The sequence below is a fragment of the Solanum pennellii genome, chromosome 8 (genome assembly GCF_001406875.1).
Source record: "Solanum pennellii chromosome 8, SPENNV200".
NCBI classification, from domain to species: Eukaryota; Viridiplantae; Streptophyta; class Magnoliopsida; order Solanales; family Solanaceae; genus Solanum; species Solanum pennellii.
Window position 1 is genome coordinate 2910874 of NC_028644.1, and position 71074 is coordinate 2981947.

A 71074-nucleotide genomic window follows, 5' to 3' on the forward strand; every position below is an offset into this window, starting at 1 on the left:
TTTATTTGTAAAGTACGTAAAAGTACAATAATTGACAATTCAAAATAATTAAAAGATATATGAAAAATTTAAAGATAAACTTGTTTGAATCTCGAAATTCGAAAAGTGTAGCATAAATTGAGACGGAGGGAGTATTAAACAACTGACCGGCCCTCGACTCAGATTAACTAAATCTAGTGGACGAAAAATGATAGGGAGATGGCAGTGCAAATATTAAGCCACATAGCTAAGGGGTACAACATATCAATAAATTGAGCTGCAAGAAGCTATTCCATAGAGATCAATCATGAATAAGAAACAATAATCCTCTAAAATGCATATCAAGTTAAACAATGAACAATTTAAGACACTTTGTAACTCATCTGAACAATATTTTAAATAATAGGAGATGTATAGACAGCTAAAACTTGAGCAGTAGATCACGTACACTGGAGGAACGAAAATAAAAAAAATTGGCAAGACAAGACCACAGAAATCTGAGAAGTATGAAGGAAAGAGCAGAAGATAGTACCTCTGGTAGTTTCTTACGGAACACAACTTCCAATCTGGCATCAAGAGTGTTTTCACACACAATTTTCCCATCTCGAGAAGCTAACACCACTCCTCCGGAGCTGTGGGGATAAAGAGAGGTAGGTAGGTAAGAGGAGTTGAGTGATTTTTCAGAACGTTAATTTCTCCCAAAATCAATAACACTCAAAACAAGAGAAAGAAAGGAATGCAACCAACAGATACTCATGAAAGTAAGGTTGTAATAGAGCAGCTTACCAAGATGGACCATGCATATTATGATGTGATGGAGCAGGAGGAAGGTGGATTTCATCAACTATGATCTCAGGTTGATGGACATTTGCCTTCTCTGCGTATTCTTCCTTTACTCCCTCCAGTACATGTTCAACCAGGTGTACATCATGCTTCCGACAACGCAGAAGGACACAAGGCTCTTTAAGCCTAAGCAAACTCTGCAACAGAAAGAGTTGGTTTCAAATCATGCCTAAAGACTAAGCAATAATAAATTCAGTAAGCCATCCAGACACCATGAACAGTCCATCCAATTACAGTCACAAACAACATAAAAGACAAATTTTGTTGTTAATCATAGAATTAGGTTTGGTCATAGCACTCTAGACATTTAAATACTTGCAAAGAAGAAATTACACGCTTCATATACCATGAGGGTAAGAGCTACAATTTTAGATTCTGTTGAAGTTGAGCCTCAATTTTAGAAGTATCCAGAATGAAGGTAAGGTGCCAGCAAAAGTTCCTTTTAATAATATCCAATTATATTTTGGTATCTAAAACAATAACATGATTCCAATAGAGTCTTAGACTTAAGACCCGGTCCAAACTTGAAGCAAGAGATATCACAATTTTCATATTCTCATTCCATTGTAAATACAGTTAATGCCATAAAAAACAAATAAGGATACATTATCTGTCCCTAAAAGTTCAGATAACATGATGCTTATGGCCACATCAATAGATGACTAATATTGATCCACTTACACATTATATCTTCTATAACATTCCTACTCGGTTTCTAAGATCTCATAGTTCAATCATGAAGTCCAGAAAAAAGAAGATGTAAACATTGAGTAGATTAACGTCCATCATACCTGAACAATAAGATCATGCAGAAGCTTCTTATAACCGCCGTGGTGGTGATGAAGAATAGACTCTATGATGCCGTGCTCATGATGGCTAACATTTAAGAGCTCCTTTGCTGCTGCCTCCTTCATGGTGTTAACCAAGTCATCCTGAGCTTGAAGAACTTTGATTCGAGAGGCATTAAGTTGCATGGAGTACTCACTACAAGAATTACATTAAGAAGAAACTTTAAAGACCATGTCGGCCAATTGCAGTTCAAATTAGATAATTAAGCTGAATCACATATAATGTAATTTTCGCAAAACAATAGCAATTAAAAATTTAAATTTCAGACCTAGTTCAACATGATTTGGCTTGCTAAAGTCTACAGAAAAGAAAATCGCCAGGAAATCAACTTCAGACCAAATTTAACCATATGGCTTGTTCCAAAAAGAACTACTAAAAAAGGTATTAATATTTAATGGTAGCAGAGTACAACACTACAAAAGCTCCAAATTATACACAATGCTTGTACTTCAGAAGTACCCAGCAAAACCAACTGAAAAAGTACATCCATGATGTTCCAGACCAAGCATGAAAAACACAAGAAGAAACCTGGATATACTAAAACAGAAGGAGGTATTCTCGAGCTGCAAACTAAAATCTTAAGCTAAGACATCAAATAAAAGTAATTATTTTCATCCAAAATCAAGTAATAGCTAATATAGTTACGAAACAACAAATCAAATTCCTGTTACAGTCATAGTATTACTGATATCTTCTCTTCACATTTAGAGCACATCGGCATTTTGATGGCTGACAGAACTCAAATTGTAGTATTTGACCAGCAATCTGAATTCCCAAACATAAATTCAAAGAGCATTTTATTCAATCCAATTTGATGTAAAGCACAAAATAGTAACACAATGACAAACCAAAACAAATGAGAAAAAATTACATCTTCTTGCGAACATCCACTTGTTTCTCTTTGCGTTCGTACTCTTGTCTGATCTTCTTCTTCTCTGCTTCCACTAGCTGCAACTTCTCGATGTTGAATTCCTAAGAAATAGCCACATCCAAAGACCATTATTTCTCTAGTTACCTTAAAAGGGACTCCAAAAATAGGCAGATCCAACTATCTCTATCTGAATTGTCAGAAAAAGTTTCAACTCCAATTAAATACAAAAAAGTCGAAACTTTTTCTGACAATATATATAAATTTAGAACTTTTTACACTCGAACTACATATATAATCCAAAATTTCAAATAGTATGTATATCTTTACACTTATCATCACATTTCAGCAATTTTAAAGTTTGGATCCGTCACTGACTCAGAACTGGTTACAGAAATTAGATGGTCAAAACTTTTTGAGAAGTACAGATTTAAAACTTTTTAGACGAATCACATATATAATTGGAGATTTTATAAAGTACCATACACTTACAATTATTATAACAAAAATTAGTGACAATAGATCCAAATTTTAAGGCTTTTTATGAACCACATATATAATTCGAGATCATAAAAAAGTACCATATAATTACATTTATTATCACAAAAATTAGTGAGTGCAGCATAATTTACACACACCACTTGCCAAAAAATGTCATTTAGAACTTTATAGACTCTAACAACATATTTAATTCGAAATTTATTAAAAAACATACACCTTTACACTTATTATCACAAATAATAGTGTCTGCTTCACTATTCACACATATGACTTTAAATTTTGGATAAACCTCTAACAAAGAACAATGATAGATGCAGAAAATAGATAGTCAAAACATTCTGAAAAGTACACAGTTAAAACTTTTTAGAGTCAAAATACTTTCAAAAATATCGATAAGTACTATACTTTTACACTTATAATCACAAATAACACTCCGACTTCAAATTTTGGATCCGCCTTCGACTCAAAACAACGCTAGATGCAGAACTCAAATAGTCAAACTTTCTCAAAAGTGCTTTTTTAAGACTCTAACAACATAGATAACTCGAAATTTCTTATAAGTAACATATAATTTACCACAAAAATTAGTGATTACAACACTATTCACACTTCCCTGACTTCAAATTTTGGATCCGATTATGAATCGAAACAATGCTCAGTACAGAAATAATAAAATTGAAATTCAACACAGGTCTTACTTCTTCAGCAGAAACGGAAATCTCATTAGCTTTTTCTTCCGCTTCCTGACGGATGAATCGGACCATTTGCTGGATCTGCTTGGATACATCGGCGTCGTTCATTGTCGGAGCTGAGTTGGGTCAAAATCGGGTCAACGATGCGATCCGATTAAGGCAATTTCGGGTAATTTCTAGCAGAGATACAGAGGTTTTCGGAGAAGAAGACGACAGGTAAGAGAGCAGAGTTGACAGTTCACATAATTTGTAGTATCCGATCTATCTACCACATCTTTTATCAGAAATTCCATTAGTCACCCCAAAACTTCTTTTAAATACATTTAGGTACATTTTTGTTTCTTTTAATACATGTTGTTCCACAATGTATCGTATTATATTGTTTTAATGAATATAATATTTGGATAGATTGTATCATTTTGCGTTGTTACATAATGTTACATATCTATTATTTGAATGATAATTCTACAAAAAAGTAGGATACATGATAGAGATATTAAATAATTGGTAAAGATGGAATGAGAAAAAATATTAAGGTAACGATATGATCACACCAAATCGATCGTTTTATAAAATGGGTCTTTTCATCGTTACCTAACGATGGATTCAAACGACATCATATAGTAGAATTTATGTAACAATTCAAAAAAACACTATATTTTAGGGTGCGTTTGGTATGAAGGAAAATGTTTTCCATGGAAAATAAATAGATTTTGGACTTATTTTCTCATGTTTGGTTGATGAGTAGAAAATATTTTCAGAAATGATTTTTAGTGTTTGATTTATGAATGAAAAATGTTTTAAAGAAACATCTTTTATTTTTACTAGAGTAAAAAATAATTTATGAAATTTAAAATATTTTTTAAAAACAATTTTTTTTTTTGGAGTGGGTGGGCAGGGGGAAGGTGGTAGGTGTGAAAAAATAAAAATTTGAACTTGATAATATTTCTAATTTTTNTGGATGGGGAGGGGGGTTAGGTATCGGGTGAAAAAATAAAATTTTGAAATTGAAAATATTTTTTGAAAATTGATGTTTTTCCCAAAAAAAATGTAATTTGAATTAGAGGAGAGTTTTGGAAAATGATTTCCTTAATTTTTTAAGGGAGGTCATTTCCCTTAATTTTGAGGAAAATGAGTTAATTTGAAAAACTTTTTTCCAAAACTTTTGTCTCAACCAAACATGAGAAAATTGGAAAACATTTTCCAGAAAATATTTTCCTTCATACCAAACACACTCTTTAAGCTAAAAATACAATAGATAACAATCATCCAAACAAGGTGTTAGGGGTTGAGAAACAAGTTCCAGGATTAGTTATTCCACACCCTAAATATGAGATAAAAATAACACAATAATTTCGAGATAAGTTATCTCGTGATTTTATTCCAATCAAATGTGGAATAAACTCATCTTAAAATTGATTATGAAAATAACTATCTCTTATCTATTGTACCAAACGAGCCCTTAAAGAATCGAATTGAAAGTTATACCTAGAGTTGCCAAAAATGGCAAAGTTAGTCCATAAGTGCAACACGTTTAGTGTATGACACATCTACAACTTACTAAGTACATGATCTTATATAGAAAAATACGAAATTTACTAAGTACATGATCTTATATAGAAAAATACGAAGGTCGCAGATTAAGATAAAAAGTTAGAAGTCGAAAGGGATGAAATTGCAACATTTACAGAAGAATAGGGTTATAAATGAGCATAAAAAAATAAAGTTACCAAACCAAGTTCACTGTACCTAAAATTTTCTTCTTCTTTGTGTCTATAAAACCCTTCTTCGTTTCACCAAACAAAAAACTCTCAAAAAAAAATCAAAATTGAGTAGGAGGATTTCTGAGGTATGAAACAATTCAGCTTTCGTGTTTCAAATTCTGATTATTTTCTGCATATATGTGTTGTTATACATGTAAAAATCTTCGTTATATACTAGAACTGATTTAGGGTTTTGTTGTTGTTGTTGTTGTAATTAGGGATTTTGTGTACGGAAATGGCATCCAAGAGGATTCTGAAAGAGCTCAAGGATCTCCAGAAAGATCCTCCTACCTCTTGCAGTGCTGGTACCATCTATGTCGTTGCTTTTTTTTTTTTTTTGGTAAAGTTATGTAGTATTTGTATGTGAGTGATTGTTTTTTGTTTTGGGTTATTAAAAAAATTGTTACTTGAACCGAGGATATATTGGAAATAGTTTCTCTAACTCCCAGTGTAGGGGTAAGGTTTGTATATAGTCTAGCAAACTCCACTTGTTACTTCTGGAATTACACTGAGTATATTGTTATGATTTTTTGATGGTTATTCCTTCCCTTTTTTCCGAAATTGACTGATGTTTGGTGGAGTAAGGTTGTGTGAGAATACTGTTGATGAAAAAAACACTTGTCTTCTTTTTTACAAACCAAAAGTTAAAAACACTTGGTGATAAATGACGTATTAACTAAGTATGGTTTGGTGAGCTAAAGGTTTATCATGCATTTGTTCTTGCTGCGAACAAGTGAGTGGATGAAATTCTTTCTGTCTAATGATTCTCCTGGGCGGGGTGAGTCCTTGCAGTGTTGGTACCGGCTCTAAATCTTTGTTCCATTTTTTGTTCTGTAGTTTCTCGTATTGTAGTGATTCTTTTCTTTATTTTAGTGAATTGGCTGGTGTTTTGACAAGGTTGTGTGAGAATACTGTTGATGAAATCGAGTATTAACTTACTGTTGTTAAGTGATGAAGTCGTAAAGGGTATGTGATGCATTTGTTCTTGCTTCAAACGCAGGCTTGGATAAAATTCGTTTTGATTTATCGATCATTCTGGGTGGGGTGGGTAAAAAATAAAGAAATTGGCTGGTTGTTTTTAAAGATTTTCTTTTTAGTTGCTTGCATACATGATTCCTTGGTTATGATGTGGGAAGTGTGAAGAATTCAGGTTGTTTTTTTGGGTCTGATCACACATTTTTTTCACCATGAAGTGTTGTTGTTTTTCATTCTCGCACGTGCATTTGTTATAATGGTTTTGATGGAGGGAAGAGAATAATGAAGAATGGTGCGCGAGTGATTTTTCATTCTACTTTTTGCCATTTTCTTTTGCTGTTTGTATTAGGATGGTAGCTTTGGGAAACCTGTTAAAGATCTCTGTGTGGAATGTTGTTCTGATTATTGTGCTGTTGTTTGTATCAGGCCCAGTTGCGGAAGATATGTTTCACTGGCAAGCGACACTTATGGGTCCATCTGACAGTCCTTATGCTGGTGGAGTGTTTCTTGTGACCATTCATTTTCCACCCGATTATCCATTTAAGCCTCCAAAGGTATCCCATCCACATCATGTGGGGTTACATATGCTTTTGCTTGCTAATCAATGCATTACTTCTACATCTTGCTGGGATCTTTTCTCATTATGCTATTGTTTTTAGAGTTGCACTAAAATATGTCAATTGGTTGCAAATTCTTTTTTTTTCACAACAATATCTTAAGACGAGTACAGACATTAGAGCTCATTTGCTAGGGAGAGCTGATTTTTTGCCCTTCATCAATTCAGAACTATTGTGTTAATGGGCCTTCTATAAAGTTCAAATTCATTACTATTAGTCATGCCTTAAATTTAAGTTGATTGTAAAATCTACAGACTGGTCAATCAAACTGGTATCAAGAAAGCCCAACTTTTTTCTGTGTATCTGCATTTTGCTAACACGGTAGTGATGGTATAGCTGCCTGTGAGTTTTCTTGTGTCCTTATTTGAGAACCTGCACTCCAGGACTTGCGGAAATTTTGAGACAGATCTGATATAATTTACTCAAAAGCTGCTAAAGTATGCTCTACTTCATGTATTAGTGACAAGAAAGAGTTTGGTTTCTAGCTTGACTATTTAGTCAAGTGGTTTTCCAATTGTCTTTACCTTTGCTTTGCTTTGCTTTTGTGGAATCCACTGAAGTCATGAACTGTGTGGGAGAATGATTACACTTTCAATCTAAGAAGAATGACTTGGATTTGGCTCAAAGAGATTGGTGAGTGCTCGATGCTTAGGAGTAATAACTGGGAGATCCTAGGATTATATCGCTGCTATACCACTCTCTATGAGCCAATCCGCTCCAACCTTGGTAAGCAGGTTTACTTGGCATTGTGGTTTGTGTGCTAGTTGCAGGCTGCTTGGTTGATTATGGAGCATGCACAAGTTGGTCTTGACACCATTGTCATCCAAAAAAGACTTAAGAAGGATGACTTAGATTTCCCTTTTGATTGAGTTCATGTTGGGTAACTAGCTATGTTGTGAGATCTTGGAATTCTCTGTACTTATTAGATTGGTGCATAAATCGCATAAGCAATGGCTTTCAGTTCCTCAGGTTTGAGAACATGCATCTTCTTAATTTCATCTAAAACCTTCCCCTCATGAATACTATGTTGAACCCTTAACTAGAGAGGAGACAAATTTTCTTGTTGGTATCCTAGTGAATAATTTTGTTTTATTCCATACAGATTCCAGCAATAGATTGAATTTCTTCATGTGTTTCTTAGAATTGACTTGTCGTGCTCTTAGATTCATTTGCCAAAGTACACAAGTATTGGCTGTCTCCCTAGACAATGTTCTGCAACGTGTATAGCCTTTTCTTTTCTTTATTCTTTTCCCTGCGAAAGTTTCACATCATTTATGTAACAATGTGCAGGTAGCTTTTAGGACAAAGGTTTTTCACCCAAACATCAACAGCAATGGCAGCATTTGCCTCGACATTCTTAAGGAACAATGGAGCCCGGCACTTACTATTTCCAAGGTTATTTCTGTTATAGTTTTAGACACATTTGTTAATCTTTTTATTAAAGGAATGCAGTAATATTTTCCTTCTGTGGATAGTGTAATTTAAGAAACTGAATACCAGTAGTTTCTCTGTTCCTAGTTTAAGTTGTTCTCGAGAAAGCTAAAAGAGCGTAAAATGTGGACGGATCAAATTATACCTTGTTCATTTCAAGTGCATTAACCATAAATTAATCCATCGTAGTGCAGTCAAGAAAACAGATTATGTTGCAGATGTATTACGGTGGCTTATTCTGTTATCTATTGATTGCAGGTGCTGCTGTCAATCTGCTCTCTGCTAACGGACCCTAATCCGGATGATCCTTTGGTGCCCGAGATTGCTCATATGTACAAGACTGATAAAAGCAAGTACGAAGCAACTGCTCGGAGCTGGACCCAAAAGTATGCAATGGGTTAGTTGCTGCTCAGACCCATGTCCGGAGGGGGGCTCCTTTCCCTCTGAGTTTGTGGTCATTGTCTATGACATATTAAGAAGTGTTTGTTTCTTCATGTATAATCAACTTGAGAGGAAAGCTTGAATTGTGGCCTCACTGTGAAACATTGAGTTTGCTGTGTCTGTAAACCTTTAATGGCTTTTAAATCATGTGGATGGGTTCAAACTAGTAGACATTTGACCCTTGGCAACTGAAGTAAGTGATCTCTTAACACATAAAGGCAATCCAAAGCCTTGATGCTTAAATGCTTTTCTGGTCAAATTTTTAGAAAAAAAAAGGTGCACTTTCCCATGTGATGGTGGGTGTGTTTGGTCTAGAGGAAAATGTTTTCTATGGAAAATATATTCTCGAAAAATTCCAAGTGTTCTTTTTTTACTTATTTTCTTGTGTTCGGTGTGCAACAGGAGGGAAGTTATTTTCTTCACGTACACTTAAACATAGTAGGTGTGTTTGCATACATCTCAATTAATTTGATAATGTAGTGATAAAATTGCATCTCGATAACGTGTTAAATAATTTTATCCATACAAAGAATAATGAAAAAGCTTGACCAAGAGTATTATATAAATATTGTTGGAACCCCAAAAAAGATTTGCTTGTCAAAGTTAAATTGGTCCTAAATACAAGTGTCCTAGGTGTAATAACAAGAAAAACCTTGTAAATTTTCCATAAACCTAGGCACTCAAAACACCAATGATGTTCAATAAACTCTCATTATTTTTAGAAGCTAATTAAAAAGGAACATCAGCAGCATGAACGAGGTAGGTCACGGCCAAGGCCAACAACATTAATGCACATGCAATCCCTTGGTCAATTGTTGTACCTGCAAAACAATCACAATACATCAAATAAAATACTTCCGTTCAGAAATGGATTTAGAATTTGAAACTTACGAGATTTTATAACAATATCAAATTAATATACATTGTTATACAAATAAAAAGTCCTAATTCACGTGAAACCATAAGTGGTTGTACTATACGAAGATATTTGCATTTTGTGGCAAACTATACCAAAACTTGGACACAAATGGATAAATAATGCTATCTACTTCAATGAGAAAAAAATTGCAAGAGAATTCGTGGGATTTAATATTTCCTTACCATCCAGAGAAGATAATTATTCATTAGATAAAAAGTTAGAATCTCAACAATATATATGAATTTGTTATCGACGCTATGTACTTTGACATCCCATCCAAACTTTCAAATATAAGTTCGATATAGCAAATAATGAAAATGGTTTGTAACATATCACATGAGTCCACATAATCCTCCTAATAGGCAGACAAAGATGGGTGAGGATCAATAAGTTAGTTAAAGAAGTTAATGTTGAAGTAGAAAGAAGGCTAACATATTCACATCGCAAAGCTATTGCATACCAAGATCTATCCACGACCATAATCTAAATCACACCAAGAAATAGTCAAATTCTAAATGAAAACAAACAACAAACTAGAAAGTCCGGCACCTAAGCAATGGGATTCACCTTCACCAATTGTCTTCGCAGCTCACACAACTTCCAACAACTAAGTGTTAATCACGAACAAGTTAAGAGTCGTTTAATGGATCCTTACTGTTCATATTGCTCCATTCATACCCATTCTTATTCAATATTGCAAATAAGAGAGCCACACGCAAACAAGGGGATTCAATACCAAAAAGTCATGAAGATGAACTTCTTAGACATGCATAAAATTTCTAATCACCTAAACGTAAGAGAAATTCAAGTGTAGCCTTTTCTTAGATTCTTTTTGAATCCCCACTCCGCCACCGACTGAACCTAATTTAAACATACAATAACAACAAAAAACTTAGTGTGATCCCACAAGTGGGATCTGGAGAGGGTAGGGTACCTTTTTTAGGGCGAGAGTTTGACGTTGTTTTCAACATACCTTAGAGAGCTATGATGTATTCGATGTAAACATACTAACATAGGGGCAACCTGCATTAAGCTCACACTATGTCTGAGATTCATCTCAGGAAGGACCAGACACTAGGCTCTATTATAAGCAGTCTTACCCTATATTTCTGCAAGAGACTATTCCCACAAGCTCCAGCTATGCGCCAGATTTACAGAAGGACCAGACACAGAGGTCTATTCTACGCTGCCTTACCCTATATAGGCTATTTACACATCTTAAACCCTAATCCAAACCTATCAATATAACCTATGTATACAAATTTTTTATTAAAAAAACATATATTTTCTTCATAGATTTATTTTGCGTCCAAATTAATCAAACAAACAAATTCAAACAGGTCATAAATTTGACAGATCCAGTATAATAGCTGTCACGAATTCAATACATACACATTACTACCCATTAATTGCTTTTGAATAATGAATCGTCACCCATACTAATAAAGCAAAAAAAAAAAAAAAAACTTACCGTCGCTGGCTGGAGCAGGTGCCGGAGCTAAACCCTCTTGTGCCTGAACGGCCGGAAAAAGGACCGAGAAAATCAGAGCAAATACTACAACGAAACTGAAAAGCAACTTTCCAGATCTCATTGTCATTTTTGTGCTAATCTCTCTTTTCAATCAATTCCTTTCTTCTTATTCTTCTTATTATTATTCTCTCTGCGAACAGCCTCCGACGAAGATCTCGAAAGAGGGCCGTAAGCAGAGAGAGAGATTATAGAGAGAAAATTGACAAAAGTTCCCTTTTAAATCTCACGGTGTCCAATTTGGGCTTATACGATACGATGGTCGCATTGGGCGAGTTAATTACTTAGATATACGTTTAGTTTTTTTTTTTTTAATATTATGAATTTTAGTAGATTTTGAATATATATATATATTTAATGTGTATGTATTTTAGATTTTCGATATATATATATATATATTTAATGTGTTTGTATAGATATATGTTAATTTTTTTTTTAATATTATGAATTTTAGTAGATTTTGAATATATATATATATATATATATGTGTGTGTGTATGTATTTTAGATTTTCGATATATATACATACTTGATGTGTTTGTATAGATATACGTTAATTTTTTTTTTAATATTATGAATTTTAGTAGATTTTGAATATATATATATATATTTGATGTTATGTATTTTAGATTTTTGATATATATATATATATATATTTGATGTGTTTGTATAGATATATGTATTTTAGATTTTGGATATATATTTGATGTGTTTTTATATATGTATGTATTTTTTATATATGAGGTCAAAATTAGGTGTAATTTGTTTTAGGTATGTTGTATTCAGGTGGATTCGTATGTCTTCGACTCTTATGCTCGTCTTTCGTCTATATCACTTGTCTCACTTTATATCTGATATTCCGGAGAGATGTATTCAGTATACATACATGTATCTAGTGTGATTTACATATATATGAGAATGATTCACATGTATTTAGGGATTTTGCTCGCGTCTTTTCCTATCTTAATGTATTTGATATCACAAATATACAGATGTATCTGACTTGAAATGTTTAATCGGATTATGAATTATGGTATGTAATTATTTCAAACTATAGTGAGGATTAGTAACTATGATAGGAAAGTATGTTTAACTAGTTTGCCCCAATGAAAATGAACAAACAATACGAATCTCACTAGTTTAGGTTTTAATTATGTATGCTCATCTTACTTTAGAAAAACACTTGCCGATTACTCAGATCTACATACCTCAAATGCATGTGGATCAACTTAGATATATTATATGCAATGTATCTAAATGTGATTCACATGTAATTGTGATACGGAGAGTTATGAAATATCCCTCTTAAATAATACTTCATCCTTGTGTAAAACAAAAATAATAAAAAATACAAAGAAAACATATATCTTTTCCTTTTCTTGATTGAAGTTATTTAAGTTTGTATTTTTTATTATAAAATGTAGAATAATTTGAGAAATACTTTATCCTATTTTTTCGGTAGAATATTTAAATCACCCCCAAATAAACGGAAGTTCCAATGGCCATGACAACATAAAACTAAAAAAAATTTAAACCATTTCAAAATTATTCTTTAGGTTGGTCAAAAATGATTAAGAAAAAAAAAAAAGAAAAATACAAAGTACAAAATACAAAATAATTACAACCTTTTTTTTTATTCACTTTTATTACCAACCTCATACTTTCAACTTTGATCATTACAATTCCCAAAAAGTTTGATCAAGTTTCTCATTTTTTTGCCTAAAAAACTTTTTTTATTTTATTTTTTGGTTTTGTTTCAACTACCCCTTTATCATTAATTATACACAAATGATGGGGTTAGTTTTTTTCTGGCATTTTTAATTTTTTTTTTCTGGAGATTATTATTATAATTATCCAGAAGGTGATTATTTGATCTGATCAAGAAAGGGTTCTTGCTGAATTTTTATTGGGTTTATTCTCAAAAAACCTAATAGAAATTCAGTATTTTTCTTGTTAAAAAGGTGCAAACCCCATTTTTATTTGTAAAATGGTTTATTTTTGGGATGATATTATTAAGGATATGTTCATTTCATGATAATCTATAGATTGTTATTTTGGATCCTAGTTTGATGCAATTTCTTGCTTTTAGTATATAGTTTTAATGTTCAATAGATTAATATTCATGTTTAATAAAATAGAGATAGAGTCAAGTCCGAGTATGGAGAAAATTCTGTTGGGAGCGTCACCACCGAATGGATTCTGTAAAGCGCGATTCGAATTTAATGAAAGTCCCAATATGGGTTTTGAAAATCGGGTGGGACACAAAAAAAAAAATAGAGATGGAGTAGGAGGAGAAGCACAACTTTTATGCATTGCAATTGTAGAATTCCTTGTTTTTTCTTAAAAAGTTTTTAAATAATGATGGTGTTCAAGCCAGCTTTTGCGTGCACCTCAAATATTTCATCAGGTCCCTGCTACTTTTCACCGGTAGGCATCGAGCGACTTTGACCAAGGTTTTGTCAAATCCCAAACAAGACAAAAACACTAAGTGATTTTTGATAAAAATGTGCATGTGCTGGTAGGAGGTAGCAACTACCTCATGCTCGGAAGTTGGTTGGTCCGGACACCATGGTTATCGAAAAAAAATTGAAAAAGCATTTTTGGGATTTGAATCTTGGCCTTCCATGATTTGGTGCAAGTGTTGAATTCCATTGCATATTTTCACTTTATTACTAATTTAGGGTTGAGCTTAATCTAACTTTTGTGGCTTTGTTATTATTGTAGGTCTTTGTTGTATTGAAGTTTTTTGCAACTCATAAAAGGTAAATGGATCAATTTAGGCAAATTGGTGAAGTAGTTGGGAGTTTGAAGGCTCTTATGGTGTTGAAAAATGATATCCAAATCAATCAAAGGCAATGTTGTTTTCTATTTGATATGTTTGTTCATTCTTTTGATACAATTTCAGAAGAAATCAAACATAACTTAAGGTTAAATGAGACTAATATAAAGTGGAAAGCTCTTGAGCTACCTATGAAAGAGCTTCATAGGATCTTTAAAGAAGGCGAATCGTACGTAAAATATTGTTTGGATGTTAAAGATTTGTGGGGGAAAGCCATAAGTCTCCATATGAACAGAGATTGTGTTGAGTTTCATATTCATAACTTGCTGTGTTGCTTCCCTGTTGTTATTGAAGCTATTGAGACTGCTGCAGAAATCTCGGGGTTCGATGAGGAGGAAATGCAGCAGAGGAGAACCGCGTTAATGAGGAAATACGATAGGGAATTGATTGATCCGACGTTTTTTCAGTGGATGTCTGGGAAGCAGTACTTGGTAACTCGCGAAATATGTAGCCGGTTGGAGAGTTGTTGGAAAGAGGATAGATGGTTGCTTATCGATATGATAAGGCAAAAGAAAACAGAAACTTTGTTGAAGTATGAACAAAGGCTTGGAGACTTGTTGTTAAGGAAATTAGATGGTGTTGAACCAATTAACAAGATATTGTTGCCTAGTTCAATCCTAGTCGGATCAAACGATTATCATGTGAAGAGACGTTTAGGGTCGTGGGGCGGACATGTTAAGGAGATACAATGGTTAGGTGAGAGTTTTGCTCTGAGGAACTTTTTCGGAGAGGTTGAATCGTTACATGATGAGATATCTTTGGTGTTTTCTTTATCCCATCCCAACATTCTGCAATATCACTGTGGTTTTTATGATGAAGAGAGGAAAGAAGGGTATCTTGTTATGGAGCTGATGAATGATACTCTTACGACGTACATAAAAGATCATTCTGGTCAGAGGAAGAGACCGGCTTTTTCAACGTCTGCTGCAGTTGATATTATGCTTCAGATTGCAAAAGGGATGGAGTATCTGCATTCGAAAAAGATTTATCACGGAGAATTGAACCCGTCTCATGTACTTCTTAGAGCAAGAAATTCCTCAGTAGAGAGCTATTTTCATGCGAAACTCAAAGGTTTCGGCTTAACTTCAATCAAAAGCACTTATAAGTCTGCCAGCCACAATGCAGCTGATTCCGTTATATGGTTTGCCCCGGAAGTTCTTGCTGAACAAGAAAAACCAGGAAGCAAGTGTGCCTTCAAGTACACAGAACAAGCTGATGTTTATAGCTTTGGAATGATTTGTTTCCAAATTTTGACGGGGAAAGTTCCGTTTGATGAAGGACATTTGCAAGGGGAGAAAGTCGTGCGGAATATCAGAGCAGGGGAGAGGCCTCTCTTCCCATATCCTTCACCTAAATACCTTGTGAACTTAACAAGAAGATGTTGGCATACCAATCCAAATCTTCGTCCACGTTTCTCGTCTCTATGCAGGATTTTACGTTACATCAAGAAGGTCCTTGTCATAAATCCGGAACATGGCCAGCCTGAAACTGCCCCTCCACTTGTAGACTACTGTGATATTGAGGCTAGCTACTCAAAGAAGTTTGCTGAAGAGGAGAGCACGAGTTTGATTCCCGTATCACAGATTCCTTTTCAAATGTTTGCTTACCGGCTCATTGAGAAAGAGAAGATTATTGGAAAGAACTGGGATCCATCACATGATGGTTTTTCGGTCCACAGGAGAGCATCATTGCTGAGTGATGACGGGCAATTGTCTGCGATGGATGATCTCTTTCTTGCACCGAGTGATGGAAGGTCAGTTTGCTCTGAGATAATTGACAGGAAAGATTCAAGATTGTTTGATCAGAGGTCAGCTATCTCCGAGATACCACATAGAAGGCTTCTCTTATTCGATCAAACATCAGTTGGTTCTGAGAGTCCGGAGAGGAGATTCTCGTCTGTGGCAACAGCAGATGAAACACATTTCTTTACTGATAGTCCGGACAGGAAAGGAGCAGTATCATCACCAATAGTAAATAGGTCACCACGCATTGACGCATTAGAGAAAAAGATCATTTCATCGATGAGCAAGAACCAAAGACTCCAACTTTTGGCCAACCAAGAGAAGGCAATGTCTCCAAAAGCAGGTGATGAAAAACCTTCATCAAGCGTAGCAGCTCCGCAAAAATTAGCATCTCCTCGGACTTCAGAGAAGATGAAATCAGCTGAACAAAATATAGTATCTCCTCCGACTTCAGAGGAAATGAAACCAGCTGCACAAAATTTAGTATCTCCACGGACTACAGAGACGAAGAAATCAGCTGAGCCAAATTTAGTATCTCCACGGACTACAGAGATGAAGAAATCAGCTGAGCTAAATTTAGTATCTCCACGGACTACAGAGACGAAGAAATCAGCCGAGCAAAATGTAGTATCTCCTCCGATTTCAGAGAAGAAAATTTTATCTTATGATCTGAAACCGACTAGTTCTGAGACTCAAGAAAAGAAAAATGAATCAGATGATCAGAAACTAATCAGTTCAGAGGCTCATGAGAAGAAACATTCATCTGATGATCAGAAATTACGACGTTCAAAGACTTTAGATCGGAAAAAGTCATTAGCTGCCAATGACAAACCACTTCATGGAGAGGAGATGCAAAGAACAAGTTCGAGAACCAGGAGAATAAACCAAAAGTTATTCAACATTGCAGACAAGAAAGTTCCTGAACCTAATCAAATTTCAACGTCATCCGAAAATCACGAGAAAATTGCATCCAAGCCCATCAACCAAAAGACAGCAGTCAAGAAAGATTCATCGCGTAACAAATTGCAGGACACAAAGGCTAGCACAATACCAGGTTAGCTCTTCTACGAACCACCTCCCAAAGCATAGACGAAAAAAGAGGAATAAATAGGACACTCCTCCCGTTTCAATTTTTTTGTTTGGTTTTAACTTGGCTCGGAATTTTAGAAAGTAAATAAGACTTGTGAATTTTGTTTTATAAACTAAAGATACGTGGAATTTACCAAAAAGTAAAGAGACATTCTTGTTGAAACAGACTCAAAAAGGAAAGTTAAACAAATAAATTGAAACGGAGGGAGTAGGTCTTATTTTGTCACTTGATTCTCAATCAGTCTGATGTTTAGTGTCTGAGGACATCCAAACATGAGTCTAATGTAAAATTGTTTATGCAGAGAAACTGATCGACGACTCACCAAGATCCTCACCAGCTAGAGGTAATAGAATACATTCATCGCCAATGTCTTCTCCAACACGATCCCCAAAGACATATTCAAGATCACCAGCAATCGGTTCAAACGGATGTGGATATCAATCCCCAAGTTCATCACCATTAAATCCATGTTCACGATGTTCAAGAGTAAACCGAGAGTACCAAACTTCAGGTATGAGCCCACATACACAGAGGAAAGCTCATACCTCTCATTCGGAGATAGCTTAGCTCTTCATCTGTCTTCCAATGCATGCTTGTACAGTCAAACCTCTCTACAACAACATTTTTGTCCCGATAGTTTTTTGGTTCTTAGTGCAAAATGCTGTTATAGGTAACATATAATATAACACAAGCAGAAAAAAGATTCCATAGAGACATGATTGTTATAAAGAGGTCTAACTGTACAACAATATTTGCACTGTGGATCAACGGGCCTGTTGGAAGAGCACCGATGAGACATGTAGTCCCAGTTAGAGCTAGAAAAGCTCCCCAGGTTTTCATGGGGACCTTTGTAACAAGAGAAATATGAATTACTGTATATACAGGTTTTCCACTTTCTGTATCTGTTTGTCAAAGCTCTCTTCACATTATTTTCTAGGCATAATACATTAAAAAAAACACTCAAACTTGGTTTCAACTGACAACTAAACACATCAACTCGTCCCTACCATGTCTCATGGACAATCAATGTTGCCGTGGGTAGGTGCACATTGTTAGTTAAAGTGTCCAACTGATACAATGGAGATGAGTTAAGGTGTCTAGATGTGCATACTCAAAGTTGGAGCATTTAGTTATTAGTTGACTTTAAAGACCAAGTTAAAGTGTCTATCTATTTATTGTGTCTATCTTCATGACTTTCTCGATTTCACGGGTGCGATTAAGGTGTGTAGTAAATTTTTTTTTAGTTTCTCTGCAAGGATCTTTTGGTCTACTATCTAGAAATGGAAAAGGGCATTTATATTTCTTTAACTTCTTTTAGAGTTGATATACTGTTACAAGAGTGACTCACATATATCACTACGTTTACTAAATTCGTTCACATATGCTTCTTACCATTGTAAAAATGATTTTACATATATCTCTATCATTACAAAAGTAATAATTTTTTTAATATTTTTAATATTTTTAAAAAAAATCATGTATTTGATCTTTTTCACGTATAAATTATTTTCGACTTCTTCGGTTATTATTGTTTTAGTTTCTTTTTTTTTTAATTTTCTTTAATGTAAAAAAAAAGAAATACAAAAAAAGAAATGTGAATGAGAGAGAAAAATTTAAAACTAACTTTTGGGGCTATATTGTAATTTAATTTTTATATTTGTAAATTTTTGGGGGCATATGTAAAAAATTTGAGAAAATAAATGAAAAAGATAAATTTGACCATCAAAATAATAAATTCAAACTACCTGTTAAATTTTTAAAAAATGTGAAATGTTCAAATATACGTCGACATCAACATGGATTGTTCTTTTATAAAAAAAATTAACGAAAAAATAAAAAAAATATTTTTTTTCACTCTCGTTAGAGGAAAAGAGTATATATGAATTATGAATCATTTGTGTAAAAATAAGGGTATATATGAGTCACTTTCATAATAAGGGTACTTTAACTCTAAATGACAAAATTGAGAAGTATATCAACTCTTTTCCATCAAGAAATCACGGGTGAAAGTATATGTTCAGATATGAGTTCGATCAAACTCCGAGTTTTTCTTAAACATGTAATTATGTTTAAAAATTTATTAGATAGGTAAAAATATCAAATTTAAAACTCAGTTATTAACACTTTTTTATTTTGAAAATTCATAAAATTAAAATTTTGATTCCACCCCGAAGAATATCTTTTGAGTAAAGTAGAAATCTTTTTAGAAATTATTAGAGTATGACTAGAAGTTTGTTAAGTATTACAAATATAATATAATAATCTAATATTTTCCTTGTAAGATTAAAAAATGACTACGCAACCCTTCACCATAGATAAAGAACGTGTCACTCTTACGTCATATATACCGTTAGGTTTCGGTAAATTTCTTTTCTAGCGTCTCCTATTTATCATATTTGCTTTTTTATTTCGTTATTAAGTGTTTTTTTATATTGTAATTTTTGAATTTGTAACAGAATGTGTGGTATTGAGGTAATTTGGGGCATGAATTATAGGTGACAAAAAAGTTTTAAAATCTAAAAAGAGTGACCCTAGTTTTAATTATTAAGTGTCTGTGACAATTCCTTCTTCTCCATCCTTCTGCCGCTTCCTCCTCTACCACAACCATCAATTCTTCCTCCATTGCCATCACTCTCTTATTCTTTTTCTTTTACCACCATTGTTGCCACCTTCTTATTTTTTACCTACGACTCCAAAACAACCATCACCTACACCCTTATTGTTCAACTTTATCATCCTCTCTTTTATCTCGCTTGCTACAATAATTATTATAGTTCCTATACCAACTTCAGTCGTTGCTGAAAAAACTTCAACAGTTGGTACAATAATTTAATAGTTGCTGAATAAACTTTAACAATTGTTAGAATAACTTCAGCAGTTATTGCGACAACTTCAGCTATTGCTTGATTTTCTTAAAGAAAACAATGACTTCAACTTCAAAAAATTTAAAACTAAAGCAAATTAATTTGTGAAATAGGACCAACAAGAGAAAAAAAATAAAATATGATAAAATATAATAAAAGCTAACGATAACGATAGCAACAATAAAGAAGAACACATAAATGGAAGTAGAGAAAAAGAAATGAAAAACAAGAAGAAATTTTGGAAAGAGGAGGCAGAAAGAAATTTTGAAATTTAAGAAGCGAGGAAACTAATCAAACATTTTGAAATTAGAAATTGAGTTTATTTTGAATGTTTTGAAAAGTTTAGAAGTTTTAAATATTATATTTTAGACCCCAATTATCTTAATCACTAATTTAAAAAGTTTGACTTGGTCAAATTTTTTTTTCCATCAATTTCAATCTGAAGACTTTTTTGTCACTTATCCCTCAATGATCCAAATTATGTATTTGTCTTAAAAGATATGTCGAACATTAATAAGCTATTACTTTAGAATTCAGTGCATTTAGTTTTTAGGTTATCATTGTGTGTGGACCACTTTTCACGCATATTTCAAGATTCAGAAAATTAAATGAATTAGGATCAATAAACATAGTCAAGGGCGACTCAATAGAACGAACAGTCTACAGCCATAATTTAGAAATTTCAATAGAATGAATGGTCTAAAGCTATAATTTAGAAATTACAAGAATAAACATATATAAATTATTGTATGTTATATTACAACACAAATGTTTAAGTGTTTTTTATTAATTATACTTTTGAAAACTTTTCCAACATAGTCAACTGTTACATAAACTGTTAAAATTATTCTAAAAATGTTCAAAAATAAAATTAAAACTTTACTTCTTTAATATGCCAATTCGAGTTCATTTTTTGTATTTATATAATATTTTGTAATACTTTTAAATATACCAGGCCGAGAAATTCGGACAACCATCCCCCTATGTGCCAATTATATAATATTTCGTAATACTTTTAAACATAAAATTTAAAAATTATGTGCTTAATCAGTAAGAGATTACCAACCAACTATAGTGGAACCTCTCTAAATTACTACACAAAAATTTTAAAAACTCTATAACATAATATTTTCTTCAATCCCGACGTGGGCGAGTGAAAAAAATCACCAATTTCGATAAGATAATAAGATAATTTATTTTAATAATATTCCTTTATAAATATATGGTCCCATTAATATTACAAATTAATAATTCATTAAAGTTATAAAAATATTTATGACAATTTAGTGAAATGTGATTCTAGTGTCTTTTGTTAAAAGTTAAATTTAGTTGAAATTCTTCTCTAACTTTCTATTGCATCCAAATGTCCTGATGTTATCTTCTCCAACTGCATTCAAAATTGTGAAGAGTTCTAGACACGATAAGTGTTTCCTTATGTGTAACACCTCATAACTCTATTCTTAGAATTCGAATAGGTTGTCGTAAATGTATCAACTTGGGTCGGATTATATATTACTTGTTCATGTATATTATGGTCCATTCCTAAGTATTAAAAGTGTTTAGGATGTGAGTTGACGTAATGATGAACCTTTAGCACATAGTTAAGTTGACAGATTCCCAACAATTAAGTTTTTTCGTGTAAGTCCATTCAAGAATCAACTTCAATCAATCATACCTCCTAACATATGAATATTTTTTGTAGCTTAATACCAACCAAATAAAAGGCGTTGAAGTCTTCTTTCATCCGTTTTTAACTGTTCTTCAGTCCAAATTATGTGCTAAAAATTATGTCATTTTCTTGGCACTATGTAGTCTGCGAGAACCAGGCAACAAGTACACACAAACGTAGGATTATGTTTCACTGCTTTGTTGATTGACCTTCTAAGAGGCTCTGGACCCACATAGATATGATATGGTCTTATACTCTAGCAAGATATAGGGCATCCCTCCCAATTGGGTTAGCTGTTGAACATCATGAACTCACATGATATATGTAGGTTATCAGAAACTCTCCAATTATGCAAATTTTATTATATGGTTCATTTTAAATATGTTATTTTATGTATAGTATTATGTAAGACTACTGAAAATGACTCAAGTATATGCATATGTACTTTTGAAAATAGATTTTTATGATATTTGATCATGGACTCTAATTGTTTTCTCTTCAAAAATTTTACAATATATGTGATCTCGAAAATCTTATTTCACTATCTTGTGCATGATTCTTTAATTGATTCTACAGTCCCCCTTTACTTACTCAGCATATTCAACGTAATGACGCATATATTTCTCTGCGCTGCATCTTTTTTATGATGTAAATTCCAATATTAACACTCAAATTCATGGCTAGTGAGGTTGCGGTACTTCCATTTAGCTTCTGTTGAGTCCTCATTTGGAGACTCCATTGTTTTAGATTTCAACTATTTTCCTTATGTTGTCTTTGTTTAAGGTAGTAGGGGTCCATGTTCTAACAAATTTATATTTTCATTCTAAAGTAGTAGAGATTTTATTCAGACATTAGTAGTGTAGTCATATGAAGTTATTGAATTCTTTGTAACCATATGTTTCTGTTTCCGCAGTACTTCATGTGATATGCCTGATATGTTTAGTCAAGGGTTAGCCTGTGATCATTCGTAGTCCTACGTTCGTGTCTCGACTGGGGTATAGACTTGCGCTGTGACATTATACAGAACTGATTCGAGATGTACTGTATCGTCTTTAACTTTATCGTCAATATTATTTTCTTCAATGGTATATATAATTTTGTGAAAATGGTCTGATATACCCCTCAACTTTGTTATTTGGAGCTGATATACCCCTCGTTATAAAAGTGGCTCATATATGCCCTTACCGTTATACAAACGGCTCACATATACCCCTGCCGTTACAAAATGACTCACATATACCCTTCATTTAACGGAAAATAAAAAATTAGTTTTATATTTATATTTGTTACTTCTATTTTTTTAAAAAAAATTATTTAGGGGTATATATGATTATTCTATTAAAGTTCAAGGTATATTTTAATTTTTTTCATACATAAATTATTTTTGGACTTCTTTTATTATAATTATTTGAGTTTCTTATTCTTATTTGTTTTTTTCTTTCATTCCTTAATTTAAAGAGAAAAAAATTAAACTTTTTTTTTTTTTGTGTATTGTAATTTAATTTCTTATTCGAAGAAAAAATTTGGTCATCTACAATAAGTTTTACAAGAATATTAGTGAAACATAAATAAATTTGATTATCAAAATAATAATTATAATTAGTCATTGAAACAAAAAAAGTCAAAATAATATGTTTGACGAGGATTAAATTTACTCATATGGGATTATATTATTTTTTTTAAAAAATAAAAATTTAGATTAATTTTTTTTTTCATTTCCGTTAGAGGAAAAGGGTATATGTGAGCCATTTGTTTATAAGTAGAGGTATATATGAGCCACTTTTATAACGAGGGGTATATCAGCTCTAAATGACAAAGTTGAGGGGTATATAAGACCCTTTTCCCTATAATTTTTTATAAGTCCCGAACCTCTGAACAAGTATAATTTTCACTCAAATTGAGAATCGGGATTATTGACATCAATTATATTGTAGTAATCAAATTATTAATCACGACCTCAAATTCATGAATATCATTTTCACAAGAGCGTTTATTTAAATTCCTTGAGGTTTCATCTCCGAATAATGTAATTAAAATCAATTGTCATTGAATCTTGAAACATTCTTTAAATTAATAAATATTTATTTAACGGTTACATAATACATTTTACAAAATAATAATGTGTTGTCTTCTCGAACTGCACCCAAAAATTGTGAAGAGTTCTAGATGAGATAAATGTTTTATTATGCGTAACTAGTTGTAGATGTGCTATATTTTTTTTTATAACTTCATCATCAATATTGCTTTTTACGATGATATCCACAATTTCTTAACTTTGCTCTGAACATGTATCATTTTCACTCAAATTGCTGTTATCGAGATTATTGACATCAATTTTACTGTACTTTTTCAAATGATTAATTATGACCTCAAATTCATGAATGTCATTTTAAAAAGAGGGTACATTTAAATTCCTTGAGATTTTATTTGCGAACAGTGTAATTGAAATCTCCAAACACTCTTTAAGTTAATAGATATTAATTTAAATAATATATCTATAAAATAATAATGTGTTATCTTCTCGAACTACACCCAAAAATTCATATATGTCGTTTTCACAAGAAAGTTCATTTAAATTCCTTGAAGTTTCATCCCCGAACAATGTAATTAAAATCAATGTTCATTGAATCTCTAAACACTTTTTAAATTAACAAATATTAATTTATCGATTAACTAATACATCTATAAAATAATAATATCTAATGCTCCCAACAATATTAATTTTAAAAAAGTTTTACTGTATTAAGAAATTTTTTAATTAACAGTAGCAATAAATACATAATTGTTTTTTAATGTTTTAGTTTAGGGTATTTTGTTTCACCTCGTCTTCATCAGATCTGCTGGTCTCTTTTTAGGTATGTATCTTTTCATCTTTGTTTGCTCGTTGCTTTTGATTCTTCGTTCTCTTCAGATCTATATATGTTTTCAAATTTGAGCGTACTGAATTTGGGGTTTTATGGTTTTTGGGTGAATTGATGAGGCGTTTTAATGGAGGTCAGAGGTAGGGCTGGAAGTAGAGTAGAGTTTACAATTCGATATGACAAGTTATTAATTTAGAACTCACTAACTTAAATGAATTAGAATTTTGAATCCATAAGTTTACAATTTGATAATTTATTGGAAGTTCATGTATTCCTAGATTTCAAGTTAATATGTATAATAATAACTTGGTCTATAATCGAAACTGTGGATCCGGCCATGCTCATTGTGTGATGGTTTAGTTTGCGATGTTTAAGGGTGGACTCACCCTTCGCGAAGTTGCTGAAAATTATATTGTATATAAAGGTCAAATATTGGTCTAATAAATCGATATAAAACTATTGATACCTCTTGACATAAGTTAAAGGTTTAGTTTAAAGGTTTAGTCTAGTGGTTACTGGACTATGAAAATTTCTTAAGGTCGGGTAGTCTTAGCCTTTATGGCCTCGTAGTAATTTCTCTTACGAACAAAATTTACTACAACCATAAACCATTGACACCCCTTCGTGAAAATTGTAGGCGATGTCAACCAAGGGTATTGTGATTCTTGTGAAAAGAGTTTGTCAATTGCATTGAGATCAGCAAAAAGACAATCAACTGTTGTTTGAGATATACTTTTATTAGGTTGCTTGCTATTTCTAGTTATGGAAAGTTTGGAATCCAATGTACATTTCGTGACATGGAGAACGTATTGGACTCTTAATCTAGAACATCGAGTTTGAAACACCATTTAGATACAATGCATACAACTTATTGAGAAAAGATGTCAATGGTCATATTTAGGCATAATTATGCTTTCACTCTTGTAGAACATGAAAGCATTGGAACATTCATTCATATCTAAATTCAACAGGGAGACACATATTTGTTGTTACGAGTTCTAGATTATTTGTTGTAGGGACAATGTAGTTTACACTGTTATGTTATCATTTTTGTGCTTTAATTTTGCGGGGAAAACACTTCCAATTGTAATTTTATGATCAAGCTACTTGGGTCAATTTCATGACTTGTTCCTTTTTTTGTTGGTTGTAGATGGCATTGGTTGTTATCTGTGGTCAGCCATGTAGCGGGAAATCAACAGCTGCAGCTTGTTTATCTGAAGCACTTAGACAAACGGAACCAGAACCATCTGTTAGAACTATAGATGAAACTTCATTTCATCTTAGTCGCAACCAAAGCTATGCGAACATGACCGAGGAAAAGAATTTAAGAGGTGTATTGAGGTCTGAAGTTGACAGATCTTTGTCAAAGGACAGTATAGTTATAGTGGATTCTCTTAATAGCATCAAGGGCTATAGATACGAGTTATGGTGTTTGGCTAGAGCAGCAGGGATTAGATATTGTGTTGTCCATTGTGACGTTGATGAGCAATCTTGTAGAACATGGAACGTCGAACGTTGTGAGAGAGGAGAACCATCTTACGATGATAATATATTTGAAGATCTTGTAAGAAGGTTTGAAAGGCCAGATAGCAAAAATAGATGGGATTCTCCATTGTTCGAGTTATGGCCAGCTAAAGAAGGAATTGATAAATCATCTGCAGCTATGGTTGATGCTGTTACCTATCTTACGAAAAAAGTAGACTCGAAAACGAGAGATGTTAAGATCCTACAACCGACCATCGCGACACAGACTGCACGTGGTTCTGAGGCCAATTCTTTATATGAGATGGACAGGGCAACGCAAGAAATTACAAATGCCATCGTGGAAGCACAGTCCCGCGCTCTTGGGGGTCCTCTCAATGGTGTGTCTCTTGGTCCAGGAATACCAACTATAGATATTTCGAGATCTGTCAGCCTGCCAGAGCTGCGTAGGCTACGACGAACTTTCATCAAACTTGCTGGACAGACGAGCTTGAGCGGGCCACCTCCGCCTTCAGATGCTGATAGTGCAAAAAGGATGTTTGTTGATTACTTAAACAGAGAACTAGGAAGTGGTTGAAAAATTATGTCACAATTAAGGTACACATGGAGGGTTTGATAGTTTTGACGGTTATAAATGGGCTACTTGAGTAACTGTAAGGGCATTTTTGGACCAAACTGAGATGGTGGTTACAAGTAATCCTACTTTTTTTCAAATAATCAAGGGGAATTATTGGCCCTTCTTAGAGAAGGGCTGATTTGGATTGATCAATCTTGACTTACTGTAAAATTACATGCATTTTTATGGTATAAAGAATGTTTTGTAGTGTATAATTTAACATGTTATACTATTTTTTTCCAGAATATTTATCTAAGCGTAATCCTTTATAATTACTTGTAGTTAGATGTTAAGTTTATTTGAAGATATTTGTCGTATATTTTGATTAGTTTGGAGCAGATGCCAGACAAATTAAAGGATTAGAAGTTGAAGTTTCCGTTTGGATATATAATTTGAATTTTTTAAGAGCTCTATATATTTTTTTGGATATACTAGTTCTGGAAACGTGCCTTGCACAGGTCCAAGATATAAAATTGCTCAACATTGTCTGACGTACTCCTATTTGTCTTTTTGTGCATATAAAATAATTTTTTTTTAGTGTTTATTTTTTGCCTAGAACTTAAAAATCAACAATTTTTTTGGTGAATGATGAGCAACTTGTAAGGCTAGAACTAAGCCCCAGGGCTGAAATTTCTTGGGACATAAATACTCCAACAATCATTAAAAATAAAAAAATGAATGAAGGACACAAACCAATAAGAAAAATAGTGACCAATATAAAAAAATATTACAAGAACTATTAGATTATGTGTTTCTCCAACAACCATGAAAATAAAAAATGAACGAAGACACAAATCAATAAGAAAAATAGTGACCAATAAAAAAATACTCTTTACAAAAGAACTATTAGAAGATGAAAACAAAGACTGATGGATTAATATTTTTTATTCAATTTATAAAGGAAGAAATTAAGTACATGAAAGGTTTATGCATGAATGTGTTTAACGGTAGAAGCTAAAAAGTTTTAACAATCAAATTCATTAAGAAATGAAAAATGATAAGTTGTAACATCTAATCATGTATTTAGTCTAGTTTAATTGTCATTATTGATTTAATTTTAAAAATTAGTAAAAGATTTTTTAATTTAAAAAATTGGTGAAGAACATTTTCGTAATCTAACTTTAAACTTAAAATCTTCCCACTTGTAATAATATATGATAATTTAAATTTCTTAAGAGCTCTATATATTTTATAAGGAAAAAATATTTTCTTAGCCAAACTGCTTTAACTTTCTAAAATAAATAAATAGATACAGATATATGAAAAAAAAATAAAACACTTTAGGCGTAATGATGGATACATTGACCACAACTTGGATTAAAAAATATGAATCCAACATTAACATTTTAATTAATTCAAATTTCTGTTATTATTTTGTGCCTCAATATTTACCCTTCTAGAATCATATTTTTAATATTTTATACTTACAATATGAGAAATTAGACTTTTAGAATAATATCAATACAATGTCAAATTAAAATAAATGCTCTGATTTTGTGATCCCCATTTTTTTTTTCTTCCTCTTTCAACTCTTGCTCCTTTTTTCTTGATTCAGATAAATTATCTACATTTTTTTTCTCCGAAAATCGATAAATATTTTGAGATAAATAGCTTTGGATAAAAATCCAGAAAAATTGATTCTTCTCACAGAAAATAGTGAATTTTGCATGGTAATATATTTCTCTTTTAAATATCTCTTTTACTTTCATATATGTTCAACATTTTCATGACCTATCTTGAATCTCTAGCTTCAAAAAAACATTTCAGATTTTATATATATAGATATTTTGGCTGAAAATTGGTGACTATATTTTTCTTTTGTAATTATGGTGTCCGGACAAACAAATTGCGTACACCTCGACTAATTTAACGAATACCAGATGAAAATTGGTGATAATAGGAGTATAATGTGGGGCTTTGAATGAAAATAAATCAACAGATTCATGAAAAAAGTATGACCAATCTCATTAAAAAGGATTTTTTTATATTAAAGCATATATATGATTTAGGTGAAATTTTTTCTAACAGCATAATGTCATAAATTATTGGATGAATCATGAAATAAAATATTCAGGTCTTTTCCAGATATTTACTTTTCTGTTTTAATTTGTTTCTTTTTTCTTAAAGAGATATTATATATGTCATAATTTAGGGCGGGCTACTATTTTGATGCGAGCAGCAGTCAGCACATGTATCAATAGAATGTTTGATGTGTTTGGTTATGACTCGCATTTTTTGCATCTCAATTTGAATTCTTGGCTCCGTCACTGTCCACATCAAAACGAGTTATTTGAAGTGTTTTTATTATGATTTGTTGATCCTGATTTATCTTTAATTTAGGGTGGGCTACTATTTTGATACGAGTAGCACAGGTACCAGTTAACTCTACGCATCAATGGAATGTTTGATGTGTTTGGTTATGACTCGCATTTTTTGCATTTCTATTTGAACTCTTGGCTCCGTCACTATCCACATCAAAAACGAGTTATTTGTAGTGTTTCTATCATGATTTGTTGATCCTGATTTATCTTTAATTTAGGGCGGGCTACTCTTTTGAAGCGAGTAGCACAGATACCAGAGAGCATCAATGGAATGTTTGATGTGTTTGGTTATGACTCGCATTTTTTGCATCTCTATTTGAACTCTTGTCTCCATTACTATCCACATCAAAAACGAGTTATTTGAAGTGTTTCTATTATGATTTGTAGATCCTGATTTTTCTTTGATTCAGGGCGGGCTACTCTTTTGATGCGAGTAGCACAGGTACCAGTTAACTCTGAGCATCAATGGAATGTTTGATGTGTTTGGTTATGACTCGCGTTTTTGCATCTCTATTTGAATTCTTGGCTCCATCACTATCCACATCAAAAACTAGTTATTTGAAGTGTTTTTATTATGATTTGTAGATCCTGATTTTTCTTTGATTCAGGGCGGGCTACTATTTTGATGCGAGCAACACAGGAACGAGTTAACTCTGAGCATTACTAGCCTCTGAAAATTCGGAGGGCAGACATGACGAAGAGAAGTTGGAAGGAATCAATGAAGGCATTTGGGAGTCATATTGATCCTGAGAAGGAAGAACAGTGGAAATGGATGAAAATAGGTAATTATTCGATTCCAGAACAACCTCGACCCTTTGAATGTTATTGGAGGTTGTGGGATAACGCGTTAGAGGCAAAAAGAAGGCAATATAAAGCGAGTGTTCGAGCACAAATTTACCCCCAACGTGGTGGATTTATGTGGTATACAGAATGCCAATTGGTTCGCAGTAAGTTGCTGATACATCCTGTCAACAAGTGCTTAATGGTGGCAAAAACTTAATGTTAACTTGAAAAGTTCACATTCAAGTTTTATATCATATGTTCATACCATAGAGGTGGATTTTGAATATATATATATATATATATTGTAGCTTCAACTGAACTCATTGCTTTCAGCTCGAATTGTGTAAACATAAGCAAAAAGAGTATAAAAAAAGCATGCCATATAATATGATTACACTCCTTTTGAACCCACCAATTCTAAATCCTTAATTCACCTTTGTGTATAATGGTGGCAAACCTTAAGAACTCTGTTTGGTTTGCTGTTATCTATTATTTGATAATGTATACGTGTAACATGTATTGTCTTATCGAGAACATGTTATGTTGATTTAACTGATTCTATATCCTTGATTCGCCTCTGTGTTCTAATGGTGTCAGACCTTAGCTGCCTGTTTGATTTTGTTGTTTTCCCTCGTTTGATAATGTATTCGTTCTAAACTGTGTGCATTGTATTGCATTGTCTGGTTGACACAAAGTTTGGTTAGATTGTATTGTTTTCTGTCGTTCAACAAGATTTTCTTGTGTTGTATGATTGTATGATAACTTATACACACTTTACATTCCAACTTGTATCATCATGTAATCATAATAATAGAATGCACATTGAGATTATGTGACTTCAATAGTGTCTTGCACATGTTAAGCTACCTTTGTTGCTCAGACTCTTTTAAAATATCGTCACGTGCGTGTCAGATCCTCCAAAAGTAGTGCATTTTTTTTATCGGACACGGATGCTGCATTATTTTTGGAGAGTCGGAGCAACATAACCTTTTATGCTTTTTGTTGTTTTTGGAGAGTCCGAGCAACAGTAAGAGAATTTCTAAATTGAAGAGTTTTGTTTGTTATTGCAGAAATTGAGAATAAAGTAAAAAGGATTGCAAAGCTAATCAAGAAAATAAATCAAGGTAGTAGAGAAGGGAACTTGAGAAGAAGATCAGAATTGCTTCAACTTGTTGATGAATTCCACAAACAGTACAAGTCCCTCTATTCGGTGTACGATAATCTAAGAGGGGAAGTAAAGAAAAAACTTAATGAAGAACATGAGGATGATTTATCATCTCAATCTTCTTCATCATGTTCGAATTCAGAATCATATTTTAGCCCCGAGGAATTGACCGCGAAAAGTAGTTCATCTTGTTCCTATTATGAGCCTCTTGATGAGTATGCTATTTTGAAGGACAAAGTTATAACTTCAAATATCGAAGTGAAGGGGGGAAGTGTCGAAAGTTATGATATGGAGAATTTTGAGACACCGATGTCTTATAGCCGAGGGTCTGAGTCAGGGGAATTCTTCAAAGACTTGAGGATTCAAGGTGAAGAGAAGTTTATAGATGAATCTGAATGGTTCCAAGAGAGAGTAAAAGAAAAAGAAGACGAAATCTTGTATCTCACCGATGATTTTGAGCTTCGAGAGAAGGAGAGATTGTCTCAAATGAAGGGGTTAGAGGATCAAATTGCTAGCATGAAGGTTGAATTATATAACTTATGTGTTCAAAAGAGAGAACTTGAAGAGCAACTCGAGTGCAAGTCGAATGAACTTAAGCAAATGGAAGATAGTAACTCGAGACTGCAATCTCGTGTGTTAGCACTAGAAGCAACCTTCACAGAAGTTGATGAAAATCTACTCAACTCAACATCTAGAATAGATGATCTTATGGCAAAATCACACGTTCTTCAGCAAGAAGTGGATGGTTTAAACACTGAAAAGCATGAATTGGAACAAAAGTTGTTAAATGAAACCAAGGAAGGATCAGAACAAGTCAAGGACTTAGCAGAAAAAGCACATTCTTCAGAACTACTACAGCACGTAAATGGTCCACTGCAGCAAGAAGTGGACCGTGTACGTGTTCAAAGGAATGACTTAGAACTAGAAACCAACAAAGGATCGAAACAAGTTAAGGACTTAGATTTTTCAGAACTACAGAAATCTGATTTGGAGCTGTCACTTGAAAAGAAGTCTCACGAGGCATCTGACCGAGTTAAGGATTTAACAGAAAGGACTACTTATCTGCAACATGAGTTGGAAGCCTTAAGAAAACAGAATTGTGAACTAGAGTTGTCACTCCAAGAAAAAACTCAAGCACTATCAGAATGTCATCTTCAGATAGAAAATCTGAAAGGGGAACTAACGAGCACTACTTCATCTGAAAAGGGGCTAACAAAAGCAACGGAGGGCTTAAAATCGGAGGTGAACTCACTCATGGATGCAAAATGTGACATGGAAGAGAAGATAATGGATATGAATCAAGAAGCTTATCATTCAGAGTTACAAAAAGAAAAGCTGACTGATAAGATCATGGAATTGGAAACAAAACTATTAGGAAAAGAAGCAGAGGTGGGAATTCTTCAAAAGAAGCACGAGGTTTACATGAACGATATGTCGGCTCAAGGTTCAACATTGACAGACCGAATCAACAATATTCAAAAGCAGCTGCAAACCGCGGAAACTGAAAAATCAAGATTTCAGTCTCAGCTTGAGAAGGAAAAACATGAATTTTCCCAAAGCCTTATGCAGATGGAAAAGAAAAATACCGAATTGACTATCAAGATCGCGGAGCAGGAGAAAACATTAAAAGGGATGCAAGATGTTGTAAACAAGTCAAAAGGGGAACATAAGCAAATGGAAATCAAGTTAGAGGATTCCAAATTAAATTTTCACAATGCTGAAAGAAAACTAGGAGAAATGACGGAGGAACTACGCAAGTCATTTGAAGACAGTTTACGAATCTTGAGCAGAAGGATCCGCGTGGCAGAACAAATGCATATCGAGAACAAGGAGTGGTACCAAAAAACCAGAAACTCATACGTGAAAGAGAACAAAGATCTAAAAGAGAAAAATGCAAGAAATGAAATGGGGTTGAGGGGAATTAAGGATATATCGTTGACAGCTACCGATATGTTAAGTTCACTAGACACTGTGGCACTCAAGTTTGAGGAATGCACTGCTCATTTCTTGAATCGAATATCAAAGAATTCATGCGAGCTGCAATTTGTAAAAGATTGGGTGATGAGGAAAAATAAAGCGATGGCACACATGAAAGATGACTTTGATTGTTTACTTGCACAATGTGATGACAAAGAATCTGAGATATTGAAGTACAGAGAGAAAGTTTGGAAGTCAGAGAACAAAGTTAGGGAACTAGAGAAGATGATCAAGGACAGAGAGGAATCAATGTTGTCTCTCAAGGAGGAAAAACGAGAGGCGATTAGGCAATTATGTGTATGGATTGATTATCATCGTAGTCGGTCTGATTACTATAAGAGGATCTTGCTAGCTGAATTTGGCCGGAGGAGCGCTCCCTAGGAATGTTTTTTCCTTAAGAGCTATCAGTAACTTCTTTAGTCATAGTTACATGAGGAGATATATGAGCTTGTGTCCTTTTTTTCTTCTTTATACATCTGGTATCCGAAATCTACTGAGTTCAAATTTGCGCTAGCCAACTAAAGGAGGGGGAAGGCTCTTCCTACCAAGAGTTTCACTAGTTTCTTCAGTTATAAGTAACATCTTCTTCTAGTCTACTGGCTCCAGAATCGTTCAGCGTTGGCGCCACTCAAGGGGGAAATGTGCTTCTCACCATGAGTTTCTTCATTCTGACTAAACTAGAGAAGGTTGGAACCGCCATTTGCACGGTCCTCGTGACGGGAACTTGCTTAGATCAAGCCAAGAAGCTGATGTACAAGGTTAACAATCTTCCTGAGAATTGTAAGCCATTTTGTTTTATGTACTCAATAGGCTTGTTCTTGTTAGAAATTAGTATGATTGTATACTGAATAAAAAAGTGTATGAAGCACAAAATTAGTCAAGACACTTAAATAATTTTGGTGACAAAGCTAGACTTTGCATTGTATATTTGGATTTGAGAATCAACTAAATCTCTTGTTGGAGAAAAGAGATTATGTTAAAGAATTCCATATGCAAGAACTGATGTTTTCTAAATATAACTTTATTTCTTCTCTTTTGTGGTGAATTTTCTAGTTTAATAGCTAAGATTGGATTTGGAACAAGTTTTAGGTGCTCAATTAGAACAAACTGTTGTTTGTTTGTCTAAATAAATTTAATTGAACAAGTTTATGGATTGTCTATGTATTCCACCAAAAAAAAATAAAAACAAAGATGAATCGGAAAATTACCTGATAAAAGTAAATATATGCGCAATATTTACCCAAAAAGGAAAAGTTACGCAACAAAGCAAACTTATACTATTTAACTACTTATCATAGCTATAGTTTGCTATAACTATCACTCACGATTAACATTATACATTAATTACATGAGCTGATTTCGAGTTTGTATAATTGGTCATGTTTGCATATGTATAATTCACCAGAATATACAAATATATATATATATGTGTATAATATACAATTATTTAATCTATATACATATACAGTTCACCTCTCTCCCACTCTCTGCGCTCTCTCTTTCGCATCTCTAATCCCTCTACCAATCTCGCTTGCATATATATAAATATATATGTATAATGTACAATTATATACATATATAATTCACCTCTATCCCACTCTTTGCCCTCTCTCACTCGCCTCTCTCCTTTATCTCCCGATCTCGCTCGCCTCTCTCCTTCCTCTGCCACTCTCGTTTGCCATATATACAAATACATATGTATAATATACAATTACCTAACTGATATACACATACAATTCACCTTTCTCCCAATCTTTTCCCCCTCTCTCGTCTCTCTCCTCCATATAACATGTAATTACGAATTGTAATTATCAAACTATAGCTATGGAAAGTAATTGAGCTATTTTTAAGCGGCTATATGTAAAAGTTTCCCTTTGAAAAATTATAATATATAGTTTGAATTTAGGTTTTATTTCTTTCGCTGGGTATCTATTCCCTTGAAGTTGTATCGATTTGCTTCGTACCCGTGTATAAATTCATGTTGTATCTATGTGTTATAATACTGAACCAACATAATAGATACATAGTGAAAACCTACACTATATCACAACTTTTTTTTAAAGTAAACTATTGCTACATCCAATAATTGGGATAATGCACAAGTACCCCCGACCTATGCTCAAAATCTCAGAGACACACTTATACTATACTAAGGTCCTATTACCCCCTGAACTTATTTTATTAATAATTTTCTACCCCTTTTTAGCCTACGTGGCACTATCTTGTGGGCCCAATGCTGTTTGACTTTTTTTTTCAAGTTAGTGCCACATAGACCGAAAAAGGTTAGAAAATTACTTATAAAATAAGTTAAGGGGGTAATAGGACCTTAGTATAGTATAAGTGTGTCTCTGAAATTTCGGGCATAGGTTGAGGAGAAACTTGTGCATTTTCCCTCCAATAATTAGTCGAACTATGTTATTTATGAAATTTTCTCTTTATTAAATTTTAGAAATAACAAAGATGATAGACATAATAAGGTTCTATAAGTATAATTTCAATAATTGTGCTCCACAGCTATAGTTCTATTTGCTATGGAGATTGTGTTTTGTGTATTTTGATTGTGAATATATAAACAAGGAAAGTCTACAAATTATGTATATTTATACATTTGGGAGTTTTTTAGAATTTTGTTGTATATTTCTCTAGTCGATATACAAACATGGTAATGTATTGTGATTTTTTTTATAAAACGTATGCAAATAGTTAGGGTAATCATATACAAATTCTAAATTTATACAATCAGTAACCGAATTATACAAATTCTGGATTTATATAATCAGAAACTGAATTATACAAATTTTGAATTTATACAATCAGAAAATCAAATAGCAAAATTTTGTGAAACTATAACTACAAAACTATAGCTATATTATATAATATTTTGGGACAAATTACAAAAATACACACATTTTATTTCACTTATTTCCACTATTTCTATTACTTTTTAAAATCTCCAAATTCTCTTAAGCATATTAACGTATCCGAGCCAGTATTTAACATATCCTAACTACATATTATGTATTCGACCTAGTTTTTAATGTATCCAAGCTACATAGTAATGTATCTGAGGCTCTGAGCTACTATTTAATGTATCTAAGCTATATATTATGTATCTGAGCTACATATTAATATATTTGAGACAATATTTAATGTATCCGAGCTTTAATTATTATATATTTTTTTAATTTTTAAGAGATTAATGTAATTAAAAACTTATTAGAAATAGATTGTAGTTTTATATTAAAACTATGAGATTTATGTAATTTATATTATTTTTTTTCTAAGGCACTTGGGCCATCTTTAATTGAGTAGATTAGTCCAACTATGAATTGGTTCACAATAGTCCAGCAAGCCCATATTCAACTCCTCTCACTCTATCATTTACTTATGGTTGAGCCTTCATTTCTCTTTTCAACACACAGTAAAAAGAAGAAGCCATTGATGCAAAAATGCTGAACTGTTTACACCCTGTTTGGAAGAACCCCATCATTCTTGCTTCCTCTGCTTCACCATTTTTCCACAATTTGAGAAATACCAAACAGCTCAACTATGGGGAAAAAACAAGACTTTACAGCAAAAGATCAAGAATTGTGTGTGGGTTTTTGCCAGTTGATCCATGGGCACCAAATGTTGACTCACAGAGTATAGCTTCACAGCTATTTGCTTTTTCTCTGTTCCCTTATGTGGGTTTTTTGTACTTCATCACCAAATCCAAGACTGCCCCAAAGCTTACACTTTTTGGGTTTTATTTCTTGCTTGCTTTTGTGGGTGCCACAAGTAAGTTCCTTCAACATTTTCCTTGTATATTTATGTTTATATATATTTATTGTTTCTCTTGTTTTATTGTTTTAGAGTATTCATCATATTGTGTCTGTTAGGAAGAACCCCATTATTCTTGGTTCCTATGTTTCTCCATTTTTTCAACTATTGCCAAACAAATCCTAATTTTAGAAATACTACCAAACAACTCATCTGTGGTGAAAGTAGAAAACTTTATACTCCCTCCGTTTTAATTTATTTGTTTAGTTTTTTGGCTTAGCACGGATATTACGGAAGTAAAGAAAATTTTGAATCTTGTAGTCTTAAACTAAAAATACGGAGAATGTATTAAAATATGGTTTAATTTTGTAGTCTTGAATATGACACGTGGAAAGTTGAAACTAAAGAGTTCCAAAGAGACATTCCTTTTGAAACCGACTAAATAGGGAAGTAAGACAAATAAATGGATGAAACAAAGAGTATCAGTAGTGCCATTTTTAATTGATTAACAATTTTCTTCGTAACCAGCAACCAAATGACCCCTTAAGAGTATTCATCATATTATATTTGTTTGGAAGAACCCTATTGTATGCTTTTCCATTTTTCAATTGTTCCCAAACAAATATCAGTTTTAGAAGTACTACCAAACAATTCAACTGTGGTGAAAGTAGAAAACTTTATGTATAATGAGCAAGATTTGTGTGGATTTTTGCCTGTTGTTCCATGGGCACCAAATGTTGACTCACAGAGCATAGCTTCACAGCTCTTGGCTTTTTTCTCCTCTCCCTTATGTGGGTTTTTTGTACTTCATCACCAAATCGAAAAACTGCCCCAAAGCTTACATTTTTGGGGTTCTACATCTTGCTTGCTTTTTGTGTAGTAAGACCTGCCAAGGTTGGGGTAAGGTATGCATACGCTCTACCCTCCCCAGATCCCACTTATAGAACTATACTAAGTATGTTGTTTCTAGGTTCAAATTCGATGAGAGCAATCATTGAAATATTTGCCTTGCATAGATACTGGGTTCGATGTGATTGACCAATCATGGTTAATGACTGGTTATGCATTTCATCGATGCTTTAAGATTCTCTGCCTAGAGCTTTGCCTACTTAGATAAAAGAAGTAGTTGTGCGTAAATTTTGTCCACATACTTCTCTGCTTATGTTTTACATATCTACCTCATATTCTTCTTCAAAAAATTACATCTTTATACTGGTAATATCATTTTAAGTTTTAACTCCATTTGATTTGTTTTGACATTGTGTTCTTTCTGTTTCACCTCTTTTGTGCAGTTCCTGCTGGAATTTACGGTAACTTCCTCTCTCAGCAAAGAATCTATTGATTGTGTAAGAGGGTGTTTGGCTTAGCTTGACCAACTTTTAAGTAGTTTTCAGCCCTCAAGAGTGTTTGGATATTTTAAAACGACTTGAAAAAAGTTAAAAGTAGGTACCCCTGCATTTCATTTTCTTAAGTTAAAAGTTACTGAAGTTTGAATTTTTAAAAACTACTTTTAGAAAGCTAAGCCAAATGAGCCCTTCTAACTTTGAACTGTAATTCTAACTGACGTGCTTTGGAACAGCGAAGGTGCATTATGGAACTTCCTTGTCCAACGTTGATTGGTTGCATGGAGGAGCTGAGTCACTGCTCACTTTAACCAATTTATTCATTGTGTTGGGGCTAAGGGAAGCTATTAGGAAAGCTGAGAATGCTGAAGAGAGCAAAAACAATGATGTCTCCAGAATTAAAGAAGAGAAGAAGTCATCAATCTAGTTGACATGTACCTATCATCCTTTTGTTGTTTGTAGACATCTGAATATCAGCGGCGGTTCAAAGAAAAATGTTGCGTTTTCTTTGCCCGTCTGGTTTCACTAGGTATATGCTGTTACTGGATGCTGCTTTGGACTCTTTTGTCCATTGTATTTTCACTGCAAGCATAGGTTTAACAGTCCCATCCTGATGCATCATTAGAGAAAGATTGTTGTATAGATTGCATCAATCAATGTTATGAACAGTCAATGAAGCACATAGTTAATCACCATCTTCTCTAGCTCTCATGCATGTGCTTATTATTTAATCTGTTCAAGTTTATTATTCAAGTAGTCGTAGAAGTCTCTTGTAGTTTGTCAGTCTTCGATATCTGTTACAATTTATTGTTCTTGTACTTCAATTATAATATTATTTTGTTATAGTTTAAGTTCCCCTTTTTTTCATAATGCTCCATCATGCTGTCTTTAGTATTTTGTGGTGGCTTCTCCACTTCCTTTATTTCTTTTCCTGAACTACTTTGATATGCTTCTTCTTGAGCCAAGGATCTATCAGAAACAACCTCTCGACCTTCCAAGGTAGGGGTAAGGTCCACATACACACTACCCTCCCCAGATCCACTTGTGGGATTATACTGAATATGTTGTTATATTCAAAAGGTGAACCTGGACCCTTAGCTGTCTGTAGTTTGATAGAATTTATGAATTTTCAATAGCCTTTTGCAAGAATATGCTTAAATTTCACTCAGCAACTTGGTGTCAATTGGCTGGAAGTTCAGCCGTTGAAAACAGTACACTATTGATACAAATTTAATATCTAGTTTCTAACCTGAGGCTAGTTGCTATTAATTTTTGCAATCATATCCATGTCTATACTAATTCCTAAAGAAGGGATAGTCAAACCTAACAAAGCAACTCGGTGATAATATCCGAACTGTTTGTTAGTCTTTATTGTCATTTTCAAGAATATTAGCTTGGGTTCATGAGAAAAAAATGGGGTTATCAAATGAGAAGCTTGGATCTAGGTCCAAATGATCTAGGGAAATCTCAACCATGTATCAGAGAACTTGTTGTGGAAGTGTTGGCTGAGAATATATGGGCGAGGTCTGATTCTGAATGGTGCAAGTGATGAACATTCCAAAACCATACATCTGGCAGCTGCATGAGACTGAGAAGTAGTTCGATTCAGCCATTCAGGGGTTGTAGGAGAGACAAAAGATGGTGAATAGCTGCTACCTATCAGATTATCATCAACATGGGAAACAATGTCAATTTTCGTCTGTCAAACCAGAGAATGTTCAGGCAAGGAGAAAGAACATGCTGTTTCATTCTTGTACAAGTCATTAGTGTTGCCTCTCAGGTTTGATCTCAAGTTCATCAATACTTGATATGAATATTACCCTGCTTGATAATCGGCTTGTTTCTTCAATTCTTGTTTCTCTGGCGATGTTGGGTTTATTGCAGAATAAGTAGCTTGATGACAATTATGGAAACCCCTGTATGTGATCTCAAATACAGTTGGAGACTAGGATCATCATCTGACCTTTGCACTTGCTGCTGCCCAACAATTTTGCATGTATGATATGTGCATCTGTGGTAGTTTCTGCAAAACATATATATACTTGGTATCAGAAAATAGAATTCTGTTTCCTAAAATTCCCAGTAAAGTATACTGCTGTCATCTTAATTATGTACTTATAAAGCAGAATGACCAAAAGGAGAACATTTTATATTTGAAGTTGAAATGTGCACATAAGCATGATCGTCTTTAATACATTTCTTTTGGTCTTTGTATTGGGAACAACTTCTCTATTCCACATACATTCTCTGTCATAAGAAAAGATTTTCTGAAGAAGCAATTCTTGATTTTTAGAAGTGGAAGCTACAGAGCTCAAGTAAACTCTAAGCTGTTTAGCGTGTTAATTCCTTGAGTAAGCTCATTGATGAGTGTCTTCTATTCCCATGTTGAAACAACAATCCATTTTAAAGGAAGGAATTGGAAAATAAAAAGGGACTTATTGTGAAGCATATAAAGGTGGAAGCTGCAATTCGCTTATACCGAGCTCTCCAACAACAGCTTAGTTTAGTAGCTTAACTCTTTCTCCTGACGTGACACTTTGAGTTTCTTGCTTGAGTTAACTCAAAAAGGTATCTTCTCAAATACCCTTGAAGTTGCATGCACAGTAGGTAAGAGGAGTCTAGCATAACAGATTGCAGGAACTTAGATATGATGTGAACCTACTTCACTACCCCAAAAAATGAGCACAATTTTGGATACAGAAAAGGCTCGTCTTTTTTTTTTTTTTGAAGTATGTGTATAGTGGGGGGTGGGGGGTGCTTAAAGAGATTTTTGTTGGAGATGAATACTGAAGCAAAGCTGATAGAAACATTTGAATTTAAAAGGGAAGTATCTGTAGTATAAATAATGAGAAAAGTGAACAAGAAGGCATGTGGATGAAAAGGAAGTGGAGGGGAGTTAGAAAGTTGACTGCTGAATTCTACTTGGACTGGTGTTTGGTCAAAATCTCTTATAAGTAGTGAAAATAATGAGATAGCTAATAAGAAAGTCCAAATATTGAGAGTTGACCATTTCAAAACGTCAGTAGTCTATAAAAGAATAATTTAGCTTACATACAGTAATAGACTAATAGTGTAAAGAAATTTTATAGTATCAAATTATTTAGAAATCAATTACAAATAAGTTTTTATATCAAGTGTGAGTTTAAATCCTAAAAATCATTTGACAACTCGAACTATGGTAAATAGAAGTAGGAGGTAATTAATATTACAATATCGAGTCTTTTATGTGAAATTAAATACACAGTCAAACCTCTCTACAACAACTGTCCTTTGGAACAACACTTCATTATAATAGCCAAGTTTTACTTTGAAATGATTATTTGTGTTACATTTAGCCTCCATATGACAACATTTTAACTTAAATAACATCTACCATTATAACAGGACACTCGTTGTAAAATTACCTCTCTATAATAAACAAGGGTCTCATCTTGATGCTTATCGGTGAGAGATTATTGTATAGATTGCATAAATCGATGTCATACTGCAAGCATTGAAGAACTTAGTTAATCACCATCTTCTGTGGCTCCATACTTTTTCTGATGGTTTATCTCATTCTTAAACTATTATATTTACTTGTTAGTCTGTCGGAATTTATTGTTAGGTTCTCCTGACTATCAAAATACCTGCTCCAAACAATTTCATGTAAATGGCGTGCTCTCTTTAATGGTTTAATTGCTAGTAATAGATTTTCTAATTCTGTTGTCCATAAAAAGGGCAGCCCGATGTATGTAGCATCCCCCATTCACGAAGGGTTCGGGGAACTCGTGACCTATCGGTCACTAGAGACAACTTTAGTTTCCATTGCATCAGTGTACTGTCTGTTTGCAACAAGCCTAAGGGCTAGTCACATCTTAGTGCCTGCAGTTTTTAGATTTAATGCTTTGCGGTTTCATCAATTGTTCTTCGTCTACTAATATGATATAGCAAGGAAAGATAAACTCGACATAGTTTGTCTGTAGTTTATTAAAAATCTTGAATGTTCAATAACCAAGAATATGCTTTAATTTCACTTAGCAGCTTGATGTCTAATACTGGAAGTTTCAGCCCTTGACACAGTAGACTATTGGTACAAATACGATAGCTAGTTTCTAATACGTGGCTAATTTGTTGTTAATTTTTACAATAATATCTATACTAATTCCTAAAGGAAGGATCATCGACCTCAATAAAGTAACTTGGTGATAACATCCTAACTGTTTGTCTTTATTGTCCTTTTTCTAGGGTATTACCGTATAGGTTCATGAGAAAAATTTGGGGTTACCAAATGGGAAGTTTGGATCCAGCTCCAAATGGTCAAGTGAAAAATCACCCACAATTGGAGAACTCGTTGTGGAAGTGTTGGCTGAGAATATATCAGTGAGGTCTGATTCCGAATGGTGCAAGTTATGAACCATTCCATAACCATTCATCTGGCTGCTGGTTGAGACTGAGAAGTAGTTTGATTCAGGGGTAGTAGGAGAGACAAAAGACGGTGAATAGCCGCTACCTATCAGATTGTCATCGACATGAGAAATCTGGAAATGTCGATTATCGTCTGTCATACCAGAAGAAAATGTTGGAACAAAGGAGAAATGACATGCTGCTGGGTCATTCTCGTCCAAGTCATTAGTATTGACTCTCAGGTTTGCTCTCAAATTCATCAACACTTGATTTGAATATTGCTGCCCTGTTGGATAAACGGCTTGGTTTTCGAATTCTTGTTTCTCTGGCGATGTTGGTTGTGGTGCAGAATAAGTAGCATGATGACAATTATGGGAGCCTCGGTATGTGATATCAAATACAGTCGGATCATCATCTGATCTCTGCACATGTTTTGTTGCCCAACAGTTTTGCATGTGACGATAGGTGCATCTGTAGTAGCTTCTGCAAAACACAAGTAAACTTTGTGTCAGAACATAGGTTTCTACTCTTCAACTGATTTATGATTGAACCACAGTTAATCGATCGAATGAAAAGTTCATTTTTCATTTTTATGAGTTTATGACTTTCATGCAGGTTACTGAAGTTGACTTATTACCTAGGATATTTAGCTCTTAGAATATCCTTCTGTCCGTACTTTCTCCAGCTATATCCATCATCAGTAGGACCTTCAAATCCGCTCTCCGCGCTGACTTTGACTTGTTCAGTCCATGTGGGCTGTGATTTTCTGCAATATCCATCAAGAACCAGGTTAGTTGACCAATGAAAATTAACTACTAAAACTTTCTCCTTTTCATTTTATGTAGTAGTATTTGACTTGACACGGATTCCCAAAAAAGAAAAGACTTTTTGGCACATAACGAAAGTAGTATCCTTAGATCTTGTGGTTTTAAACACGTCATGACATTTCTATAGCTACAAAAGCAGGTTATTAAAGGTAAAACGAGAAGTTTGAAGTTAGATGAATTTTCTAAATATAGAAAAGTGTCATTTTGAACGGAATTTGATCTTCTACCTCTTCTTTGAAATATTAATGAGCGCATGCTGATCTTGGTCACTCCTTTTCTTGTCATCACTCTTAGGACTTCCATTAACGGATACCGAATACTCGATTGCACCAGCTGATGGTGGTAGAGCCGGCGGGGATTGTACTGTTGAGCCACCCCAGTTGAGAATCAACAGAGATTGCTCATAAGAAGAAAGAATCTTCTGAAGAAGCAATTCTTGATTCTCAAAAGTTGAAGCTGTAGAGTGGAAGTGTTCTCTAAGTTGCTTTGTGTGTTCAATCCCTTGAGTTAGCTCATTGATGAGTGTCTTGTATTCCCAGTTGGATGCACAATCCATTTTGAAAGACGAAATCGGAGAAGTAAAGGGGGAGCTATTCTGAAGTCTAGAAAGGCGTTCAATTGGTGTAATACACTTGACACGATGTGAACCTACTTACGAGCAGAATGTCATCAACGAGCAAGTTACTTCGAGAAACGAACACAAGCTTGGGAAATGGAGTAAGTTTTTTTTTTTTTGTGGGATTTTAGAATGTTGATGAGTTTTTGTGAAATTTGATGGAGAAGTTGAATGAATGAAACATTTGAATTTAAAAGGGAAGGAATTATAGTGAAACAAAAAGGCATGTGGAAAAAAATGGAGAGTTTGAAAGTTGACTGATGAAAACGAGTAATTCTAACGTGGACTGGTCTTTGGTCATGATAATAAGAAAGTCCAAATGTTGAGTGCTGACCAATTCAAAACTTCAATAATCTCAATCATCTTCAAATCTTTCGAAGTTTCGAGTTCGAGTCTCGGATTTGAATTTCGAGTATAAAATCGTTTTTGTTTAGAGCGTTTTACTTTTTAATATGCAATCTCTAATCAACATCCTTAATTAAACGTCTTTGAGTTTTAGTTTTATGTATGGAATCATATTTACTTTTCAATATAGGATTTCTCTTTTTCAATATGAATTAATTAGTCGAGTTTCAAGGAAGACATTGAACAATAATGGGAAATTAAAAAAAATAAAAATATGAGGTTTATAAAAGAGTTTTAATTTATATATAATTATTGCGGTATAATCTTATTACAAATAACAAAATAATTTAAATATGCTATATTATAATATTATATATATTCTCTTGCCTCAACCTCACCATTCACTCTTTTGCATAATAACTGTAGAAACAGATAATAGTCCATTGGCTGACCAATTCAGACCTGCCCACTAATTTTAATATTATATGTCCAAAGATTTTTAATATCGAGCTTATATTCTTTATTATTTTAATTTTAATAAACTTTACACAATATTTCAGTTAAAAGTATCTCGACTACTAATATATAATGTATAAGTGAAGATAATCAGGTAGGTCATAGTCGACACATGTTTATCTCCGGTAAGGATAATCAGGTAGGTCATGATCAACATGTCTGCTTGACAGTTTTCCTTATATTCAATTGTTTTTTCTTTCGTTTTAATTATTTGTTTTAATTTTTAATTTTTTTTATATATGTGGGTAAAAGATGCTATAAATTATAATACTTGACAACTTAAAATATTTTTTTAAAAATATATAAATAATTCAATAGCTTATAAATGTTTGATTAATTTATAAAATTAATTTATTTGTGTCACAAAACATGGGGCTAAGCAGAGGCGGAGCCAGAATTTTTGATAAGGGTGTTCAATATTGAAAGAAATAGACACACGAAGTAGTCGAAAGGGGGTCGACATCCACTATATATACATAAAAAATTATTTTAACCATATAAAAATAACATAATTTTTTACCGAAGGGGGTTCGGATGAACCCCTAATATATGGTCGCTCCGCCACTGCACTAAGTAACGTGAATTATTTAATTTGAAAACTACACAAAAAGTATTGTAAATCTCAATAATTAATACTCACTGATTGACTCTTGAAATTCTATTTGTGTTACCTATATTGGGACAAGAGCATATATTATTTAAAAATTAGGTAAAAAGGTACTATAAATTACAATCAGTAACAACTTAAAATAATTAAAAATCATATTAAAATTTGATTGACTCTCTAAATTCTATCTATGTCACATAAAGTGAGACCAAGAAAATAACATATATAGGGCCTGTGCTAACATGGACACTTGCATCGAGTTGAATTTATAAGAATCGACGTCAATAAGTTGAATCCATCCATGTGTATAACTCAAATTTTGGCTAAAGTTATTCTTACTATACCCCAACTGAAACTACGTCTCTAGATTATCATTGTTAACAAAAAAAAAAACATTCTTCAAGTATTTAAAACTTAACAACTTTCATCCATCTATTAAAAATTATCAAACAAATTAGTGATTCAACAGAATCAATTCATACTATTATCATAAAAAAATCTATCTATAATTTTATTACTGTTGGAAAAAACTTCCAAAAATAAAAATAATTTTTTTAGACCCTTGTTTTCTGTTAAAAAGAAATAATGCTAGGACGGTGTGAGTCTATTAGAAAACATATTTTGTTTTTCTCTTTTTTCAACTGAACGAAGTTGGAGCTTACACACCATCTTCAACTTGGGAAATCAAAATGTCATTAGATCAATAGTTTTTCGAGGCAAAATGATAGTTGAGGTGATCACAATTCAATTGATTTTGATTGCTAGTACTCGAATTTCGTTTTCCATTATTAGAAGTAAAAGTCTCGTATTGATAACACTTTTTTGCAGATTCGATGAGAAGAAAACTTTTCAACTGATATATATTTGATATCAAATCAAATAAACAGTAAATAAAAACAAAATTTCTACTTAAAAGGAAGACAATGCAAAACGTTGTTTAAAAAAATCACAATATTATTTTAGATATATGTAGAATAACTATAATAATTGGTTTACTGGGGTGGTTTAAGGACTTTTGTTGAGAGTAGTGTGAATCGAGAGTAGTGTGAATCGTTTATAAAATAATTATTATCTAAATTTTGTAACTGGCTTGTGTGTCCACTACTATCACTAAACCTTAATTAATTAATATACATCTTTCTTACGATATTGTTACGTAGCATTCCTTACGTAATAACTCTATGAATCTAGATACAAAAAAAATAAAGTGCAATGGCTGACCAATTCAAATCTCATATAATATTATAACGAAGAATGACTAGTTAAGCATTTTTCGTCGAAGAATAATATTATATTATATTAAAAAATATAAAATATATAAATTTTTTTGAAAAATTCAAATTTCAAACATTCTTAATTAAATTCCTAATTTTGTCATTGTGTATATATGACATTAATGATTAAGTTATAAGAAAATATGTCTCTTTTTTAAAATCACATTTTAATTCAAAGATTGAGGGTAAGAATTGTTATCTTTTGAACAGACAGAACAAATAGAACTTTGATTCTTCAAATTTAAAATATTTCAGTACACGTCCTAATTTTTAATTTCGAATTAAAGATTATCCTCAATAAATAGTTATATTTAATTTAGTTGATGTATTCTAACTGTTAGCTTTTCTGTAATCAAGAGTTTATTAGAAATTATTTTTTTATTTTATAAGAGATAAGGTTAAAGTTTACGTATATTCTATTTTTTTTAAAAATCTATATGTAGAATCACAGTAGACATGTTATATATTGTTGTTAAATTCAACCATTAATTTATTATTAACTAGAATTAACAATAGTTTTCAATTGTTAAATAGAATTAACAGTATCTTGAATCCATTGTTTAGCAATATTAATTGTTTCTCATTTTTAACTAACTAACAAGTTTGATTTTGTCAAAGTACAGAAAAAACGAAACGTGTAAAATGCTTGTATATATCTTTTTTTCTTTTCTTGAAAAGATTGTACTTCTAGATGTTCAAAGATAAATTTGAAATAATGAAGCAACATTACTAAAAAATAATAATTTGAAATTAGTGATAGATAAATTCCCTATTTTCAATAGTAAAATCCGTTATCAATTATATAGCATGAAATCACCATGAATCATTAAACAAAGTTGTTATTGTTAATTACAAGCTTTTATGAGAGATAAATGATAAAATTCGTATTTATTAGACCTTTTTAGTATAGTGATGTAAATATAGTCTTTTTTTAATATACTCTTAAATGGAATTGTTTACCAAATAAAGACAATTCGAAAAATCAACAATCACCAACCACATGAATTTCTAGATGCTTCAATAAGCTTCTCCAAATATTGCTATTTCACTAGTTGTTATTGTTGACACTGTTTGATTTTTCACTTTATAGTTTCAAGAATTTATACATTTCAAAAATAAAAATTGTGAAAATAAAGATGAGGATCCTAAAATGCGTGTGGATATAAAGTGATAGGATTAGAAATTTTAAAAATTGAAATCACTCAAGAGTAGATTTTGTAGTAGCTGGAGAAGTTGGAGTTGCTCGAATGATAAGTGTTCTAACTTTCGATCTTAAGATTATGAGTTCGGATCACTACACTTGTGATTTTAGAGAATTAACTAGCAAAGGAGTTGACCTGGTCAATAAGAGGGAGGCATACTTTAGGTTGCTTTCTTCATCAAAAGAAATTACCGAAAACTCATTTGGTTTGTTGCCTCCAAACCTGGTTGTCTAGACTTAGAGTGAAATCAGTTCTATTTTCGGACAGTATCATCAATACTTAAGGGCTAAAAATGACAAATTCGAAATGGAGCTAACACTGATTTTTGGTTCCACTCATGCTCTCTAATATTCTTCTCATTAAAGTACCTTCTCATATTGACCAGGTAAACTTCATACGAAACACTTTTAAAAGCTCTTGAAAATATTTTGTAGTTAAAGGATCCAAAGCCCCTTCCTGAATAGATAGTTATATAGTATCAATACATATCCCAAAAGGGCAAAGGTGATGCTCTTAGAGAGAGGATATGCACAAAAGTATGATCAACGGTTAACAATGATGGACCTTAAATAGAAATATATATAGGATGATATGGACGATATGTTGAAGGATAGTAGATAATCTAGTGTTGTATAGTTTTATGTTAGTTCTTTTGTTACTATTCCTCTATTATTTTATTCCTGGCTCGCATTGGTACTTACTACTTTCTTTATTTGTCACTTGCTTTCTCTCAATTGTCATATCATTGTTATCGTGCTAATATTATTTTCTTTCGTAATTTTACTTGGCCTTTTATTATGTACTCCCTCCTATTATGTGCTTTAATTTATTATACTTGTGTTGAAAGTATATCTGAAGAAACTTCAATATATGTATAATGTATGAATAAAATATGCATATGCACCATAATCTCTTATCTTCACTTCTGAAATTATATTATGTTACAGGAATATTATAGTTGTTGCTTTTGATATATAACTCAACTTGTTCAATCTTCAAGAACCTACCATACATTGTGTACTTTGATCTCTTTATACATTGAAAATATTTCTTTCTTATTTATTTGTCTTATTTTTTTATTGTTCTATTTTAAAATATAAATATATTTTTAATAATATTTTAATTTTAATTTTTTTATGATAAATTTTAAATTACAAAGATCAAAATATCTATTGACAAATTACACATGCTTTAGTTTTAAAGTCACATATTTCAATTGTTTTTTTTTGAACTCATTGCTAAATTAAAATTAAAATTAGAGGAACAAATTAAAATAGAGAACATTTATTTTTGAAAAATAAATTCAATTCATTTCAAATTTTATACATAAAAGGATCATTTCGATTTTCGGTCATTCTCCCTAGCGCGGCAAACTTCCCAATCTAGTGCTGCTTTGATTATGCCTTGAAATTGTAAGTTCCTTCTTCTCTAGTTTCAGCTAAATCTAGTTTATCTGTGTTTTGATTTTCACATTTCACTGTATTTTTTTTGTTTGATTCAATTTGTTTCAACTTTCAAAGTAGTTATAATTTGTGGATTTAAGAAGCTTTTGCTTCTGTTTATGGAGATTTATCTGTAGTATATACAATCACAATTGAAATCCTGAATTGAAGTAGTTAAACTTAAGTGTTCTGAGTATTAGTTGTCAACTTCTCTTCCGGTGCTGCTTTGATTATGCCTTGTAATTGTAAGTTCCTTATTCTCTAGTTTTAGCGATGTCTAAGTTTTATTGCTTCGATTTGCATGCTTCACTTTGATTTCCTCATTTCACTATATCTTTTTTGTTTGATTCAATTACTTTCAAAGAAGTCATAATTTGTGGATTTGGGAAGCTTTTGCTTCTGTTTTTGGAGATTTTTTCGTAGTATACACAATTGCAACTGAAATCCGGAGCGGAAGTACTTAAACTTAAGTAATCTGACTATCTAAGTACTAATTGTCAACTTTTCTTCCAATGCTGCTTTGATTATGCCTGAAATTTTAAGTTCCTTATTCTCTGATTTTAGTGTTTTGATTTGCATGCTTCACTTTGATTTCCTCATTTCACTATATTTTTTTTGTTTGATTCAATTTGTTTCAAAGTCATAATTTGGGGATTTAAGAAGCTTCTGCTTCTGGTTATAGAGATTTATCTGTAGTATACACAATTGCAATTGAAATCCGGAGTGGAAGTAGTTAAACTTAAGTTATCTGAGTATTAATTGTCAACTTTTCTTCCAGTACTGCTTTGATTATGCCTTGAAATTATAAGTTCCTAATTCTCTAGTTTCAGTTATATCCAGGTTTTAGTGTTTTGATTTGCTTGTTTCGCTTTGCTTTGCACATTACTCTGTAAGTGTTTGTTTTTTTTTGAAAAATAGATTCAATTTATTTCAAAGTAGTCATAATTTGTGGATTTACGAAGCTTCTGCTTTTGTTTGTGGAGATTTATCTGTAGTTTATATAGTCACAATTGAATTCCATAGTGGAAGTAGTTAGACTTAAATTATCTTCAACCCAGCATAGAGTGTAAACTTGATCCAACCTTAATCTTGGATGCCCCACCTTATCCCATCTAACGTAATATTATTTTATTCAACCTCTTAGGCGGGATAAATTAGTCCCAAGATTCTAATTGCAGGAATGTATGAGATAACTTTGCCCGCGAACCAAATGACTCCTAAGCTCCTTCTTCTCTTGTTTCATTTGTTTCCAGTTTAGGGATTTGATTTGTTTCTCTGCTTTGTGGGTATCCGTTTCATTAGCATCTATGTTTGGCAGTATTAGTATCAACTCTTATCTTGAGGAAGGTTTCATAATCTTTCCAGGTTTGAGATATTTATACTTTCCCTCTACTTTTGGAGTTGTGACACATTTCATGTTTTATGGCCCTAGGGCTCTGGTCTATCAGTAAGTGCTTGTGATGTGTGGGTTAGTTACATTTAATAGGTTCGAACCCACCCATGGCAAAAATTGGTAGTTTCATTCAAGTGATCTGAGTACAGTGTCAACTCTTTATCTTGAGGAAGAAGTCATAATGTTTCTTGGTTTAAAATTTTTATATTTCCCCAACAACTTGAGTTGTGGCTAAATATTTCATGTTTGGGGCCCATGATTTGGTATAATGGTAGGAGTGCACTTGTGATGTGCGGATTAGGCGCCCTTTTTTAGGTTTGAACCCAGCGGACAAGATCTTGTATTGAAGTGGAAAAGGTTCGAAGGACAGAACCATTATCCACCGAGTTTTAAGTTGTGTGCTGCTGGTGCTCAGGGACTTCTCGGTTATCAAAATAAATGAATAAGGAAGAGTGAAAAAGAAGTAAGAAAATCTTTATCATAAAAAGAAAAAGAAGAGTGAGAATACTGCCTTTTCCATCTTCTCAGAATATTATTCCCTTTCAAGAGTCAGATAAAATGATCTTTAACTAAAAACTGTTTAGGGTTGCTTTCTTTCTGACTCCAGCACAGGATAAGTTACATCATTGTATGTACGTTCTGTATTTTCATAAGTATTATCTGATGTATATGTGTAGGTCTGAACATTAGTTAGATTTATGAGAATGAAATGAAAAATTGATTAACACGCACGATAAATAAAAAGACAACCAATCTGGCACTAAAATCTAACTCACGCAAGTACCGGTGGAAGTATCAAAGCTTGTGGCTAGTTTTGTAGCTGGTATCTACAAGCATGTTACTACTTCCTGTAGAAAGGATCATCGACCCCAAAGTAGTTCAGTGATAAGATCCGATTATCCGTGTTTATTCTCTTTTTGGAACCCCTAAAAGGATGTGATGGGATGGTCAAGATCCCTCCACCCTTGATTCATGATCACGAGCTCGAGCTCTAGGAATGGAGAACTTTATGTTCCTTACTGGGCCTACATGTTGCGAATCCTAATTAGTCTAGCTAGTGAGTTCAGATACCAGATGGTTTAATCCCCCAGAACAGTTATCCTTTTTGAGACTATTAGTTTGGCTTCATGAGAGAACTTTGGATGATCAAATGGGAAATTTGGATTTAGCTCCAAATGATCTAGGAAAATCACCCATGACTTGTGCGCCACACTTAATTACAAGTGGGAGGCTTTGAGGAAGGTGAGAGAATCACTTTCTCATTTTGTTTGCTCTCCCCTAAGTACTAGTTCACTTACAACCAAGCTAGTAAATTATCCATGTGATTGCTCTTATACCTTGATGTCAAGATTATATTATCGTGGATGTGGACCTTAAGTTGAAGCAAGACATGACATATGATAAAGTAGCCCAAAGAATAAATCCTTTAAGTCTGTTGGGCCAAAGTAGACAATACATGTCATGGACTTGATGTCAAATTACCAGAAGTTCAGCCCTTGAAACACAGTAGACTAGTAGACTATTATACAAGTATCATAACTAGTTAATGTGCAGCGAGCTAGATTTATTGCTTAATTTTGCAATCAAGTCTACACTAATTCTTCAAGAAGGGATCATCAACCTCAATAGGGTAACTTGGTGATACGATCCAAACTATTCATCCTTATCATCCTTTTGAGGAGTATTAGCATTGGTTTGGGGATGTCTTTTTGTAAAAATTGAAAAATCAGGTCTAGCTCCAGACGATCTAGCAAGCTCACACCAATTGAAGAACTTGTTGTGGAACTGTTGGTGGAGAATGAATCAGTGCGGTCTGAGTCTGAATGGTGCAAGTCGCGAAATAGTCCAATATCACTGAGGTATGATTCTGAATGGTCTAAGTTGTGAGCTATTCCAAGACCATTTATCCTGCATCTAGAGACTGACAAGTAGTTTGATTCAGGGGTTGTAGGAGAAACAAAAGATGATGAATATCCACCTAGTATCACGCTGTGATGGCTGGCTTCTTTCTCTGGCGATGTTGCTTGTAGTGTAGAGTTAGTAACTTGGTGACTCTGACAAGTATGGTAGCCTCCGTATGTGATCTCAAATACAGCAGGACCAACATCAGACCTTTGCATTTGTTTTGTTGCCTGGCAGTTTTCAATGCGACGAAATGTACATTTGTAGTAACGACAAAATGTACATTTGTAGCAGCCTCTGTAGAGATATGTAAAACTCGGCATCAATGCATATAACTCTTGTTGTATTATGATGTTTTCTTAATTATGTACATATAAAGCAACTGAACCACAAAGAGAGGATAAGAACTTGCGAAATTTAAAGTTGAGAAGTACATAGCATGATTTTAGTTAGTATTGAAATTAAATAAAACTGAATACAGCAGAATGTATGTAAAGGATTCGCATAACGTACTTCAACTGAGTTATGATTGAATCATAGTTTATTGATTGAAAAGTTTGATTTTCCTTTTAAGTATTTTTTATGAATTTATGATTTTTATGCAGGGAGTGAAATTGACTTATTACCTTGGAAACGTAGATCCAAGAATATCTTTCTACCCATACTTTCTCCACCTATATCCATCATCCTGAGGACCTTCAACTTCACTCTCAGTATTGACTCTTACTTGTTCGAAAAACCGCAATTTTCTGCTGACGTCTATAAAAAAACCAGGTAACTTTACATAGAAAAATAATTTCATACTTCCTCTGTTTCATTTTATATAGCGACGTTACATTGAACTATAGTTAAAAGAAAGAAAGGACTTTCAACACATACAGCCCAAGGACTTGCGGTTTTAAATTATGATGCTTGGACTCTCAAATATTGTTGTTGTACCTGTATTGAATCCTCTAAAAATATAGTACTACTTTTGAAGGATGTGATACGTGCCCTTTGAAATTTTTGAAGAGTCTAAGCACTATAGATTTTAAATATTCCGTCAAACTTCTGTATACAATCGTTATCTGTAATACTAGCATTACCCTATATCTAACCGACAAATTTTCTTTAAAACTGATATTTTACTTTTATATAACAGTTTTTTACCTATCACCCAACAACCACCATTGTAACTTTTCACTCTTGCTATCTAATAACAACCTTATCCAAATATGTATTCACTGTTTGTTTTATAATCTAATAACTAAAAAGCAATCTATTTTATGTAAAGTTTATCATCCTTAGAACAACCAAGTGACCCCTGAGACCAAAAGGGGAAAGTGTCGTATAAAATTCTCCCTCCATCCATTTTTACTTATCTATTATCAACTTTGACATATTCTAAAGAAGTAATAAATAGAATAATAATTTTATTATATCGTCTTTTTGAACATAATAATTCAATGCGTTTGAAAATAATTACAATTAATAATAAGAGTAAATTAGAAACTAGATGATAAATTATCAGTTTTTAGTATAGTAGACAAGTAAAAATGGATGAAGAGAGTATAAAGTACAAGGAGTTCCTCAATTCCAATGAGATATTTTTGACATAAAATGGGATTTAGATGGAATGTTCAAAAAAGGAGGAAGAAGACTTAAGGTCTACGATACATATTGCTATATTTAAGTCTGATTAAATTCGACTTTATCGAATTTCTTATTAAGAATAAAAACACATTTTAATAAAGATTTTTATTAAAAGAGTAATTATATTTGGTGTATGTAACATTCAGTTAAAAGACTAGATAAATATTAGCGGGTGATTTCACTTCCAGCCACGTGGTGGTGGTAACCGAGTTGCCCGTTACCCCATTAACCTCTCTTTCTATTCTACACCACCTGCCCGAACTGCCCCTCACCCCATCCTATATATACCGAATTCGATTCATCTAGTTTCAACAATTTTAACTTTTTCACCATGGCGAAACTCTTCTTTGCAGTCCTTTTCCTCTTTTTCAACCTTTCACTTGCTCGTACTCCGTTTACTCAACCGGAAAATGACGTCACACACCTCAAACTTCCTTCGGAAGATGACCTTGTCATCCCTGAACTTCCTCATACTCTACCGGAATCAGATGATTCTGTGCCTGCTGTTAACATCCCTAGCAAATCCGATCACGAAAACACTCGTTCCGTCCATTCGGTCCCGGTTACATTAGTCAGATTCCGGCCGATCAACCGTAGATTCAGGCTCCGATCGAGACTACCGTTCCGCCTATGTCACCACCTGAAGTCGGGATCACAGCGACAGATTCCTTATGGTAATGATATGATACTGCCTTCTAAGAGAAACATTGACTTTGATAAGTTTCTGAACCGTATTGGTGTGCGTCAGATTCCGTCGGATCCGTTCAGTTTCCGCCACCATCGGTACAATGATAAGAAGATCTGGAAGTTCCTATACGATCGCGAGAATTTTGGGGAAATGAAATTGAAGGATCAATTACCTCATCACCACCGTCACCATGACGAAAACGAAGACAATGATCACGAACAGAGGCAGATCTCGATCAATAGTGAAAATCAAGGTAATTTTGGTGAAATTAAATCGAAAAATGAAAATCAATTCCATGCTCATGATGAGTCTGACAAAAGATCAAAGCTTTATGTGAAACACTATGAAATGAATTTGAGGAAGCGTTTTCATTATAACAATGGTGAAGAAGAAGAAAAAGCTAAGGAAGAGAATAAGTGGCATAAGAGGGAAAAGAAGAAAGGCGGATTCATGAGAGGTATTCGTAAGTTCTTGCATCACTACTTCGATTGAAGCATCTTTGCTTTGATATGCTGCATATTTGCCTTTTGTGTTGTTGTGTAAAAGAACTATAGAAGTATCTATATGTTTTGATGTTGTTGTAAATAACTTGCATCCTTGTGAGATGTAATAGAAAATATAATACTAGTAATTTATTACTCTATACTATATCATATACGTTTTGTAATATGTTGCCATATGATTGTACTAGACATTTGTAAATCTTGGCTTTTACAGAATCTTTTTGTTGGTAAAAATAGTCCTGTGAATAAAACATCCCGTGCTAGCAGGATCTAGGGAAGGGCCACACACCCAAGGGGTGTGATGTTGCACGGCTCGAACCAGTAAGCTGTAAAGTCACATAATTACATATAATTATGCTGGAATAAAATTCCTAAGCTTTGGATACCAACGGTAATCGTTATGCTTGGGTTCCAAAGGATGATCACCGTTGTCTCTTTCCTGCTCTCTTCCGTGCTACATAATCTGGTGTTAGTTAAATAACGGGTGCTGTTGAATATAATTTTCTAGAGGAAAGCAATGAACTTGTTGATGTATTGAGTGCCATGTCCCGATCGGCTCTTTGGGAAGGAAAGAGGATTGACATGAAGTAGGGCAGAAGAGGAGATTGAGATATCCTTGTAATGGATATGTTTTGCCTGCTTTCTGTGCCTTGATAGGTCTAGTTCTTAAAAATCTTGATTGAACTACCTGAATAAAGTAAAAGAAATAGTTTGTAGTTGATGACTACCTTAATATGAATTCATTGAATCATGAATTGCAATGAACAAAGAGGATTCCTTTAAATAGTGGGGGAACCAAAATTTTCACCTAGTAGAATTAAAATGTAAAGAAGTATATATAATCAGTGCCAAAGGAGAACAACTTAAAAATATCCAAACACATATAAGAAGATTTTGACCTATCTATACAGTGATTATGACTCCCCTGTACAAAAATATTTCTTCCCTTGCCTGTAAGGCAATTTTAATTGATTTGCGATTTTGGTTTAGTTGATTAATTCACTGCGGAGAGGTATCATACTAGCATTAACTTCCCAAATGTAAGAAAAATCACAAGATTCTCAAAATATAGCAGATCATGTACCAGTTTGTTGGGTGCTGGTGACCTCTAGGATGGAAGGCCATAGGCTGATTTGAGTTGCAACTCCAATGGAGACTTTCTTGGTCCCGGGACAAAGGCGGACTCAGAATTTGAGAGTAGTGGGGGGCAGTATGTTAGGACCGAAACTAAGCAGGTGTAAATGCGGAAGCTAGCAAAGCAAACCTCGAAAGACTACGAGTAAGAAGACAACGAGAAATATACCAAAAGACATAAAGATTTAACGTGGTTCGGTCAATCGACCTACGTCCACCAAGGAGATGAGCAATCCACTATAAATATGAGAGTACAAAATACAGAGGGAAACAACCTCAACCAATTCACTCGGAATGCATGGGAGGTTCACACAAGTGATAACGTATCAAGCTTGTGACCCATAAATTCTCCCTCTAACCAAAACTCTCAAAGCCTTAAAACTACATTGTGAATGCTGATTAAGTTAGAAGGAACATTCCTCTATTTATAGAGTCCTAAACCTTTTCCTACAAGAAAAGGATAGTAAATTCAAAACTTTTCCTAAAAGGAAAACCTATTTATGGTAAGAAATTTAGGGCAAATAAAACCAAACACAGTACTGGTCTGTGGCTACAAAAAGATGTTGGATTGGGAATCGAATCCAGCTCTGGGCACTTAAGGATCATTTGTGCACCCTATATCAATCAATGAAACTATCTGACCTTTGTGAATGAGAGTGCCAATCAAATTACATATATATGCGTATATCTTTTTTGAGGTTATCGGGGGCACGTGGCACTCTTACCCTAGGGATAGGTCTGCATCTGTCCTGGGGTGTGATGAAGATTAACATTGGAATGACAAATCCCAGAGAAAGCAGAAGTCTTGAGACCTTATATCATTGATACTAAGATTTTAAGTTACCAGTTCATTTGAACCCACCCAATACTTCCAGACATAAATTCATATGTAAAAATTCATTGATATTGCAGTAAAGCATTGACAACTTTTAAAATATATTGGGTTCAATTTTAAGGACCTTAAAGAAAAAAAGACTATATATATAAGCCTAATTCATGGATCTGCTTCTGCTCACAGTCAGATATTTATAGATGTTTTATGGAATTTTTACTGGATTCATGTGAACCCACAGATTACATTTAGCAAATACCCCATATGATTGTACCAGCCCATTTTGAAAGTCCAACACAAGGTCCAAGAGACCAGCCCATAAAAGGTTAGATGCTAAACTGTCCAATCCATTAAACCACCCTTTTTATCAGTCTTGGAAGTTGTCTTTCAGAGTAAACTATTTTTGTGTCAAAAACTGAAAATTTCTTCTTGTTTGAGAAGACGTTTGAGAAATACTGAAAATGGTGCGTCATGGTATCTCTAAGTGTATCTTCTACTGCTTATTCTATTCCTTTTTATTTCACCAAGTTGTTTGTCAAGTAGAGGAGATTTTGTGACTATTACATCTGAGTAATATACAAAATTTTCCCTGTAGTTTTGCCATGTCTTGTTTGTACAACATCAAGAAGACATTCAACAAGGATAAAGGCTGAGCACATTTATCTACAAAGATAGTTATTAAATTGTTTGTATCGTATAAAAACATTCCACCCCCTAGAGTAGTCTAGAGTAGCTCTAAATTTGAATAAGAAATGAAGCATTTGACTGCTCCATGCATGCTTCCCTGAGCTCTGTTGGTAGAGCTCTTGCTCTTTCAATTGAGTCATTACGATTACGAGTTGGATGTCTCATTGTCCTGATCTTGTACTTGAACCGGGCATTCATTTTTCTAAAGTAAAAATTAGTGAGGAAGAAATAAAATAAAAACTAAATCTCCTTATTCTGCCATGAAACTAGAATTGCCAAGAAGGTAAGGACAATTGTAGTACTTTGACCACACTCACTGTTACTCTACCTCAATTCTCTCTATTTATCTATTTCTCCACAACACACATATTATTTGTTGCAAACCAAGCCTATGATACGTATTGTCCCAGTTGATCCAATGGGCTCTAGTATTCGTCTTTGGGCTATGACACATTGGCCCAGAAGCATGTCTGTCATGTTAACTTCTTGTTCTCTTGTAGTATAAAACCTGTTACTTCTCTCATTCTCTGATGTGATATTTGATAACGTTTTAAAGTTTGTCTGCTTAGAAGTTTATCAGTTCCTTTTCATATATATTATGGATGCTCTTGTACCACGGAGAGCTAGTTGAGTTGATCACGTTTGTGCATAAATTCGATCACTAGTACACACAAATCCAGAAATCAAACCATATACCCAATTATACTTTTCGATCTTAGATGTAATCGAAGTATCCAATAATTTGGCTAAATTCGGCATAGTTCCCACACCTATATTCACAACCCATGTTACGTTGATGGTTAAGTGATAGTAGTATATCTTTGAACACATGTCATGTATCTATCAATACATTTTACCAAATAGAATAACATATATACATATGATGTTTTACCAAATAGAATAACATATATACATATGATGTGTTTAACTTACCTCAGCTAATTTGAGATGGGAAATATCATTGATAGATTGATGATATGATGAAAAGGGGTATGAACTTTCTTATGAAAGATCATTCTACAATATGGTTCAAAAGATGCTAAACTTTATCAGTACTAGAATTAAGATAAAAGTCTAAAACCCTTCAGAATTTGATACAGAATGAACAGGTTATAATATCTCTGTTCATCCCATAGAGAAAATTTAGAAACATGAGACTGATAATTGATTAATTTAACAAAAGAAGTCATATAAAAATGGTCTCTAGCACATCTTCAAGATAGGATTTTACAAGTAACTCCAAAGAACTCAAAAATTCAAGTCATGTGGAGGGTAAGCAGGAAGGTGTATGTATCTACAGCTGAAGTTATGGGGTTGGTATGATCCTATAGTTTTTTGCTCAACAAAAAGGGATTGTAATTGGAATTCATAAACTTAAAATTATGAATCCGACTAAGTCGGAATTACTTCTAGCTAGCCAGAACTGCCCATATCAACTCAGGATCAAAAGAAGGCATTGTTGCTAAGGAATAATCTTCGAACTCCGATTCCAGCACAGGCCTTTCGAATTGAGGTGTGATGCTAGTGATATAGCAGTTATCGTTCTCAGGCCCCATCGGACAGTCACCAAGAACAGAGCAAGTCTCACTATTCAAGAATCCGTCATCAGAGCTACTTTGTGAAATCATATCACTATGACTCCAACTTTCACTACCAACCAATGAAGAAGAAGAACAAGATGATGAATCCAAATTCACATCTTTTGCAACCTTCTTCTCACTTTCAACAATTTTCTTTCCACCCTTTTTAGCTCTTCCCCTTTTAACCTTCTGGCAAATAGCTTGAATCTTAGCATCCACAGAATTCTTCAAAGCATTCATCTTTGCACTATCTCCGAATCCCAACTCACTTGGATCGCGTAGATTTGGAAAGTTCAATCGTGCATATTCCCCGCGAAGTTTACAGGCTGCTCTGTCATAAGCATAAGCTGCAGCCTCAGCATTATCATAAGTTCCAAGCCAAACTCTCATTCTCTTCTGAGGAAGTCTTATTTCAGCCACCCATTTTCCCCAATGCCTCTGTCTCACTCCTCTATATAACTTTTTCTTGTTTGGACTAACATATCTTTGTGAATATAATGATTCTTGAAGTGGGGTTTGCGTGGAAGTTGTTGGAATTGTCACATTTGCTCTATTTTGTTCCCAAAATTTTTGTGAATATAAAGATTCTTGAAGTTGGGTTTGTGTGGAAGTTGTTGGAATTGTGATATTTGTCCTATTTTGTTCCCAAAATTTTTGGAGCAAATCTTTTTGTCTGAGATAGACTGAAGAACATAGTGGTTCAAGAACAGGACTAGTTGTAGTCATTTGATCTTTTGGTTCTTGGTAATGAGAAAATATAGAGTCTAAAGTGTTGGTACTACTTGTTAATAGGATTTGAGATAAAGAAGATCTAATTTGAGCAGCCTCATCATATGTGTAAGGCATGTTTTCTTGAATTCTGCTCATAGTTTCTTGATTTCCTCAAGAGAGACAAGTGATGTAGGAGAAAAGAGAAAACACAAAAAGGAAAAAAGGGTACTAAAAAAAATTGTCCCTTTTGTTGAGATTTTTTATAATACACTGATCCAAGAAAATTTGAGGGTGTGTTTAAAGTTGAAGAATCTGTTCTTGATGATTTGGTTTATATGAGGAAGAAAAAATTGGAAATTTTGGGGCTGTTTGGATTTGGAAAAGAAAAAGATTTTTTGTGTTTGATATCTATGGTGTGTGTGTGTGGAAGTTTGGTTTCCTCTTTGCTGTATTTATAACTACAATACAAAAAGGATCTTTTTTTCTCTTTCTTCTAAAGGTGCTTTAACTTTTTGTTTTCAAAAGCTAAACATTTATGATTTACCTTTTTACTTTTTAGCTCTTTTGACAATCTCTGAATTACACGTTCAATAACTAATGGAGTTGTTTAGGCTCCGTTTTAGCTATGCGATATGATATCATCATATAAAATTTTGATATGGTATTATGATATGAAATAATGAGATAAAATTGAAGTTTTGTTTGGACATGTGATATGGAATTTCGGTGTTGTATATTTTCTTATAAACATAAAAATTCATAAGTTCTAAAAACTATTAAAATAGTCTCAACTGTTTATTCAATCTTTAAATAAACAAAAAATTATAAAATTGCATAATAAATTATTACTATTTGTTTTTCACTTAAGTAACTGTTTCAACTTAACTTTTACTTCTCATCAGTATATTTGAGTAAAAATAGAACACCTTTCACAAACTTTTCAACATTTTATTACTCAACAATCGTGAAGTGTGAGTTAAAGTGACTATATGTTGTTGAGAATAAAAAAATTTATGTTGGTGAAAATAATAAAATTTAAAAAGTAATGATGTAATTATAAATTCTATTTACATGTGAAATAAATGGTTAGTAGATATAAATGTGGGGTTGTTTTTAACAAAATATAAACTTGTGGAACAATTTTTGTATTAAAATATCTCAAATCATAATATGATATTCACATATGATTCCATATCATGGTTTTTGGAGAATATGAAATCACATCTCATGGTATGGAATTATGAGATGGAATTAGCGTAAAAACGCATGTTCAAACGCTGATTTCATCTCAAGATACCATATCATGAATATGGTATTGCATGGCCAAACGCCTACTTAGTGTGAGGTTTAAGGTATAGTTTGTTTAGAGAGTTATTAGCTAATATCATCCCTCAATTATGACTCAAATTTAATATACATCATTTTATTATCTAAGTGAGCCAAAAACATCTTTATACTATACAAGAAATAACAAGAATCATCCTTCAATCTATTTTTGTTAAGAAACTAAGAGAACCAATAAATAAAATAATTTGGTCATGTCTTGCCACGACGAGAAGATCAAAATTACCTAAAAAGAATATAGGAAATGAATCTTTCATTCTTGAATTTTAAATTTTGCGTGTTGTCAGTTTATATGTTTTTTGCATCATCAAGTAAATTGACTTGCAACAATACATAAGTTTTGAAATATTTATACAGTTGGTTCCGATGGTTAAAAAGATTATGTAAAAAAATTATTTTATAAGTATTACGTTCAATTATTTAGATATTTTCTTTAATAAAATATTTAGGGCACATGTACTTTATATACAATGCGATTTGCATTTTATACAATGTATGAAATGTTGCAAATTTAGTGAAATTACATGGGCGTTTAGTTATGAAAATAAAATAAATAATTATTTTTTCGAAAATTTGAAGTTGGAGTAGTATTTGGTCATATTTTTACAAGAATATTTAGAATTTAAATATATTTTGTATAAATATGGTTTAAATCCTCCATTTCTAAAAAAAAAATCACTTAACTTGATGACTAGCTTAACCATGTGTATATTCATTCGAGTTGACACATCTAATTTTTATTGGTGGCATGAGTCTTTCAAAAATAAACAGATTGATGAATCTTGTGATTTTTTGAATAATTCAATGATGTATTTGTTCACTTATATAACACAAGAATATACTTTAAGTTTAGGTCATATTTCAACCAAAAACTCTGTGTGGATGTATTTGACTGCCTTGAGATAATTTATCTCATCTTTTATACTCTATGAGACAAATTATCCTATATAAAGTAAAAATTCATATTTTTTTTAGTCATAGCTTTAGCTATTATTAAGTTAAAATACAAAAATGTGTTTTGCATTGAAGACAATCTTGTACAAGAAATTTAAATATCTTAAAGAGAAAAATGTGTACCCCATAACAGGCTGTATATTGAGTACATAGTTTGAAAAATAAGTTTTATAAGAACTCAAAGAGGACTTTTTGAACAGCTGAGCTTCTTTCTTCCTTATATCTCCTATATCCTGACAGGGAAATTTGCTTTGTCTATATATAATGCCTTCGGTTTTTGAAATTTATTGATCCGACCAATTTAGATGTATCTCATTAAAAGGATGAAGACGAAATTTTATTAGGGGTTTTTCATTTAAAGGTCTCAAATTCGATTTATAAACAATATAAAACACCCTGAAGGGTTTTCGAGTTATTCTTGATTTTACTCTACATATAAATAAGAAATTAGAAAACATGTACACAGATTGAGGTGAACTTAGAATTTACATGAGATGAGAGTGGAATAATGTTGTGTGTAATTTGAGGTGGATTTAAAATTTGAAGTTTAAAGATTTTTACAGTGATTTTAAATTTGATATACAATAATGACCGAGTAAACAACAATAATGATATATGCAAAAACCTAATGAACTTACTTATGCTATGTTATAGAATAATTGTGTAAATTTTACATATGATTACATAGAATTTATAAATGATAATAGTTGCATTTTTATGGATCATATTACTTTCATTTAAGCTCATTTGATTGTGTGCCCTTAAAACAATTATAGAACAAATAATAAAAATTCAAATAATTATGCTTTTGATGACCAATTCTTGTAGTATGGATGATTGACCAAAAATGAAATAAGTGGTGTTAAAAAATGGGCCCAAAAATTTCATTTCATTAAAGACATAAAGTTCAGTGGGCCCACATATCTTTCATTGAATGGCCTTTTGTAGATATGGGCCCACATATATTTTCATTTATAGCCCAAAAAGTTTTCCTGTGTATTTGAATGTGATACAGACCTAACTTCTCTTCTAAAGTCAAATTTAGAACCGTACAATTTGTATTTTTATTTTTTGTTTTTTCACAAACTTTTTGATTTTATTGTCTTTTTTCCTTTTTAAATATTTTTGGTGATTATCTTCACCAATGTATGTTCAAACTTTTTGCTTTTGTTTGTTTTCTGGCTATACACACAATTTTATGTAAGCAATATTGGCTAAAATCACTTGTTGAGAGTTGTTATGAAATGTTATTGAGGGAATAAGTTTATGTTACCATGTTTTTTAGAGTTCCAATTAATTTATGTTTTTCTTTCATATTTAACTTTCATTTGTATTTTCGTACGGTGAGTTCAAGAAACTTTAATTTTTAGTTAGTATTTCAAGCAGTTATGAATTTACGATGATCAATCTTTAGTCATTCTAAAGAGTAATTTCACAATAATTAAAATGAATAGAGCTTAAAAGTAATGCCTTTATATTTTTTTCTTATTCGTATCGGGTGTTTACACCAAATAATGCAGTTTTTGTTATTATATAATTTAATAAAATAAATCACATGTCAATTAATTATGATTAAACAAAATAAATTATAAATTTTAAACACATAGTGTATATATATATTGACTTAGTATAAATATTCGATGCGAATATAATATTTTCCTTCATATGCAATACCTTAATGATTCACTTATTTTAAAATAAAAGAAAGTATACTTTTACAGGAAGTCAATGGATTTGGTCTAATACTTTACCTTCTTCTAAATCATATTATTTCAAAACATCTTCTCTTAAACAAATGATTTATTAAAAAAAAATTTCTATTTCATTCTTTTTTATACGAAAGAATATATTGAATATATTATTTTTATTAAATAATATAATATTATCTATTGTAGCTTTTAAAAAAAAGTTTTTGTTTTTTTACATGACAAAGGAAATGTGCAAGGTGTGTGTTGGGTTTTGGGGGTGGTGTTAGGTTGTAGAGTCTGATTAATATTTGATGCACTGTTATATATTAATGTTTTTTTAGATTGTATTATTTATTCTTTATTTATTCTCTGTAACCTAAAAATACTCTGAATAATTAATATATATACCCAACCGCCGTGGAAGTTTACTCACGGGATGTTACCACAAAATATTGATTTCTCTCTTTCTCTCTCTAGATCGCTCATCTCTTTCTCTCTAAAGTTCTTGTGTTCTTCATTCACCAAATGTGTGTGAATTCGATCCTAACACGTGGGTGTAGGGGGTAAGAGGTGGTTGTTTAAAAGAGTGGGTTATTAATTAAAGAGGGGCCACTGATGCAAAAAGTTGAGTCTTGGAAGTATTAGGGTGACTGAGTCCACATGGGTGCACAGCAGCGAGCTGACACCGGCTAAAACGACAGCTCAATTGGTCCCCCAAAATGGTCTAATCCCAAAATGGACACATCACTACTTTCATCCTTTATTTGAAAAAAAAAATTAATTATCTTAAATGATGATGTGATTGTGATATCTTGCTTATCACATATAAAATTTGGTTATTATGTGTTTATATATTTTTTTCTAATTTTAATTTATGTGTGTGCTACACAATATGAGAATGAACTAGGTTTATGAATTCGTAATATGTAATTCTATGATCTTAATGATCATTTCATATATGTTAGGTTAATCTGATTTGAAGTTTTGATAATTTAACAAATTTTCAAATTTATAAAAGGATTTGATTGAGAAAAGACTGCATAAGTGAAAAAGTTAAAAAGATAGTTGTGTAAAAACTGCCACAAACTCTCGATTCGGGTATGACTAGTGCATATCTTTTCATAGCAGCAGGATCAGCTAATGGTTTGGTCCCAAAGGTTTGTGTCCATCTAATAATAGTCTCTTTTCAAAAGATAGACTTGAGTTATGGCAAACAAAGTTTTGAATTCTGAAAATTCGTGAGCTTACAAAGAAAAATTCATTTTCTAGGAAGAACACTGCTCATACTCAACATGAAACCTGATGGAGTGTGCGTCTTTGTTGTATTTTGAGCTTTGTGTCTTTTCTTCTTATATTGTAAATCTACTCTTAAGTTATAAAGGATAGTAGATTGCTTGCTTGTAAGTCTTTAGGTTGAGTCGGTTTAATTATAGTTAGTTAGTCGAGTTATCTATGTTTTCGGAAAACTTCTTTACATTATTGTTTTATTATTGTTTTGATGTTTTCTTGGGTAGAGTTGTCAACTAGAGTTAGTTGATTTGTGGGTGTAACAGAGGTGGTTGCTTGTTTAAGCTCTTATCTTCAAAATCTGAGTTGGTGGCTAGAGTTAGCCTTTTTTGGATTCTTGAAGTTTAGATCAACTAGAGTTAGCTGGATTAGTGGAAAATAAAGTGATTACATAGTTTCCTTTATAGTCGAGTTGCTATAGTAAGGGGAAAGGGATTAAAGAGTTTTAATTCTTAAGTTGCAAGAATTTGTAATCGGAAACTTTGCTTTGTTTGAGTGAAATGGAGTTTGGGTTGAAATCCTGTGAGTACATTTCGTGATTTTTACCTCCCTTGAGCAAGGAAATTTTCACATAAAATTTTTGTGCTTGATTTACTTTAAGTTATTTATTTTTCGCACTATTATTTTATTGAGAGACCTGATCCAATATTACTAATACACGCATCCATTCTAATAATATCATATCAAACAGTAATAGAATTATATTATTAAAACTTTATATTATATCTATATATAAATACTCAAAAAGGTGAATAGGATATCATATTTAGTATATTTTCCAAAGAATTAAATTACACATGCAATATGTAGTGAATAAAATTCTTCATTTATCAATATATGGTCCCCTCTTATCTTAATATAAATCTCCATGTTCGTTTTCTTGGATATTGAAATTCATATATAGCTGTATTCTTTTTTTTTTTGTTTTATTGAAATTGACATCATGATTCATCAAGAAATAGAAAGAACAAGAAACATCTTACACATCAAAATCTTATAAAATCACTCTTTTCTTTTCTCTTGGCATTTTCTTCAAGGTTTTCCTAAACTTTCATTTATTTATTTATTATGAACTCATTTTAAAGTCCCGATTAATTTAACTTTATATCGCGTAATATCCTCTTTAAAAAAATAAATTCTTCCTTTATTGATGATTGAAGGGTCTTTAAAATAAGAAATATTCGTTGTGATCTAATAGAGTCGCTGTGAAAAGACTATTGAGATATTTATCGCGTGTGATCTTAATTATATCATCATCCAAGGGACAAACGTGATTTTCTAATATTATAATCGATTTTCTTTTCAAAAGAAAAGTTATTATATAAGGTTATTTATTTAACTATGTCTTCGATAGGCTTGTAGAAAATTACTAAATTCTACAATTTCTTACTTGAAATTTATGTCTAGTCAAACTCAAATGAAAAAAATATTATTTATCAAATTTCAAATTGTTTTTTGTATTGCTATTGGACTATAATATAGAAGGGATAACTATTGATAAAAGAAGGGGTGGGAAGACTAAATTGTCTAGTCAAGGACTCAAAGGGTCACTAATTCACTATTTATTATTTTAATGTAAATGAGTTGTCAATTCTTCATGGAATAATTTTGGAAAAAGGTATATTTTGGACCTAAAGAAAAAAATAAAGGTCGGTTTGACAAATATTTTCATTTTCTGGATTTTGAAACTGACTTTTTAAATTATTTGCAGACGTTTTTGCCACTCCAAATTCTTGTATTTACAAAACGTATACTTAGTGGCTACTCAATTCTAATTTAATGTATTAAAGTGATTAGATTAATTAAGGAATGTTCTTTTTGTTGGTTTTCATCTTAAGTCTGAATTTTTGTTTAGGCTTGGATAATTTGAATTTACCTAAAAAGTTTTATTTTAGGGACAAAACATTCACTACTAAAGTTGAACTATATTTTTTAGATTTGAATTTGAGATATCTGATTTAGAATGAAATGATACTTGATTGCTTATGATGAAGGCGGAGTGAGTTAAAAGGGGAGCAGTAGACTTCATTTGAATTCCCTTAGCCAAAAATTTACAATATGTATATAAAGTTTACATTTTTATGTACAATGAATTCTCGACACAACCCAAGAGTTCTTTGCATGGTCACTTTTTTGGCATTTGTGTCATGACCCGATGTAATGACTCGGTAGTTTATTTTTGAATATTTTGAACTATTCATTTAACTTGAGTTAATTAATTGATGGGTATGACTTAATCGATAGTTAATGGGCTAAAGTGATAATTTATTGAAGACCCTATACCGTTTAGCCTATATTTAATAAAATAAGTGAATTAAATTTATAACTTTTAGTACATAAGTATTATTAATTTAGAAAAAAAAAAAAGATAAAATAAAGAGAACAGGGAGAAACCCTAAGCGACATCATGAGCAGCGAGTGCTTTTAACTTCAGGTAAGTATTTTCACTATGCTTTTATAATTGTTGTTTTGTACGTAATTTCTAGGAAAATAGTGAACACTTAGTGGTGTATTCTATTTGAATTGAGTCTTAAGGGGACAAAAATAAGTGGGCAAATAATAAAATATTGATATTTAATCGATGAACTAATATAGGTTTGGCATTTTATTTATTTTTGGTTATTGTTGATGTAATTAAAAGTTGGAGAAATAATCTATTGTTGATGATTGGGTAATTATTCCTAGGATTATAGGGCAATGATTGGAAGAGCATGATGGGTAGGATATTAATTACAAAGGTTTGCACTTCTGCATAATATTTATAGTTACAGTTCCTGATAAAAGTTAGTTGCAGGTTTATCATTCGTGGTTGAATTTCTATTGTACAATATTATATCATTATTCAAGTTTTAGATACATTGAGATATGTAATCAATTATCAAGTGTATTATATTATATGAAAGTTATTAGGGTTGTAGTGTTTAGAGATATTATAACTTAACCCTAGGCTTGAATTTGAGAAATATGAGAGTTGACATGTTAATTGACATCGAGTTGAAAAACTTGATTATAAACTTAGGTGATTTTTTTGGGGTCAAAGTTAAACATATAGTATTATGAGTATTGTTAGTTGGAATCTTATTGTGGTCATTTATTTGAATAGATTGCCTTGAGTTGGAAGTTCAACGAAAGGGGAAGGCTAGAGTCCCGAAGTGATTGTTCGATAAATTGAGGCAAGTGGATTTCTAAACTCTTGTTAAGTGTATGGAATGCGTGTATTTCCTTGTGGTATATGTTTGAGAGTAACGGGATTGGTGATGGATTGACTTGTCCACATTGATTAATTCTAATGATGGAAAAAAAAGGTATAACAAAAGGCAATGTGATTAATTGTTTATGTGTGATGTGTTGAGAAAGGTTTGAAGGTTTGTTGAATCATTGTTGATGTGATTTCATGTTTGTGTGGTTATGAACTGTGCAATGTTATGAAAATGGTCCATCTCCTCATTATTTGTGTGAACATGTCATTGCATTATTCTAAGGCATTGGTTGTGACAAGTGTTATGTGGATTGAAAAAGAATGAGTACTTAAGAGGATGTACCATTTCGAGGGACGTATCGCGCGCCGCGATGGATACTATATTTCGAGGGACGTATCGCGCGCCGCGATGGTTACTATTATCGAGGGTCGTGTCGTGCGCCGCGACAGATGCATGGACAGATATGTCCCCCATGGGTCCCGGACTGAGAGACAGCGGGTGTGTATCACTAGGTCAGACATGCATCATTATACTTGACATTGCATTCCATTGCATTGCACGTACTTATCATTAGTGAGCTTGATATTGTGTTTTGCTGATTTTGTGAATGCCTTTCTGTGGAATTGGTGATTGATGAACACTGAGCTTGTTGTTGAGTATAAATATAATTTGTTAAAGTATTGTTGTTAAGGGCATATAATTTATCAAAGTGTTGATGTGGAGGATATGTAATTTGTCCAAGTGTTGTTGTTGAGGATATGTAATATGTTGAAGTTTTGTTGTTAAGAACATGTAATTTGTCAAAGTGTTGTTGTTGAGCTATGTGCTATGTAAACTGTGAGCTGTTAGGTTGGACTGATTTTTATGCAGGTTGTAGTTGTGGAGGTTCGGTTGGGGTGGTAGGAGTACCCGTATTTCATCCCCTTAGCTTGTGTTTAGACGTTTACTTGCTGAGTACCGTGTGGTTTGGTACTCACCCCTTGCTTCTACAATTTTTTTTGTAGGTTACTAGCCCAGATTTTTATGATATATTCTCTTCTTTTCTGAGGCTTCTTGGAGATTTGTGAGGTAGTTGTTTGTCATCTCAGCAGACCTTCTTACTCCTATTTATGATCTTGTTCTACTCTAGCAACAATGTCATATGAGACTTGTATTTTTCTTTTGATTCGATTGTAATACTTTAGAGGCTTGTACACGTGACAACCAGATTTTGGGGGTATTTTTAAGTTGAACATAAATTTCCGTAATTTTATTGTAATGGTCGAAATTTAGGCTGACTTGTCTTAGTGGAATAAGACGAGTGCCATCACACCCATTTTTGGGTCGTGTCACCGTCACGTCAATTAAATTTTACATTCAGATAGGGGGGAAGAGTTTAGAGTTGTGGAGAGGTTTATAGAGAACTCTAGAGACGGATCAAAGCGTAAGTACTTTAGAGACTTGTAAGGTAATTTTAGATTGTGTTTCAACCCCTAGGTAGTAGTATAAATAGAGATTTAATTCAGTTGCAAGGCATCAATCCAACTTGTAAAGCATTCCACAAGCAATACAAAAGTCTTCGCTTACAACACCTTGTAAATTGTCAAGTACTGCACGAAACGTTAGTAAGACTCTAGGTCCGTGACACTTGTCTTAAAAGAATGGTTACAATCATGAAATATTTACTTCCACAAGTGAAACTTCATATCAATATGTTGGGGTTTGTGGAATTGAAACTTCAAGCTAACTTCTTATTTATTGAAGTTGAAATGTGATCAATTTTACCTGATGGTTAATGTAATAAAGGAATTTACCTCATATATATGTAGTAATATCCTCAATTATTCAAAAACTAATACAAACTCGTTATTGTTGAGAACCTAGATAGGATTCTTGAATTGGTTTGTGCAATAACATAATCTAGTTACATAATTCAATGTGTTCAGAAATAGCATTCCCATATATTGCAGAGTCTGATCCAGTTTTGAATAAAACAATCTTATATTTGTTTGAGTGTGATATGTACAACACTAAAACAAAAAAACATAAAAAGAGGAAGTTTAGTTAAAAAAGAAAAGGTGCTAATTTTAAGCATTGCAAGTTCATTTAGCATCCTTGTACATGGTGTCAATCACGTCCTGCACAAAGATGAATCAAATCAGAAAAGAACATGTACACAAAAACAGCTTATGAAATGTATTTTCGTAACGTGAATTTCATAAACTGAGTGCACATTAGAATGATATACCAATAACATAATCACAAGTATGCCTCAGGACTAAACAGGTTATGATCGTCTATATGGATCCACACTAGGTTAAGTCTTTCTAGACAAATTCCTTCTAGATATAACCAAGAAAAAAATTGTTAAGAAGAATCTTGGGCATTGTGGATTATTGATCATGCTATGAACTAATAACCAATATTTCTGC

General features: G+C 32.8%; 10 protein-coding genes, 1 long non-coding RNA gene and 1 pseudogene across 14 annotated transcripts in view; 6 read left to right on the forward strand and 6 right to left on the reverse strand.

Moving 5' to 3' along the window:
- LOC107028699 (V-type proton ATPase subunit E-like) overlaps positions 1 to 3972 on the reverse strand; it is a 5038-nt gene extending 1066 nt beyond the window's left edge. Inside the window, exons 1-5 of the mRNA XM_015229866.2 lie at positions 3739 to 3972; positions 2543 to 2643; positions 1614 to 1806; positions 766 to 959; positions 512 to 611 (exon numbers count right to left, since the gene is read on the reverse strand). Of these exons, the coding sequence (XP_015085352.1) occupies positions 512 to 611; positions 766 to 959; positions 1614 to 1806; positions 2543 to 2643; positions 3739 to 3840 (690 nt within the window). The 5' untranslated portion in view covers positions 3841 to 3972. The remainder of the gene's footprint in view (positions 1 to 511; positions 612 to 765; positions 960 to 1613; positions 1807 to 2542; positions 2644 to 3738) is intronic.
- Positions 3973 to 5442: 1470 nt separating this feature from the next.
- LOC107028696 (ubiquitin-conjugating enzyme E2 10) lies at positions 5443 to 9202 on the forward strand. Its single transcript, XM_015229864.2, has 5 exons — positions 5443 to 5581; positions 5714 to 5800; positions 6897 to 7024; positions 8378 to 8482; positions 8777 to 9202. Exons 2-5 carry the CDS (start codon positions 5731 to 5733, stop codon positions 8918 to 8920), a joined length of 447 nt encoding a protein of 148 aa, XP_015085350.1. The 5' UTR covers positions 5443 to 5581; positions 5714 to 5730; the 3' UTR covers positions 8921 to 9202.
- Positions 9203 to 9486: 284 nt separating this feature from the next.
- On the reverse strand, positions 9487 to 11644 carry LOC107027102. The gene is made up of 2 exons (XR_001457711.2): positions 11350 to 11644; positions 9487 to 9780 (listed from the first exon to the last, which is right to left on the reverse strand). It is a non-coding gene; the product is annotated as an uncharacterized LOC107027102 (long non-coding RNA).
- Positions 11645 to 13142: 1498 nt separating this feature from the next.
- LOC107028092 lies at positions 13143 to 17977 on the forward strand. The gene is made up of 3 exons (XM_015229145.2): positions 13143 to 13366; positions 14130 to 17040; positions 17378 to 17977. Exons 2-3 carry the CDS (start codon positions 14172 to 14174, stop codon positions 17641 to 17643), a joined length of 3135 nt encoding a protein of 1044 aa, XP_015084631.1. The 5' UTR covers positions 13143 to 13366; positions 14130 to 14171; the 3' UTR covers positions 17644 to 17977.
- A 6348-nt stretch (positions 17978 to 24325) lies between these two features.
- On the forward strand, positions 24326 to 26843 carry LOC107026995 (protein KTI12 homolog). The gene is made up of 2 exons (XM_015228148.2): positions 24326 to 24464; positions 25621 to 26843. Exon 2 carries the CDS (start codon positions 25621 to 25623, stop codon positions 26527 to 26529), a length of 909 nt encoding a protein of 302 aa, XP_015083634.1. The 5' UTR covers positions 24326 to 24464; the 3' UTR covers positions 26530 to 26843.
- Positions 26844 to 28064: 1221 nt separating this feature from the next.
- Positions 28065 to 33798, forward strand: LOC107027410 (COP1-interactive protein 1-like). The gene is made up of 3 exons (XM_027919095.1): positions 28065 to 28238; positions 29498 to 29836; positions 30743 to 33798. The coding sequence occupies exons 2-3, from the start codon at positions 29581 to 29583 to the stop codon at positions 33193 to 33195; spliced, it is 2709 nt and encodes a 902-aa protein (XP_027774896.1). The 5' UTR covers positions 28065 to 28238; positions 29498 to 29580; the 3' UTR covers positions 33196 to 33798.
- A 2401-nt stretch (positions 33799 to 36199) lies between these two features.
- LOC107028937 lies at positions 36200 to 38767 on the forward strand. Its single transcript, XM_015230186.2, has 3 exons — positions 36200 to 36591; positions 37866 to 37883; positions 38153 to 38767. The coding sequence occupies exons 1-3, from the start codon at positions 36264 to 36266 to the stop codon at positions 38341 to 38343; spliced, it is 537 nt and encodes a 178-aa protein (XP_015085672.1). The 5' UTR covers positions 36200 to 36263; the 3' UTR covers positions 38344 to 38767.
- Positions 38768 to 39054: 287 nt separating this feature from the next.
- LOC107027411 lies at positions 39055 to 39950 on the reverse strand (annotated as a pseudogene).
- Positions 39951 to 41847: 1897 nt separating this feature from the next.
- On the reverse strand, positions 41848 to 43919 carry LOC107028936 (probable WRKY transcription factor 53). Its single transcript, XM_015230185.2, has 3 exons — positions 43354 to 43919; positions 42937 to 43065; positions 41848 to 42782 (listed from the first exon to the last, which is right to left on the reverse strand). Exons 1-3 carry the CDS (start codon positions 43680 to 43682, stop codon positions 42158 to 42160), a joined length of 1083 nt encoding a protein of 360 aa, XP_015085671.1. The 5' UTR covers positions 43683 to 43919; the 3' UTR covers positions 41848 to 42157.
- A 10434-nt stretch (positions 43920 to 54353) lies between these two features.
- Positions 54354 to 55462, forward strand: LOC107029053. The gene has a single exon (XM_015230349.2). The coding sequence runs from the start codon at positions 54387 to 54389 to the stop codon at positions 55233 to 55235; it is 849 nt and encodes a 282-aa protein (XP_015085835.1). The 5' UTR covers positions 54354 to 54386; the 3' UTR covers positions 55236 to 55462.
- A 3385-nt stretch (positions 55463 to 58847) lies between these two features.
- Positions 58848 to 60629, reverse strand: LOC107026860 (ethylene-responsive transcription factor ERF061). Its single transcript, XM_015227966.2, has one exon. It carries the CDS (start codon positions 60344 to 60346, stop codon positions 59309 to 59311), a length of 1038 nt encoding a protein of 345 aa, XP_015083452.1. The 5' UTR covers positions 60347 to 60629; the 3' UTR covers positions 58848 to 59308.
- Positions 60630 to 70581: 9952 nt separating this feature from the next.
- LOC107027345 (long chain acyl-CoA synthetase 4-like) overlaps positions 70582 to 71074 on the reverse strand; it is a 13093-nt gene continuing 12600 nt past the window's right edge. For all 4 annotated transcript variants that reach the window (XM_027918901.1, XM_027918900.1, XM_027918902.1 and 1 more), the window contains exon 20: positions 70582 to 70780. In XM_027918901.1, coding sequence (XP_027774702.1) covers positions 70745 to 70780 — 36 coding nt within the window. In that variant the 3' untranslated portion in view covers positions 70582 to 70744. The remainder of the gene's footprint in view (positions 70781 to 71074) is intronic.

Excerpts from the sequence above, each read along its gene's own strand:
- LOC107028696 (XM_015229864.2), top strand. The coding sequence starts at position 5,731 with ATGGCATCCAAGAGGATTCTGAAAGAGCTCAAGGATCTCCAGAAAGAT. Across the intron at positions 5,801-6,896 it reads TCCTACCTCTTGCAGTGCTG|GCCCAGTTGCGGAAGATATG; the intron begins GTACCATCTATG and ends TGTTTGTATCAG. Across the intron at positions 7,025-8,377 it reads ATCCATTTAAGCCTCCAAAG|GTAGCTTTTAGGACAAAGGT; the intron begins GTATCCCATCCA and ends AACAATGTGCAG.
- LOC107028937 (XM_015230186.2), top strand. The coding sequence starts at position 36,264 with ATGCTGAACTGTTTACACCCTGTTTGGAAGAACCCCATCATTCTTGCT.
- LOC107026995 (XM_015228148.2), top strand. The coding sequence starts at position 25,621 with ATGGCATTGGTTGTTATCTGTGGTCAGCCATGTAGCGGGAAATCAACA.
- LOC107028936 (XM_015230185.2), bottom strand. The coding sequence starts at position 43,682 with ATGGATTGTGCATCCAACTGGGAATACAAGACACTCATCAATGAGCTA. Across the intron at positions 43,066-43,353 it reads ATTAATATTTCAAAGAAGAG|AAAATCACAGCCCACATGGA; the intron begins GTAGAAGATCAA and ends TGGATATTGCAG. Across the intron at positions 42,783-42,936 it reads CTAAGAGCTAAATATCCTAG|AAGCTACTACAGATGCACCT; the intron begins GTAATAAGTCAA and ends TGTGTTTTGCAG.
- LOC107026860 (XM_015227966.2), bottom strand. The coding sequence starts at position 60,346 with ATGAGCAGAATTCAAGAAAACATGCCTTACACATATGATGAGGCTGCT.
- LOC107028092 (XM_015229145.2), top strand. The coding sequence starts at position 14,172 with ATGGATCAATTTAGGCAAATTGGTGAAGTAGTTGGGAGTTTGAAGGCT. Across the intron at positions 17,041-17,377 it reads AAAGGCTAGCACAATACCAG|AGAAACTGATCGACGACTCA; the intron begins GTTAGCTCTTCT and ends TTGTTTATGCAG.
- LOC107029053 (XM_015230349.2), top strand. The coding sequence starts at position 54,387 with ATGGCGAAACTCTTCTTTGCAGTCCTTTTCCTCTTTTTCAACCTTTCA.
- LOC107027410 (XM_027919095.1), top strand. The coding sequence starts at position 29,581 with ATGACGAAGAGAAGTTGGAAGGAATCAATGAAGGCATTTGGGAGTCAT. Across the intron at positions 29,837-30,742 it reads AGAATGCCAATTGGTTCGCA|AAATTGAGAATAAAGTAAAA; the intron begins GTAAGTTGCTGA and ends TTGTTATTGCAG.